This window comes from Lathyrus oleraceus, chromosome 6 (genome assembly GCF_024323335.1).
Source record: "Lathyrus oleraceus cultivar Zhongwan6 chromosome 6, CAAS_Psat_ZW6_1.0, whole genome shotgun sequence".
Classification (NCBI taxonomy): Eukaryota; Viridiplantae; Streptophyta; class Magnoliopsida; order Fabales; family Fabaceae; genus Lathyrus; species Lathyrus oleraceus.
Window position 1 is genome coordinate 430,745,253 of NC_066584.1, and position 72,089 is coordinate 430,817,341.

At 34.6% G+C, this 72,089-nt stretch overlaps 2 protein-coding genes and 1 non-coding gene across 5 annotated transcripts; 1 reads left to right on the forward strand and 2 right to left on the reverse strand.

The window, feature by feature from the left end:
* Positions 1–11,354: 11,354 nt before the first annotated feature.
* On the reverse strand, positions 11,355–11,461 carry LOC127098849 (small nucleolar RNA R71). Its single transcript, XR_007793535.1, has one exon. It is a non-coding gene; the product is annotated as a small nucleolar RNA R71 (small nucleolar RNA).
* A 5,305-nt stretch (positions 11,462–16,766) lies between these two features.
* Positions 16,767–37,268, forward strand: LOC127091064 (tripeptidyl-peptidase 2). 3 transcript variants are annotated; one of them, XM_051029585.1, is made up of 34 exons: positions 16,770–17,278; positions 18,270–18,348; positions 18,438–18,511; positions 19,065–19,174; positions 19,275–19,355; positions 20,113–20,199; positions 21,476–21,618; positions 22,430–22,580; positions 22,657–22,779; positions 22,927–23,010; positions 23,120–23,307; positions 23,425–23,599; positions 23,696–23,817; positions 23,916–23,995; positions 24,831–24,889; positions 26,109–26,263; positions 28,758–28,936; positions 29,193–29,305; positions 29,375–29,545; positions 29,713–29,841; positions 29,948–30,048; positions 30,130–30,247; positions 30,390–30,469; positions 30,723–30,795; positions 31,707–31,792; positions 31,877–31,928; positions 32,010–32,144; positions 32,302–32,370; positions 33,217–33,309; positions 33,513–33,608; positions 34,237–34,335; positions 34,952–35,044; positions 35,943–36,143; positions 36,963–37,268. In XM_051029585.1, exons 1-34 carry the CDS (start codon positions 16,843–16,845, stop codon positions 37,119–37,121), a joined length of 4,194 nt encoding a protein of 1,397 aa, XP_050885542.1. In that variant the 5' UTR covers positions 16,770–16,842; the 3' UTR covers positions 37,122–37,268. The 3 variants fall into 3 exon arrangements, 1 of the variants encoding a protein (XP_050885542.1); XR_007791866.1 differs by lacking the exons at positions 35,943–36,143; positions 36,963–37,268 and adding an exon at positions 34,018–34,079 and having other exon boundaries at positions 16,768–17,278; positions 34,952–35,032; XR_007791867.1 differs by lacking the exons at positions 34,237–34,335; positions 34,952–35,044; positions 35,943–36,143; positions 36,963–37,268 and having other exon boundaries at positions 16,767–17,278; positions 31,999–32,144.
* A 347-nt stretch (positions 37,269–37,615) lies between these two features.
* LOC127097795 (cytokinin hydroxylase) lies at positions 37,616–40,716 on the reverse strand. Its single transcript, XM_051036284.1, has 4 exons — positions 40,325–40,716; positions 39,912–40,141; positions 38,777–39,385; positions 37,616–38,260 (listed from the first exon to the last, which is right to left on the reverse strand). The coding sequence occupies exons 1-4, from the start codon at positions 40,605–40,607 to the stop codon at positions 37,832–37,834; spliced, it is 1,551 nt and encodes a 516-aa protein (XP_050892241.1). The 5' UTR covers positions 40,608–40,716; the 3' UTR covers positions 37,616–37,831.
* Positions 40,717–72,089: the final 31,373 nt, after the last annotated feature.

Here is a 72,089-nt window from a genome sequence, read left to right on the forward strand (position 1 = left end):
CTTTAATCAAGATACACAGCACTCACGCTTAAAAGCTTAGAGTGACACAACACTTATAACTCAATAAACACCCTATACCAATGCAATCATCTATGTGATAATAGCTTGGCTTACAAGATACGTCTAATACAAGACACACAAAAATACAGCAGTGAAGTATGATGGACACACTAAATCTTCACGCCTAAAATCCCCAGTTCTGAATGAAGGATTGCCATCCTTTTATATTGCAGCACTTGGGCCTTGTACTTGTATTTTCCTGAAATTAAGGTCACACGAGTTCCCCTAAATTCCACATCTAGGTTACTAACAAATAGGCTATTTGTTAGGTCCATTAATTGTAGCTTGGTTGTTGGTTTCCTGGATTTTCTCTCAGCTGTTGAATCCCTGAAGAGTAGCCTGAGAAAAATGCTGAAACAGAAAAACTAAACAACCTACAATATAGTATACGCTGTCAGGAATGAATGTCACAACATTCAGTTTGACGTCCAAATCATAGACCATATGCTAAGTCTGTTTTTCCTAAAAACAGACTGTACAAAATTGTTGTACTGTACAGAACCAATTTGTCCATACTTCAGTATCAGCGTACATTAATAAATGTTAAAATATCCAATTTGACATTCACACATAGAGCCTTACATTAGGTCTGTTATCCTCTTGTTAAACAGACTGAGATACATACTAAAGTGTAGCAGAAACCCACTCTGCCTATTGTTCAGTATATGTTGTCAATGATGAATGTCATAACATCCAGTTTGACATTCAGACAGTAGACCTTATGCCAGGTCTGGTATTTCCTTGATAACCAGACTGAAAATAAATACTGAGTTCTAATAGAACACCAACTGTTCTATTCCTCAGTATCTGCTGACAGGGATGAATGTCATAACATCCAGTTTGACATTCAATAAATCCTGTATTAGCTAATCCTGCAGTATACTACTCAAGTATGTCATGACATCAGTCAAGACATCAGAGTACAGCTAGATATTCTAACATATAATGCAGTCAAACACACACCTCCACAGCATGTCATGACATCAGTCAAGACATTAGAATCCAGCCAGTGTTTTACCATACAATGCAGCCAATTAAACACCTACAAACTCCCCCTTTGGCAAATTTTTGACTAAAACACTTTGGTCTCACAACAGAGTTCATAGCAGCGGAAAACACACATCTAGCAGGAAATTAACCCAGCTAATACATTCAGAGTAGCAGCATACTTACACACATGGAAGTTAAATAAAAACTTCACAAAACAGCACACATACAGAAGTTAAATAAAAACTTCTAATTGCAGCACACATAAACACACTCACACTCATAGAGGTGGAACATTAGCTGCAGCACAACCTCTGGTGGATTAGAGGATTTTGAATATCTGTCTTGAATATCTGTTTAACAAAACAATCTGTTGTCCCGGGGCCTCCTCACAGGTGTTACTCCCCTTTTTTGTCAAAAATGTTGCCAAAGCAACACTTTAAATTACAGACCAACATAACATAAACAGAATTACACATAAATGACAGAATTACAGTCTTGATTTTCCTTCACAATTTCAATCAAGCATACCCCCTCTTGATCTTGCTTTACAGCTTTGATCAAGACATCATCCACTTGATCTTGCTTCACAGCTTTGATCAAGTAGTTACACATTCTTGCTTTACACCCATATCAGATGCCATGACTTTGAGTCTGACATCTTGAACCCCTCCTGCATGAACACTTTCTTGAAGTCCAGCAGCCACATAGGCCAACCTATGTTAGGATATCCCCTTAACATCTTGTTACTATACTTGTAGTAAGTAACATAGCTGTGAACTGTTGTCCAGTCATATCACACTTTCAATTGTTTAATCGGTTGAGATATTAAACAATACATCCCAAACATTATTGGTTGCTATAAGTCCTCAGAGAGGCATATTCTCAGTTTGCCTCTTAGGTTTTCAAACTGAGTAGCATCCAGAGCCTTTGTAAATATATCAGCCAGTTGTAGTTCAGTGGCTACATGTTCCAAGGTAATCACTTTGTCTTCCACCAGATCTCTGATGAAGTGATGTCTAATGTCAATATGTTTGGTCCTGCTGTGTTGGATGGGATTCTTGGAAATGTTGATGGCACTGAGATTATCACAGAACAATGTCATGACATTTTGAGAGACATTGTACTCAGTAAGCATCTGTTTCATCCACACCAATTGGGAACAACTGCTTCCAGCCGCTATGTATTCAGCCTCTGCAGTGGACAGAGATACACAGTTCTGCTTCTTGCTGAACCATGATATGAGATTGTTTCCCAAGAAGAAACATCCTCCTGATGTGCTTTTTCTGTCATCAGCACTCCCAGCCCAATCAGCATCACAATACCCAGATAGGATAGGCTCAGATCTATGAGAGTACAACATACCATAGTCACAAGTCCCATTGACATACTTGATAATCCTCTTGACTTGATTCAAGTGGCTCACTTTGGGTTCTGCCTGGTATCTAGCACATACTCCAACTGCATAGGAAATATCAGGTCTACTTGCAGTTAGATATAGTAGACTACCTATCATGCTTCTGTACAAGCATTGATCAACACTAGGACCTCCATCATCTTTGGTTAACTTTAAATGCGTAGGTGCAGGAGTTCTTTTGTGCCTAGCATTATCCATACCAAACTTCTTAACTATGTTTTTGGCATATTTGCTCTGGGAGAGAAACATAGAATCCACCATTTGGTTAACTTGCATTCCAAGAAAATAAGTTAGTTCCCCAACTAGACTCATTTCAAACTCAGATTGCATCTGGTGAACAAAATGTTTCACCATTTGCTCTGACATTCCACCAAAGACAATGTCATCCACATAAATTTGGACAATCATGATTTTTCCATCTGTGTCCTTCACAAACAAGGTCTTATCTATCTCACCCTTTCTGTACCCATGAGAGGTCAGAAATTCAGTAAACCTTTCATACCAAGCTCTAGGTGCTTGCTTTAACCCATACAAGGCTTTCCTTAACTTGTACACATGTTTAGGTTGGTTAGGATCATAGAACCCCTTAGGTTGTTCCACATAGACTTCTTCATTTAAGTAGCCATTCAAAAATGCACTCTTCACATCCATTTGGAACAATTTGAACTTCAGAATGCAGGCCACACCTAACAGCAATCTGATTGACTCAAGTCTAGCAACAGGTGCAAACATCTCATCAAAATCAACCCCTTCAACTTGAGTATATCCTTGAGCCACTAGTCTTGCTTTATTCCTAGTGATTACTCCTTTTTCATCAGACTTGTTCTTGTAAATCCACTTGGTACCAATGATGTTAGTCCCTTCAGGTCGTGGAACTAGCTCCCATACTTCATTCCTTTTAAACTGCTCCAGTTCATCTTTCATGGCATTGATCCAATATTCATCAGTTAGGGCTTCTTTCACATTTTTTGGTTCAACCTTGGATACAAAACAGGAGTTTGAGCTAATTTCCCTTGATCGGGTAGTCATGCCACTATTGGGATCTCCTATGATAAGATACTTAGGGCGGTCTTTCTGAATTCTGATAGATGGCGTTTTGGTGGGTGCATCTACCTCACATTCAGGAGGAGTCTCCTGTACTTCTTCAGGCTTGACAGGTATGTCTGTTGGAGAATCAAGGAATGTTCCAACATCCTCTATGACATCGATTCCTTCCTCTTTATCATCCACAATAACATTTATGGATTCCATCAGGATATTGGTCCTGTAGTTGAACACTCTGTAAGCTCTGCTGTTAGTTGAGTATCCTAGGAATATACCCTCATCACTTTTAGGATCCATTTTCCTTCTCTGTTCACGATCTGTGAGAATGTAGCATTTACTTCCAAAAATATGAAAGTACTTCACAGTGGGCTTTCTGCCTTTCCATATTTCATACAGAGTGGAAGAGGTTCCTTTTCTCAGGGTTACTCTATTGTGAACATAGCAAGTTGTATTCATAGATTCAGCCCAAAAGTGCATAGGGAGCTTCTTTGCATGAATCATAGCTCTGGCAGATTCTTGAATAATTCTATTTTTCCTTTCAACTATCCCATTCTTCTGAGGAGTTATAGGAGAGGAGAACTCATGACTTATTCCTTCATACGAGCAAAACTCATCAAACTTGGAATTTTTGAACTCCGTACCATGATCACTCCTAATTCGGACAATACCACTGTCCTTTTCCCTTTGAAGTCTAATGCACAGTTCTTTGAAGACATCAAATGCATCTGACTTTTCTCTGATGAAGCTTATCCAAGTGTATCTGGAATGGTCATCAACCACCACATATGCATATCTCTTTCCACCCAAACTTTCAACCTACATAGGTCCCATTAAGTCCATGTGCAACAGTTCCAGAATTCTGGAAGTTGTGGGATGTCCCAGCTTCGGGTGTGACATCTTGGTTTGCTTGCCAACCTGGCATTCTCCACAGACTCTTCCTTCATCAATAAGCAGCTTTGGGATTCCTCTAACTGCTTCCTTGGATATGATCTTTTTCATTCCCCTTAAGTGGAGATGACCAAGGCGTCTATGCCACAGTTTCACCTCCTGTTCTTCCTTGGCTGAGGAGCACATTGTGGAAACGTTTGAGAGCTTAGGTTCCCACAGATAACAGTTATCTTTGGATCTGGATCCTCTCATAACTTCTTGATTATCTCCATTTATCACAACACATAGCTCCTTAGTGAACTGAACATGATCACACAGTTGGCTTATGCTGATGAGGTTGGCAGTCAGTCCTTTTACTAACAGCACATTATTCAGTTCTGGGACTCTAGAGCAGTCCAGCTTACCCACACCTTTTATTTTTCCTTTAGCACCATCACCAAAGGTCACATAACTGGTAGTGTGAGGTTGTATATCCACCAATATATTCTCCATACCAGTCATATGTCTTGAGCAGCCACTGTCAAAGTACCAGTCTTCTCTGATGGATGCCCTTAGAGCTGTGTGAGCTAACCAAGCATACCATTGTTGTTTCTTGATGGGGGCATTATGCCTATATGCCTTATGCTTAGGTCTGACATGGGGGGCGTGGTTAGGATAACCATGCAGCCTGTAGCAGAAGACTTTTATATGGCCAAACCTACCACAGTGATGACATCTCCATTGCTGAAATTTCTTCTTCTGATGGTTACTCATCCTGGTTCCCTGATGTTGAGACATCGGGTGTGACCTCCGCTTGAATTTCTGAACTTTAGCTTTTGAGCGTTTGAGTTCAGTTGAGGATTTTTTCACAAAGCCTAAACCAGACTTGGTTCCAGACTTCTGTCCCACCTTTAGGATCTCTTCCAAGGAGTCTGTTCCTTTATTGATCATTCTGATGGATTTCGTCATTTGCTCCAGCTTGGAGGTCAGCAAGATTATCTCACCATTTAGACCATCTATGACTGTCAGATGCTTCTGTTTCTCATCCTCCAGTTCCTTGATGAGCTTCTTCTGCTTTTCTCCTTGTCCACGCACTTCTGCACTGGTGACACATAGCTCCTTATGTGATGCAGCAAGTTCATCAAAGGTCAGTTCATCTGCACTTGAGTCATCTTCAGTGGCACAAACACCAGTTAGTGCACTGACATGTTTAGCAGATTCTCCTTCAGATTCACTTTCAGAATCTCGCTTTGACCATGTTACATATAGCCCCTTCTTTTGCATCTTGAGGTAAGTAGGACATTCAGCTCTAATGTGTCCATAACCTTCACAACCATGACACTGGATCCCCTTGCCTTGGTTGAACTTTTCTTCAGAAGTTGATCTTTTCCTGATGTCAGACGAGATGTTCTTGACATTTGGTCTACCTCTTTGATCAATCTTCTTCACGAACTTGTTGAACTGTCTCCCAAGCATGGCTATGGCTTCTGATATGCTTTCATCACCTCCAGTATATCCTGCTTTTGACTCCTCTTCAGTATTTGATACAAAAGCTACGCTTTTGTTCTTCTTTTCAACATTCTCACACAAGCTCATTTCAAAGGTTTGGAGAGAACCAATGAGCTCATCCACCTTCATGTTGCAGATATCTTGAGCCTCTTCTGTTGCAGTGACCTTCATGGCAAATCTCTTAGGTAATGACCTGAGAATCTTTCTTACAAGTTTCTCTTCAGCCATTTTCTCACCTAAGCCACCAGAGGTGTTTGCAATCTCAAGAATATTCATGTGAAAGTCATGAATAGTCTCATCCTCTTTCATCCTCAGATTTTCAAACTTGGTGGTCAACATCTGAAGTTTGGACATCTTCACCTTGGAGGTACCTTCATGAGTTATCTTGAGGGTATCCCAAACTTCCTTAGCCAGCTCACAGTGGTGCACCAGCCTGAAGATGTTCTTACTGATTCCATTGAACAATGCATTCAAGGCCTTAGAATTTCCAAGGGCTAATGCCTCTTGCTCCTTATCCCACTCTTCTTCAGGAATTTGCACACTGACTCCATCTTCACCTGTCTTCGTTGGATGTTCCCATCCTTTGTTGACAGCTCTCCAGACTTTGCTATCTAGAGACCTTAAGAAGGCTATCATACGAGGCTTCCAGTCATCATAGTTAGAGCCATCTAACATGGGTGGTCTATTTGAGTGTCCTATATCCTTGTCCATGGTACTAGAAAGTAACTTCCCTAGATCTCACCCAGAAATTGACAGGTAGGGTGCCTGCTCTGATGCCAATTGAAATTCTAGTTAACAGACTTCCGATGTCACAGGGGTTGTTATGACATCCAATTCTGCGCAGACAAGAATTATGCAGAACTTAAAATGTAAGTGCAGTAAATAACACAAGTAATTGTTTACCCAGTTCGGTCCAACATGACCTACGTCTGGGGGCTACCAAGCCAGGGAGGAAATCCACTATTAGTAGTATTAATTCAGACCTTAAACCAACTGTTTAACCCTATCACTTAATACCTACCCAATGCAATTTCAATCTTACACTAAGATCAGAGTTCCTACTCACTCCCCCTCAATCACCTCAGTGATTACTACCTTTAATCAATATTAAAGACAATTATGAAGTCACACTTCAAACAACTCTTGATTGTGCTTAACAACTTTAATCAAGATACACAGCACTCACGCTTAAAAGCTTAGAGTGACACAACACTTACAACTCAATGAACACCATATACCAATGCAATCATCTATGTGATAATAGCTTGGCTTACAAAATACGTCTAATACAAGACACACAAAAATACAACGGTGAAGTATGATGGACACACTAAATCTTCACGCCTAAAATCCCCAGTTCTGAATGAAGGATTGCCATCCTTTTATATTGCAACACTTGGGCCTTGTACTTGTATTTTCCTGAAATTAAGGTCACGCGAGTTCCCCTAAATTCCACATTTAGGTTACTAACAAATAGGCTATTTGTTAGGTCCATTAATTGTAGCTTGGTTGTTGGTTTCCTGGATTTTCTCTCAGCTGTTGAATCCCTGAAGAATAGCCTGAGAAAAATGCTGAAACAGAAAAACTAAACAACCTACAATATAGCATACACTGTCAGGAATGAATGTCACAACATTTAGTTTGACGTCCAAATCATAGACCATATGCTAAGTCTGTTTTTCCTGAAAACAGACTGTACAAAATTGTTGTACTGTACAGAACCAATCTGTCCATACTTCAGTATCAGCGTACATTAATAAATGTCAAAATATCCAATTTGACATTCACACATAGAGCCTTACATCAGGTATATTATCCTCTTGCTAAGCAGACTGAGATACATATTGAAGTGTAGCAGAAACCCACTCTGCCTATTGTTCAGTATATGCTGTCAATGATGAATGTCATAACATCCAGTTTGACATTCAGACAGTAGGCCTTATGCCAGGTCTGGTATTTCCTTGATAACCAGACTGAAAATAAATACTGAGTTCTAACAGAACACCAACTATTCTATTCCTCAGTATCTGCTGACAGGGATGAATGTCATAACATCCAGTTTGACATTCAATAAATCCAGTATTAGCTAATCTTGCAGTATACTACTCAAGTATGTCATGACATCAGTCAAGACATCAGAGTACAACTAGATATTCTAACATACAATGCAGTCAAACACACACCTCCACAGCATGTCATGACATCAGTCAAGACATTAGAATCCAACTAGTGTTTTACCATACAATGCAGCCAATTAAACACCTACAGAATGCACCATACAAAAAGTACAAATTTGTTGAAAGGGAATCAAATAGCAAAAGTCATTCTCATCATCACTTGACTTGTCACTGTTATTGCAAAAAAAAGGCATACCATTTCCAAATGCAAATTTAGGAGATATTTGGTTCCTAAAGATGTATTTTAATGGGTGCTCAAGTGCAACAGTATTTCCACTCACTCTCAAGGACCCAACAAAAATTGAGTACCTAGAACTCTTATTTGATCTTATAGGTTGAATGTCTTGGCTCCATAGTGAGAATGTGGTTTCTCGACAGTGGATGCTCATGGTATATAACGAGTGGCATTTACCTAGGGAGACAACAATAAGGGTGATATAATTGGTAAATATAGTGTAGAAATTACTTATTGTTGAAGATTCGGTTCATGTCACTTTTGATGAATCTTATCCGAGAAATATCGAGAAATGAATTTATTTTCATGATGCAGATGTATCTTCAGAAGACATACTCAAAGACACTGAAGAAGGAATTAATCATCCTGAGACGGTGAAACCTAAGGAGGAGGAGGGAGATGATGAACTTGTAAAAGAGAAGGAAGAGAGTCCAAATGAAGTGGATAACCTTCCTTTACTTAAAAGCCTTCCAAGGACCATCTAATTAACAAAATTCCTAGAGACATCACCAAAGGTGTAACTACACGCTCTAAGATAAGTAGTTTTTGTTATAACATTGCATTTGTGTCTCAAGTTGAACTTAAAAATGCAAAATAAGCCTTAATTGATGTGCATTGGCTTATGGCCATGAAAGATGAGTTAAATCAATTTAAAAGAAATAAGGTGTGGGACCTTGTTTCACCTCCGCGAGATCATCAAGTTATATGCACTAAGTGGATTTTAGAAATAAACTGGACAAAAACACAGTGATAATAAGGAACAAGGTTTGGCTAATGGCTTAAGGATATAACCAAGAGAAGGGCATAGATTATAAGGAAACTCATGCTCTAGTTACATGCTTCAAGGCTATACACCTTTTACTAACATTTGAATGCTCTAAAGATTTCAAACTATTTCAAATTTATGTTGATGATATTATATTTGGTTGTACTAACATGCAATTGGTCATAGAGTTCTCAAAGTTATTACAGGGTGAATTTTGAAAACACCGAAACACATAGGTTATTTTGAATTGATTTGCACATCTTTTAGTGTCATTTTGTCGCATTTTTATAGTATTATGTTAGTAATTTGTTTGCATTTCAGGTATGTTACAAGTAGGAGTTAATACACGAAGAAACCGGACGAAAACGACGAAAAGCAGAGAAAATGGAAAAAATACACTGATGGCCACTAACACGGCGCCCGCCATGGCACCAACAAACATACCATGGACTCCTCCATGCAGAACAAAACTTCCATAATTCTCTTTTTACACTTGTGGCGACTGCCACAAGCATCATGACATCCTCCATGCAGTGCGCCTCCTAAAAACTGCAACAGAAAGAATTCAGTTTCTCCCACTTCCCTAATTTATCTCCACTACTTCTCTTACGATTTTGGAAGAAGTCTTTACTAGTTTTTCAATATATAAAGGACCTAGCATTCAGTTTTAGGAGATCAAAGTTCTCTAGTTTTCATTAGGCACATATTTTACCATAAAAAGTATTAATCGTTCACACTGAGGGATTAGTACACTACTTTGTATTCAGAATTCTTTTCTCTACTTGGATCATTGAGGATTGATCTTGTCGTTGTATTTATTTATAAGTTTTACCTTATTCAAATTTTTTCGCATTTGATTATCCTGCATTGTTTCACTTCCCGTAAGTTTTATATGCTTTTATTATTAATTAGTAACTATATGCTGGAATCTTATCTTGTATGTGTTGAATCTAATCATAATTCATATCTATATCATCTCTATCACATTTCTGTTTTGTATGCCCAATAATAATAACATGAGTTGTATGCACATCATGTCTAGCTAAGTCCATAGAATCTGGTATGTGAGAATCGTTGTTCTGACGGGACTCAGTAATTTGAATTGGCGTAACCTTTACATAAAATCATTCTCCTGGTTATGGTTTTTTGTTTTGAATAAAAAAGGTTTTGCGAGAGAGCGAAAATACTAAGGTATCAGCTTAATAGCACGACAATGTGAGATTCGTGCCAGATGATAAAAACTGGATGTTGATTTCTAAAACAGAGACAACGCTTAGTAGTTAATTAGGACTTGTGGGTTTTCAAAAGTTGTTCCGTAACTTAAATGGGTGAGCGACAACAAAACACTTATGGTTCCAAAATATAACATGGGTCAATAGCACGAGGGTGTAAGACTAGTGTTTTTAAACTGATATTTTTCTACCGAAAAGTATTTTAAACATAACAAACCCCAAGGATTTATTGAGTCTCAGAGGCACACTGGAAACCACATTTCAGTCTCTCTTATTTGATATATTTTATTTTAAATTTCTTAGTTTTAGTCTCCCCCTATTTTTGATTTATAGCCTTAGATTTACATAGCATCAATAGATAACAATAAGTTTGATTATTGGTCTTTGTGGATTCGGTATCTTTTAAAACTACAATTGATTTCGTGCACTTACGAAATAGACCCATCAAGTTTTGAGCGTCGTTGTCGGGGACCAATTTAGTCAATATCGTTACTCCGTTGTTACACCGTATCAACTAAGGCAAAACTTTAGTTATATTTTCCTACTAGTTAGTTGGTTGTATGCTAGATAATTGTTCCTCAAAGGACGAGCTAGTATAACCCATTAACAAAATTGAGAGTTTTATCCTCAGACTCTGAATTAGACAACTTCGCTTAAAGTATAATATCCAAACCTTAGATATGGCTGCAAACCAAAATCGTCATCTCAAGGACTATGTTGCTCCATCTCAAGAAGAGCCACACTTGAGTATTGCATCCTCACCATCTAGGAAAACAATTTCGAGTTGAAACCTGCTCTGTTGCAAATCATACAACAAAACCAATTCTCTGGTAATCCCATAAAGGACATAAACGTTCATCTGTCAGTGTTTGTGCAATACGCAAACACATTGAAAACTAATGGTGTAAATCCAAAAGCCATACGACTACGACTTTTTCCCTTATCTTTAAGAGATAGATCTAGAGATTGGCTTTAGTATCTATCATCCAACTCCATTACAATATGGAACGAATTGAAGAAAGCTTTCTTAGCCCGATATTTCCCACCTAGCAAAACAGCTATGCTAAGAAGCCAAATCAACAGATTCAAACATAAAGATGAAGAGTAACTTTTCGAAGCATGGTAAAGGTACAAGGATATGACGAGACTTTGTCCATATCATGGACTTGAATAATGGATATTTATACACACCTTCTACAATGGCTAATTGTAAAAACCTTCTACAATGGTCTCTTGTACAACACTAAATTAACCTTATAAGAACAACAATGCTTGTTTTCTCCTAGCCCGACACCTACCACCCCTCTGGGTTATCAAAAAGTCGCACCCACTGCTCCCTAAGAGCCTAAGAAGTCGAATCTCGAAATAATGATGGAAACTTTCATTGCATCTCAGACTCAACAAAATAAGGAATTTATGAATCAAAACATTCATAACAATGAGTTTGTGAAACAATTGGCAAATAAGGTAGACGTTTTAGCCACACATAACAAAATGCTAAAGACACAAATCTCCCAAGTGGCACAACAACAAGCAACTACTGCTTCCCCCACCGACATATTTCATGTCCAACCATAGCCAAACCCAAAGGGGCACGCCAACGCAATCACACTGCAAAGTGGAACATAATTAGACGACCCAGTTGATCCAAGAGATAAAAATCCGATGATGGTTAGGAAAGATGATGAGATAGAAAAGGCACCATAAAGAGTAATTAACAATAACCTTGTAGGAGAGCCAAAGAATAGAAATAAATTAGAACCTAAAGAGAAAGAGTCCCAAGAGAAATCCCATGTTCCACCACCTTCATATCAGTCACTTGTCTCATTTCCACAAAGGCTAACAAAGTCAAAAACCAAAGGTCAATTCAAGAATTTTTTTAAGTTTTTAAAACAACTCAATATAACTATAACCTTCTTAGAAGCCAAAACTCAAATGGCCACTTATGCTAAATTCCTTAAGAAAAACTTATCCAATAAGAGGAAGTTAGATGATGGTAGTACAATAGAACTTACTGAAGACCGCAACACCATAATACAAAACAAGATGCCACAAAAACTTAAAGACCTAAGGAGTTTATCAATCCCCTATGTAATAGGAAAGTTTGTCATAGATAAGGCGCATTGTGATTTAAGAGCCAATGTTAGTCTAATGCCTCTATCAATTAGTGAAAGATCGAACCTTAGAAACCTTAAACCTATTAGAATGTCATTTTAATTAGCCGATCGCTCAGTCAAATATCCTGTAGACATCCTGGAAAACTTCCCCATGAGAATTGGTCAATTGTACATTCCTACGGATTTTATAGTAATGGACATTAAAGAAGATTCGAGTATCCCGATTCTGTTAGAAAGACCACTTTTAGCTACCGCATGGGCAATAATAGATGTAAAGAGAGGAAAACTAACTTTGAAAGTAGGAGAGGAGAAAATTGAGTTCATTCTTTCCAAGTTTATGAAAGCACCTGCTATAGACGACACTTGTTGTTTTATAGACATAATTGACGAGTGCGTAAAGGAATTCAAGAAAGAAACACCTCCAGATACAGAAACCCTAAAACTTCCGGCACCACCTATTGGTGTAAGCCCTAGAGGCCAATACTTATGATACTTGTATCGAATTATTTATTAATAATAAAAATCTTTTTTTCTTTATTATGTTTATTTAATAAAGTCCCTAGAATAGCTAGTCCGTTTAATGTATCAAGTGTGACTTAATCATGAGATCCCATTAAACATAAGGACACTGTTCTTAAAGTATTCGTAGTCGAGCTTTGTTGTGAAGTGGGATAACATTAAAGCATTAAGACTATTATGTATATAAACTGATGATCACATCTCATGGATCATGAATAAGCAGTTATCAAGTCTTAAACATAGGTATGAATATTATGAGTAATATTTATACTGGATTGACCCGCTATGAGAATACTATATAGAATGTTACGCAAAGTGTCATAAGTTATCCTCATGGTGATAGTGGTGTATACACCACCTTTCGACCTGAAACCACTATGAACCCTAAATGTAGAGTCGAGTGCTTTATTGCTGATCAAACATTGTCCGTAACTGGATGACCATACAGACAACTGATGGGTACTCCGTGAAGCATGTTGAGGGACATGAGTGACCTAGATGGAATTTATCCTTCCTGCGTAATAGGATAAATGTCTAAGGGCACAATATTGAACTGGACAAGGATGACACGGTCTATGTCTTGTGTTCAATATAGACATAAGGGCAAAAAGACAATTGTACACATAAGTATTATCACAAAAGGATTTTCCAGATCACATGACATTTTCGTGTCTTGGGTAGTAATGACGTGTTGCTAGATACCGCTCACTGTCGATTATGTTAAATACGTGATTTAATATAATTAGCAATGTAGCGAAAACCTACAGGGTCACACACAAAAGTACAGATTGATGAGAGATATAGTAAATAAGGAACACCGTAAGGTACTTTGCACTTAAGTGAATTATAGAACATTGTAAGGTACGATGCACTTAAGTAAAATACGAAATATGGCAAGGTGTCACACGCTTAAGTGATTTTGGTATATCATAAGCTATGAGCCACATACACTTAAATGGACTTTTTAGCTTGCAGCCCACACAAGTGGTTCTATAAATAGAACTCTTGTGCATAAGCATTTGATTAGATAAAAATTATCTCTCTCTCTCTCTCTCACACACACACACACGCACACACACACACACACACTCAAAGCCTTCATTCGTAGCAGCTAGCATTGAGACTGAAGGAATTTGTTCGTATGGACCGAGTAGAGGCATTGTCACCATTTAACATTCATGATCACTTCTTATATCTGCATCAAAGGTTTCAATCGCCACAAGAGTTAACAATTTCTATCACTGATCATGCCCATTCGTAAGGATCACTAAAGGAGAAAATTTTAATTTCCATTGCATTTTGGATTGCAATTCTCCTTCACCGCCTATATTAGAATATGATGAATGGCGTTAACCATATGTGGACGACAACCTGAGAGAATGTCTTGCACTTACCCCTGATCACATGCCTGACCCAAAACAACGATCTGTAGAACTTAAAGTGTTGCCTAAAGACCTAAGGTACAAATTTCTAGATAAGGAAATTGCACATAGTGATAGTCAACGCAAACTTTAGCCCAGATGAGACCGAGCGAAAATTGGTTATCTTAAGAAAATATCCTGCAACCTTGGGATATAACATCTCTGACTTAAAAGGAATCACTCCTTCTACCTGTATCCACCAAATTATGTTATAAGAGAACTCCAAAACATTTTAACTTTGATTTATAAAGAATCTTGGATTTTGACCTCCCTTTATTTTTGCTATTTACTCTTAAAACACTTAGGCCTTCACAAATATCTTAAAACTTCAAATATCTCATCATTGAAAGCTCATTGGATCTCATAGTCGTATGGATTTCATCCAAAGTAATAATAAAATTCTTACCATAAAAGAATGACATCTATGAAATGTTAAAAGGATATGTGGGCAATGAGCTTAGAAAGAGTAAAGTATAGTTCTCAAAATCAATCTTCACCTTAATATTTTCCAAGTCATCAATGATCTTGTGAAATTCATGTAGCATGCTCCACTATGGATTTCTTCTATACCATTCATAATGAGTAGAGTTTTTATTCCATACAATTTTTTTTAGTCAAAACCTTGGTCATATACAATGATTCAAGTTTTTCACACATTGAAGCCACAATCTTCTCCCTAATGACTTCTCTTAGAAATTCATCTTCAAGGTACATGATAATGAGAATTCCGACCTTATGCATTATCTCGATTTTCTCTGTTAGTGGTAGGCGTGCATGCATCAATGCCTCACCCTTCAATGCTTCTACACAACTTAGTTGAGTTAAAATTGATTGTATCTTCATTTTCTACAACTCAAATTTGTTTTCTATAGAAAATTCTCGATATCTTATTTAGAACTCACGGGGATCACTTATAAACTAAATTTTTTTCCACGCAGGGGACACCACTTATTTTGAAATTGAAAGAGTCAACCACACCATAGATAAATAACAATGACCATAAAAGTAAATGACATTGAAAAAATTAATATGCACACAGTAGAGTGATATCAAATCTACAGGAGCAAGAATAATGAGATAAAATCAATCAAACCAATCTAATATGGGGAAATAACATCTCTTAATTTTACTATGCTTCAAGAGTTGTTGCAAGAGATTATGAAATGAGTTACAAGAAAGTAGTTTTTCGAGTTTCTAAAAACATCTCTTATTTTCTACCCAAATTTTCCCAATCTTTCCCATGCTCAATACATAAATCACACAAACTCGAGGTGCTTAAAAACATTTATGAATCCCCTTAGATACCTCAAAAGATCTTCTAATTCTTTGCCTTCAATTCTAAAAATTTATCCATTTAACTCCTTAAATTCCTCTCACTAGATTTTCACCTCCCTCATATTTATAAAAAAAGTTGAAAAATATCTTTTATACGTGCTAGATAAAAGACACCCGCACTCCAAAATTTGGTTTCAAGCCAAATTCCATAGTCCTCACTATAGTTTTTATTAATTTATTATATTATTTAGAATTAAGTAAGTTTTTATTTGAAATTTTTACCCAAATAATTAATTTTTTAAAAATAATCCACTTTTATATCTATTTCTTAAAATAACTCATTTTAAAATATCAAAACAAAGAAAACATTAAGCTAATTGACGTCTATGTACAACACATAAAATGAGACGATAATTAAATTGACGACATTGTACAAATATATATGAGAAAAAATGTATTCTCTCTCATCTATGTTTGGATACTATCACCAATTGAATTATAGTCTCATTTTATGTGTTGTAAATATGTGCAATTCGATTGATGTCTCATTTATATTAAAATATTTTTATTTGAAAATGAGTTATTTTGAAGAAAAAAAAATTGATTAGTTTGATTATTTATTTGAAAAAATAAATTATTTAAATAACAATTTTGTTTTTTTTTCACTAACAAATGATCAAACTTAATTATTTTACCTTCAGAAAAAAAATCACACTTTCTAACTTTTATTAATTTATTTTACAAATTGTTCGAGTCTCTATTGTTTTAAGTCAACAAGTATTTTTCAACAAACATACTCATAATTTTATAAAAATCACGTCTAAAAAAATTTCAAAATCTGATTTATAAAACCTATTATTTATTACTTTTATCATGTTTTTTTTATGTTTTAAAAGTTTATATAAATTTATTTCACATTAATTTTTTTCTAAATTTTTTGTAACTTTTAATTTTTTTCTAAATTTTTTGTAACTTTTAATTTTTTTATAATACTCTAAATATACTTGAAAAAATGATTTAAAAATATTCCTTATCCTAGACTGAATTTTTTAAAAATTTATTATTTCTAATAGAAACAAAATAAATTTCAATAATTTTACAACTCATTAATTTATTTATTTTCAACAAAGATGTAGTGTGTCTGTTAGTAGTAGTAGTTGGAGTACATTGAGCCCGTTGGGAGGAAAGTGGGAGAAGCTTGGGAGTTCACAAAACAATGCCACTCAAATTAAATCCACCTATCCAATTCCATCCCGCTTCTTCACACTCACACCGCTACCGCACTCCCTCTCAAAATTACCAAAACACCCTTTACCACCGTATGCATAACCAACTAACATTCATCCGCACACTCCCCTCGCCTTTTTTCAACAACCTTCACCGTTCAAACCCAAACTTCATCGGAAGAGGCAATCGGAGCTTCAGGATTCCGAAACCAATGCTCTGCTCTTCCTTAAATTCTCACTCCGGTGGTGCTGATGACGATTCCGACGGGAATAACAACGCCAACGGCACTGCTTCTTTTCGCAATTTCAAGTTCAATCAGTCCACCTTTTTAGCTTCTCTTATGCCTAAAACGGAGATTGGTGTCGATCGTTTCCTACATTCTTATCCACACTACGATGGACGCGGTGCTCTCATCGCTATTTTCGGTACTTTTTCTTAAAACTCTTCCGATTTCCTCCGTTGTTGTTGAAAACGGAGATTGCATCTCCTTTGATAAAACAAACTAATTATGCGATAATTGCATAAGTTGAAAATCACAAGTGCTTATGCCGGCAAATAAGCTCCAAGAAGTCGATTCAAACATCTCTAATGTTGAATTATACCCTTTCCTTGCTCGGTGGTTGAAATTGTTGACATGGCGGGAGTCTGAATTCATTTGGTTTGGATGAGTTAGGTTTCATGATATCATTGTTTTGCCAGGTGAAGATAGATTAAAATATAGAACAATGCTAGCTAAGTATCTCACTATATGACAAACTCTTTTCAACATGGATCCGGGTCCTCTAAAGGGAGTACTATTAGTAATATCTGTAGCACCGATACCTCTGAAAAAAACTGTGTCCTTGTCGTGTCAGTGTCTCAAACCGACACCGACACTTGTAATTACATTTAATTTATTCATTTTTTTCAAATTATTTCCGGTGTTGATACGTTGGTGTCTTGTGTGTTTCTGGTATCCGTGCTTCATAGTTAGTAATTGATAAGTAAATCATGAGTGTGTTGAAATATCAACTTTATAATTTCACTCTTTAGAGGAATGAATTCCTTTTAAGACATTCTTTATTATAGGCTCAAAATCATAAGCCTCACCACTTTGAAAATGGATCCCACATGATTTAGTAGGATATGCATAAATTTTGACAAGTAATATAGAATGTGTTGCTGGTCCTCTGCTAAGATATAAAAAAACAAACTTTCGGCTAAACTCGTAAACACAGACTTGTAGTAATATTTTTGGACCACTGTGTCCGTCCCTAGCTTGGTGCCTATCTATTTTGTTTCTTTTTAAACAGTTCTGTAGACTAATATCATTGTGCACCTATTATTATAGGTTTAGTGTTATGCTGTAGTTGGTACCATACTGGTTCATAAGGAAAATATGTTTAATCATGGGATCTGCCTATTTTCACTTTTCAGATTCTGGGGTAGACCCAGCTGCTGCTGGATTACAGGTTACCTCAGACGGGAAGCCAAAAATTCTAGATATCCTTGATTGGTAATAAAGCAACTTGACTTTAGATTTTTATTTGATATATGCATTGTTTGTTTACCGATAAATATGTGATGCATTTTTTTAATCATCAGTACTGGGAGTGGAGATATTGACACGTCAAAAGTGGTGAAGGCTGATCCTGATGGTTGTATTTCTGGGGCATCAGGTCAGTGGGAGGGAATGAATTATGGTCATACTGTTTGACTCTTTGCTACTTGTATGTAACAATGTAGATATTTGAACAATAAAACTTCATATCTCTACATGGACTAGTTGTGATGAATGCATGCTTCTTACTAGTAATTTTAAATTTCTACTTTAATGAGTTAGTAAAGTTACACTTGTTAGTTTTTTGCACTTCTGTATTCAAACAAGAAAAGAATGGATAAAATAATCTTAAAGCAGTTACACTGAGTAGGACAATCTGAAGTCAAAATTATTACCGTAATTTTATTTTTATGTGCTTTGAATACTTGATTTCCAGTACTCGAATGATGTAAGAAATCACGAGTTTAGGTTTTCCCACTTCAACCATTCTGAAGTTTTTCGATAAGCATTTCTTTCCTTTTGCTTTTGTCCTCCCCCTCTCAATATTTGTTCTTCTATAACCTCACATCATTTTTGCTTCCTGTTACTTTTCTCTCTTCCTTCTTCCTAGTCAAAGAATGTGAGAGTAAGTTCTTGTCTGTGCTTTAAGCATTAGTGCAAAATTTGTACAGGTGCATCTTTGGCTATCAATACTTCATGGAAAAATCCTTCTGGGGAATGGCATGTGGGTTATAAATTGGTTTATGAGCTTTTTACAGAAAAATTGACTTCTCGTTTGAAGGTAGCAGTATGATCTTCTTATATGTTATAGTTGCTCTTTAGATTTAATATGGTTAATCAATCAAATCTCCCCTTTTCTCCTCCTAAAATTTTGTCTGCAGAAAGAGAGAAAGAAAAAGTGGGATGAGAAAAACCAGGAGGAAATTGCTAAGACTGTTCAACAACTTAATGATTTTGATCAGGTAAAGTAAAAACTTTATTTGATTCTTATATTAATGTGTGCCACCACCTTAGTTCACATATGCTCTACCCACAACTGTTTTAACAATTTTTCTAGTAGGCACTGGTCACATATGACAGGCAAGCTATTGCATGTTTCTCGTATTATCTTCATTTTCTCTCCTGTTCATTTGCAAGCATAAGCTAATTGCTGTTTTTTGGAAAAGAACAAGAATTTCTTCCTTTCTTTGGTGACAGTTGTACCTTTTCTATCATATATCAACATTCTACTATTGTTAGTTTCTTCCTGCATGTGCTAAAAAGAAAAATCGTCTCATACCATTAAGAGTACAAAAAAAAAATGAAAGAGTTTTATGTAATTGAACCTATGAACATAAATTACTATTAGCATTCTGAGATGAATGATTATCGTTTCCTTTTTGCTAAACATAAATTGTTGGTTTCTTTTTGCATGTGCTGAAAACACAAACCATCTCGCACCATTAGGAGCACAAAAAGAGGAAAAAATGAAAGATTTTTTTAATTGAGCCTATGAACATAAATTAGTATTCTGAGATGTGTGATTATCATTTCCTTTTTGCTACTCATATATAGATAATTTATTTGATTTATTTATGATTTTAGTTACACTATGAAATTGCAGATTATATATTTTTCCTAATTTTGCCAATAACTTTATGCTTCTGCAGATTTAATGTTCTTGTTTACATATAATATACCTTCTTTTTCATGTGACTTGAAATGTGATGCATTTTCTAGCAACACCGCAAGGTGGAGGATGCTAAACTCAAGAAGGCTCGTGAAGATCTCCAGAATAGACTTGATCTTCTTAGAAAGCAATCTGAGGTGGGCTGAACATGTTATAGCTTCCTTTTTCCACTTCTTGAAACACAACTATCAATTTATGCATCCATTAATTAAACAATATTTGACTTATTTTTGTCCTCCAACATATTTTTCATATTGAAATATAATATTGTGGATAAAATGGTTGTATTGTTGTGGTGAATGATGTATTAGTGTCCTTAACCTATTCTTTTGTTTGAGCTTCTAAATCCAGTGTAAAGGGGAATTGGGGAGCTGCAATGAAGTTTAAATTATATTGTGTGTTCTGTGCTGCACAGGGATCTCTTAGTTGTGACTACAACCAAGTGAGCATAGTAATAAAGAGACTAACTAGAAGCTAATTATAAGCTGACTTAGATCCTAATTGTTTGTGTAGTTCCTTTAGAGTGTGTTTGGATGAGGTAATTGAATTTTTTTAGATAATTCAAAGTTCTAAGCAATTCAAATGATTCAATTGAAATTCAATCATTTTGAATTTTTTTTGTTTTGATGAAGTATTAAAATAATTCATTGTTAAATTTTTGTAGTAATTTTCATAAATTTTAAAAGTTTTGGGCCAAATTTAAAATATGAAAAATAGGGACCAATTTGCAATTTTTGAATATTTGAAGGGATCAATTTGTAAAGTTTGAAAAAATTTAGGGATTTATTTGCAATTTTTAAAAAATTTTGGGGGGTGAATTTGAAGTTTTAATAAAATATGAGAACCATCTTGCAAAATTTGAAAATTTAATATAAAGTGAGAGAGCAATTTCAAATTCTTTACTTATCGGTGTTATTTGAAATTCCTTAAATTTAACTTTTATAAAATACTTTATAAATTTACATCATTTTTACAATTCTCTATATTTTTTATCCAAACAATGTATTTTGGTCAAGTCATTTTAAATTTCCTCAAAAGATTACTTTCCCTCATTAAAATGCTTCATCCAAACACACTCTTAATGTACTTAATTGCATTTGTCCTTGGCCTGTTATTGTCACGAATGTTAAACCCAACAGAACTACTCTTCTCTGTTCTGATAAGTAGCTCTGCTACTGTTAAGCATGCTCATAAGTAGTAGCAATGATAAGATTTTGTAAAAAATGGCTGTTGCTGTGTGAAATAATGTTGGGACACAATTCATTCTCGGTGGAAACTCAAAATTTCCGTTTCTCTCTTACTAAAAAAGTACTTTTATATTGCATTGTGCTTGTTTACTTGCCTCGGGATCCTGCTTAGTGTTTAGTCAATTGAGTTTTCTTAATTGAAAGACAATGCTGTTTTATGTTTCAGAGCTATGAAGATAAAGGACCTGCCGTAGATGCTGTTGTCTGGTATGATGGAGAGGTTTGGAGGGTTGCTCTTGACACACAGAGTCTTGAGGATGATTCAGATTGTGGGAAGCTTGCTAACTTTGTACCCTTAACTAATTATAGGTAGTAAGTACATTTGATTGTTGGTGTTACTCTAAACTTTAATCTTAGTTGATTGCTTTCGTGCATAAGCCTTTTGAAATTGGAAGATACTTATTTTCGGACAAAGGAATTCCTACATCTCTTTCCCCTCTGCCATACACACCACAAATTAGTCAACTTACTTCATGTTTGTCAATACATATAAGCCTCTCTAAGTTGTCTTTTCACCTTTTTCTCGTGTATTGAATCCAAAACCGTGTTATCCAGTTGAATTATTATGAATTTGGTTTTCTTGTGTTATTCACACTTTAAAGAAATGCTTAAACTAGACCGTGAAGGATATAGAAGCAGAATGATGTACACATTTAAGTAGGACATAAAGGAATATATGAAGTATTGCTGATTTTGTCTTCGATTTTAAATTTTTGGTAGGAGTAAATTATCTCCCGAAATGAACGATAAAGACTTGCATGGAGTTCTTGTGTTACTTTTGAATAATTTATTTCTTCTGAAACACTTAAAGCTTTATGTTATGCACACACTTCCTCCTAGTATTTACATTTTGGAGACAACTGTCTCAAAGCTCAAGCAGTTAGGCTAAGACTAACACCCCCCCTCACTGAAGAGTCCTTTGGCTTGGAGCATAAACAAAACACAGGCTCATCTATCTTGTGCTGAAATTCCACTTGGTGATATAGGCGTTGATACCATATTATGAACTAACTGTACCAGTGCTTAAAATATTAATTGAATTTCTGAAACTGTTATAATTTTGGTTCTAATAAGTGTGTCAGGTATTAAATTCTAAATGTTTTGAATGCTAATTCTCCAGGACTGAGAGGAAGTATGGTGTCTTCAGCAAATTAGATGCTTGTACATTTGTAGTGAATGTCTATAGTGATGGGAATGTCTTGAGTATTGTAACAGATAGCTCTCCTCATGGCACCCACGTTGCTGGTATAGCTACCGCGTTTCACCCAGAGGTATGAACATAATTTTATCCATAGGGAAAATCCATTGAAAAACACTATTCATTGTATTGTATGGTATTATTGTCAGGAGCCTTTGTTGAACGGAGTTGCGCCTGGAGCACAATTAATATCTTGTAAAATTGGAGACTCTCGCTTAGGTTCAATGGAAACTGGAACTGGTTTGACTCGGGCACTGATAGCTGCTGTGGAGGTGCTTCTGATGATTCTTTGTCCTCATTGCATCAATATCTGGCATCTCAATTATTGGGCTAGATTCCACTTTGACATTTCTTATTTTGTTTTAATATTATGCGGTGTTTGACATGAATAACTCATTATATTCCTGTTTCTTTTGCAGCATAAATGCGATCTTATAAACATGAGTTATGGGGAGCCAACATTTTTGCCGGATTATGGTCGCTTTGTTGACCTTGTGAATGAGGTATCTTCTGAGTTTTCCATTTTAAGTTTTAACTAGGCCAGCTATATCTTTCTTTGTGTTATTTTCCATTCTCTGAGCTGTATAGATGCCTTGGGTTATTTATATCTAGGTGGTAAACAAACATCGTCTGATATTTGTAAGCAGTGCTGGTAATAGTGGGCCAGCGCTAAGCACTGTTGGTGCACCTGGTGGTACCTCTTCAAGTATCATAGGTATCGGCGCTTATGTTTCTCCTGCTATGGCGGCTGGTGCTCATTGTGTTGTTGAACCTCCATCTGAGGGGCTTGAATACACATGGTACGTTTACTTTTTTGTGGAAGCATTTTAAGTGGATGACTTCCTAAACATATCCTGCACTTGGTTCTGCTGGATTTGCATGGATACCATTGGGTGATTGATGAAAATTATTTTCAGGTCTAGCCGAGGACCAACGGCTGACGGAGATCTTGGTGTCTCTGTAAGTGCACCCGGCGGGGCTATCGCTCCTGTTCCTACGTGGACCCTTCAACGGCGTATGCTCATGAACGGGACATCAATGTCATCTCCATCAGCCTGTGGGGGAATTGCATTGCTCATAAGTGCAATGAAGGTTCTAGGATTTGATTCTTATTTAGATTTTATGGTTTAGTTAGTGCTACTTGGCATACATTTCCATAATGTTCTGATGTGTATGATCTGCATGCAGGCAGAGGGAATTTCTGTGAGTCCATATGGTGTGAGGAAAGCCCTGGAGAATACAACTGTTCCAATAGGCAATTCACCGGAGGATAAATTATCCACTGGGCAAGGGCTTATGCAAGTTGACAAGTTCGATATTTTCCCTGTTCGAGTCTTCTAAGAAATTTATAGTAAATGATAATATTATAAGATTTTGTTATTGACTTGAATCAAATTATCAATGACAGGTGTTATGAATATATACAGCAGTCTCAAAATATTCCAAATGTTTGGTATAAAATAAACATCAGTCAATCTGGAAAAACAAGTATGTTCACATTCACTCCTGGACATTTTGCCTTCTCCTTTTGAAAAACAAGAGATAGGAAATTGGTGTCTTTTGTCTTCCCCGTATGCATTTATTCATGCATGTACAACTATGAAGCATGATTTGTTGTCTTATAGATGACCAAATTGTTTAGGGATAAATGGTTGCTTCATTTTGTTTTTTGTAATGAAGGTGATCTTTTTGCCTAACAAGAATATGTAGCACGTGCAAAATGAACTTTGTCTGGCTTCAAATTGAGTCTACTCAGACTCTTTAGAGTTCTATTCCCCCTTATATACAGACCAAAAAAAGAGTTAAAAACAAGTTCAAGATGTGTTCTAATTGTGATGATTGATTCCCATTAAATTGTTGAGCCAACTACCCCTAGATTAGAGGGAAAAATAATTGGCTTGAAAAACAAAATTATGTGTTTCTGTTAAAAAGTTTTTCAGAAAGTTTCAGTTGGGCTCTTGGAGGAATACTTAGAAAGTTTCTGAGTGCTAAAAGGACTACAAACCTCACCATTCTCCTTTCACCATTTGTTGCGGTAGGAAAACTATTTATGAGCCAAAAATGAATATAATTCTTAATGAAAGCTAAGTTGTTAATAGTACAGCCCAACATATTCATAAACGTTGCACAGGTAAACTTATTTCTAGCTGACTTCTAAACAGGACAATATTTCTTTGACCTTTGCCTAAGTGATGCATTAATCATGTTTAAGCAATGTGATAAAATTTGACGAGTTACAGAATCGAAGCTTAGTCAAAATGAGAAGAATAGTTATCATCAAAATTGAAAAAATGATATCGTTGTATATAATTGTTGATGGCAGATCCTTCATCACGGGGTATCTACCTCAGAGAGGCTAGTGCTTGCCGACAACCTACTGAGGTGAGATCCTTCTTAAAATTGGTGTGTGTTGATGATCAGAGCATATTTTGAGTTAGATCCTTGAAAAGTATAATTTTTAAGTTCAATTAAAGATTAGATTGTGGGAAAACAATAGACTGTTGACTGACAGTTGTATCCAACTCTTGTGCTTGGCTTGAGTGATAATAATTTTTTTTTTCAAACTGCACTCTTTTTCCCTTCATCGAAGTTTTATCCCACTGAGTTTTCCTTGATAAGGTTTTTAATAAGGCAGTTGGCCAATCATTTTGGACTGTATTGTTGTAACCTTGGGTTTTGGCCTAGTCTCTCAAACATTTTCCTATTTTTTATTTTCTTTTAATAATATTTAGTTAGAGTTGAACAGTTTGGTTGTGGGTGCAGGGGTGCCAACTTAGTTAGAATTTATGTGCCTTCATCTTTTACTTCACTTTAACCTATTTTGCTTATAAAAAATAAAAACATTTACCTTGCTTTCTAGGGTGACAAATGTTAAGAGTCCCACATCGGACAATATATGGCCTGAACATGTGTTTATAAGTGGGGACAGTCCTCACTCTACCAACCGGTTTTGTAGGGTTGAGTTAGACCCAACCACATTTCTTAACAACAATAAAAGAACGCTAGTAATATTCACCAGGTTTTTTAATAGAAAAATTGTTGAAATATATAATGAAGCATGATAACTCTTTTGCAATTGTTTTTATGCTGGTAGTAAGGAAAAATCAAGAAAACATGGATACTTCAAAATAGTAGTTGTGGCGTGTCGTCCTCATGTAGGACAAGTCCTTATATCAGACACTTCACAAACACTTTAAATATTTTGTATTTTTTTGAATTCATGTATCAATTAAGATGGGAATATCACAACAGTTGAATAGATAATGTTTTATTACATCTAAAATGACTCTTTCTAAGTACTTGAATATTAGCCATCTCTTTTGATTTAAGATTAATTTGTATTTTTGTATTAATTTGATAGGAACTGCTATCCTTATTACAAGATTTAGAGAAGAATTCCATTTATTAAAGTATAGATTGCACTCCATAATTTTGAGGGTCTGTATCTCCATATTCCTGGGGGCTCTACTTCTCAGCTGACAAGATTACTAATCTTGTCAGTTTTCTGCTTATCCATTTTATCGAATCTATGAATTTTAGTGGAATCCCTGTGTACTCTCAATTGGTGATTTTCTTTATAATTTGTAGTACGTATTGACAGTGGACAGTGCAAGTTGATCCCAAATTCCATGAAGATGCCAACAAGATTGAAGATTTGGCTGTATTTGAGGAGTGCATTGAGTTACACTCTTCAGATAGCACAGTTGTGAAAGCTCCAGAGTATCTACTGCTCACTCATAACGGTCGTACATTCAAGTTAGTTGGTTTTCTTTCATCATCTTCTCTCAGTCACTGTTTGGCAAGACCTTTCTACTAATTTATAGCTCATTTAACTTGTTTATAAGTTTGCTTAACCAGAGTTTAAGACCTTTGGTAAACAGAGTTTATCATATTTTGTTTTTAGTGTTTTTTCTTGTTACTTATAGCTTATTATTTTTTTTCTTGTTTTATATTTATGTTTTAATTGAATTTCTCTTTTATCCTCGGCTAAATAAAACAAAACAAAAAATAGTAAGTAGACACTTGAAATCTAAAAGAGATACATATTAATATATTTCCACATTTTTTAAAAATTTATGAAATTAACAATATATATATATATAAGAACTAAATTCACTTTGAGTGCAACTTTTTCGTTATATAGTTTTATTGCATTTAATATAGATATTTACAAAAGTGAATGATTTTTAAAAAAGTAATATTTCTATTGTTGAGATGATAAATAATTTGAAATAAGTTAAAGTATTAAATGTTATAATCATTTTAACAAATATATAATTTATGTCTATGATATATTATATATAAACATGTCCTTTTATGTATTTATATTTATCTTATATTTACCAACTCGTCCCAACAAATTTATGGCCAGTTTGCTTTGTTTTTTTTTAAAAATAATTTTTATAATGTAACGTAATTTTGTGTAAAATAAATTTATAAATAAACTTTTCATAAAAGTTTCAAATGAAAATTAAGTTTGAATAGTTATTCTTAAAATATTATTTTAGATATTTTATCATTTCATTGAAACTTTTTCGGATATCAAAATTTTAATAAATCACTTAATTTTGAATCTATTTCAAATAGTTTTTCATAAAAATCATTTTTGTAATACAACTTTTTGAAAAATTTGCGATTTCGACTATGTTTTGATCTTCAATAATATATGTTTATGCTATAGGATGTCAAATTAGTCTTTCAATTTAGTAAAAAACGAATATTAAAAAACTTGTAATATTTTGAAAAATGGTTTTATAAAATCCACTTTTAAAAATATAAAACAAACCGATTCTTAACCAAATAAATCAAATTCAATTAGCTAGCTTTCTAGATATTAGCTTTCCATTATAAGTTTTCAGCTAAAAATTAGTAGTTTATCCACTGGCAACTAGTTTATTTGGAAGTTTAATAAACCATTAGGCCTTATCATGTTTTGTTTTTTCACAGGATCATAACTATAAATTTATTGAAATTCTATGAATATAGGTTATCTCAGAATTTGAGTTGGGTCTAACTCATCCCTACAAAACCGGCTTGTCCAGTGAGGATTGCCCCCACTTATAAACACAACACATACCATACCTCTAAGCAATGTGGGACTAAATTCATCCCTTCAAAGCCAACACAATAGAGGTGTTAGGGGCTGCAATGAGGCAAGATGAAGTGCCGCAATTAAGGCAACTAGGGGCGGACCACAATTAAGGCGAAAAGTCCAACACCCCCCTCACGATTGGACCTCAATGAGCCCGAAGCGTGGACGGTGCGGGAAGCCCAACAATGGATCTAGGATAGGCTCTGATACCATCTCAGAATATAGGTTGGGCCTAGCTCATCCCTACAAAACCAACTTGTAAGGTGATGATTGCCTCCATTTATAAACAGAACACATACCATATCTCTAAGCAATGTGAGACTAATTTCACCCCTTCAAAACCAACACAATGAAAGTGTTAGGGGCTGCAATGAGGCAAGCCAAAGTGCCGCAATTAAGGCAACCAGGGACGGACCACAATTAAGGCGGAAAGTAGTATGGGAAAATACTCTTGATGAGCCAATTAAACTCCAACGATTTTATTTATATAAGCTAAATAAATTAAGATAATCAAACTTAAGAATTGGATTGGACGAATGGACTACATTTGGTGTGTATAGGGGGTAGAAATCGATAAATATTGTAAACATTGTTTATATATTTAATCTCATGTTTTGATGGTTTTGGATAATCAGTTTATTTTATTTAGATTTGATACGTGTATATTAAATTAAATTATATTCCACTACCACCACCTCTTAAATACTAACAAAGTCTTACAAGTATGTAACATTTTTAAGTTATGGATGTTGCGTATATAGTTATGTATTTGCAATAGAAGTATTGCTCATTAGCTATTCCCTTAATGGCAAATATTTGTGAAGTGTTATTTATTGTTATCATAATTTGAATATTGTATCAAGTGACATGGACTTTCCATTTCTATTATAGAAACTGGAGTGTTATTTTTTTGTGAAAAAATGTCTGTGGGTACTTTCAAGGGCATATTCATCCAGACTTTTTGTTATCCTTGAAATTGTCTTTCTATAATCTCTAATCTTCCACATCCATCATCCTCAAACTTCTCCGATGAAACTGTTATTCTATAAGCAGTTTCTGTTTCTTTCCTTCTTTTTATTTCAACTGAGTTGCTGTTTGATAATTCTAATCTGTAATTTGTTTCATTATAACTTACAAGTTATCTTCTTTTACTTTCAGCATATTAGTGGATCCTACCAATTTATGTGATGGTCTGCATTATTACGAGGTATATGGTATTGACTGCAAAGCACCATGGCGTGGTCCTCTTTTCAGAATTCCAATTACTATAACCAAGCCCGTGGCTGTAATTGATAGACCTCCACAAGTTTCATTTTCAAAGATGTTATTCCAGTCAGGTGTGCATAGTCAATCAAGTTAATCTGTATGCTTCTTTCTTCTGATGGCACACTAAGGTTGGAATTTGGATCTACATCTACATGTTATACATTCCAACCTTGATGTTTGAGCTATTTGCTTGGGGATTTATCTCTTACACCATGCCAAAATGTTTTTAGAAATTTACGTTGTAATTATATTTTATCAAATTGTGTTTAGAATTCTGGTTGTAAGTCCCAAACCAATGCTTTTTGTCTTAATTATTTGCTTCATTAGGCCGTATAGAAAGGAAATATATAGAAGTGCCTCATGGTGCCTCTTGGGTTGAAGCAACCATGAATATTTCAAGTTTTGATACACCTCGAAGATTTTTTGTGGATACAGTTCAGGTAAAGTGTACAGCCTAAGATTATGTAAGGTTAACTACAGACGTATTTTTGACGCTCTTTTATATCCAGATATGTCCATTGCAAAGGCCTTTGAAATGGCGGAGTGTTATTACTTTTTCTTCTCCTGCTTCCAAAAGCTTTACCTTTAGGGTAGTCGGTGGTCAGACATTGGAGCTAGTCATATCTCAGTTTTGGTCAAGTGGAATAGGGAGTCATGAGAGTACCAATGTGGATCTTAAGGTAACAATTTGTGTTTGTATATTTATTCTCTCATCCCAGGTATTTGGGTATGCGAGTGTCTCTACTTTCTCTCACTAACAATTTCTGGTGAAAGAAGAATTAAGATAGTAGGAATTTTATCACTTTTCACTAATGCTATGATCTTTCTAATTTATATAAAATTCCAGATTGTATTTCATGGTATAAAAGCTAGTCAAGAGGAAATTGTACTTGATGGGAGTGAAGCACCTGTCAGAGTCGATGCTGAAGCACTACTTGCATCTGAGAAACTTACACCTGTAGCAAATCTAAATAAGGTTTATCTTGTAATATTTGGTTCCGTTTTGTTCCTATGCGTTTATGCTGGTGATGTGGGACAGTAATAAGGTTAACCTAGTCTCCCTATTTATGTTTAACTTGCAGATTAGAGTCCCATATCGACCTATAGATGTTAAGATCAGCGCACTTTCAAATGATCGCGACAAACTCCCCTCTGGAAAGCAGACGCTAGCACTGACATTAACGTGAATAGTTATAAATTCCATTATCTGTTTCATTTATCTTTATGACCTTTAGATGGCCTGTTCTCAAGGTTATGATTTCAGATACAAGTTCAAATTGGATGATGGAGCTGAAATAAAACCTCAAATACCATTTCTAAATGGTCGGGTATATGATACTAAGTTTGAGTCTCAGTTTTATATGATTTCCGATTCAAATAAGGTATTCTGATATTTAATTTCCTTTATGCTTTTAAATAGGGGGATTGGAAAGGGTGGATAGTTTGTTGTTTCAGATACTATTTCTTGGGCTAGTGAATAATAAGTTGCTTGTTTATTTTCATATTTATACATTCTGATAATAGCGAGTATATTCAAGTGGAGATGCCTACCCAAACTCTAAGAAACTCCCCAAAGGAGAATACAATTTACAGCTATATGTAAGGTACAGCTCCTTGGCACATATACTGAAAACAACACATGCTTGTTTGTTCCTTATGTTGCTTTTCATTTTCTACATTTCAAAAACTAAATTTGAAATTTTACAGTTAGTTACTGAAAAGTAATTTTGGTTTTAAGGACTTGAAAGCTTGGTCTATAGTTAAAGCCTGCAATAAGAAAGTTGGAGTTGTAAAAACATGTGGAATATTTTTAGGCATTAAACATTGTCTTATGCTCATGATGTTTTATTGTTTCAGGCATGAAGACTTGCAGATTTTGGAAAAGATGAAGCATCTGGTGTTATTCATTGAGCGAAACTTGGATGACAAGGTAGTATATTGTATTCTGAAAGACAACTTTATGGTATCAGTTGTATCCTTCTTTTACTCAAATTGTAAATCTCTGGTTTGTAAGGCATGTCAATGCTCAGTTGTTTTGTATTCCACAACCTTTTGAAGTACTTGGATAGAAAATTGTTTTTACAAATGGGAATTACATATTTTACTTTGTATGAAATGTATTTGTACTTGAAAATTTCGAACAGGATATTGATTAAAAAATAGTAGTAGAATTTCTCTCATAACAATATTGAATGAATTTAAAGTTTGAGAAGGTAACCTTGATATGTTTTTATAAATCTTTGTTGGAAAAACTGATTTTAAAATATTAAACGTAAACTGCAAACTGCACGCCACTTTGATCAGAACAATCCTATCAAAGAAGGAGAATACAGAAACGAGTCCAAGTAATCACAAACACCTATGACCCCAAGCTATAACCCGAAAATTATTATGAAATTTACATATATTCTTCTTTTCTGCACTTCCATGTCCCTATTTTAAACAGATCTAAGATCTGTCTGTTTTCTCTTACCTCTAATTAACTTTCCCCGAGTACATACTCCTCTCCTAAAGTGGGTATTGGCCCACATAGCCAAAAGATCAGAATCCTATCAGACCACTCCCTATGACTAATAAATTCCAGGAACCTATCACACTTCCAAATAGAAGTATTGCTAGATGAACTGAAGTAGGGAGAATTAAAATTAAGTGTCTCATTTGATTACCTGTTTCTAAATTCAATTGTTTTTCTTAAAACTGAAATTCCTCAATTAACGTACACATCTTACAATACTTTTAGAGGATATAAATTTGAAATACATCGTTAAAACTAAGGTAATTTATTATACTCTTTCTATATATTTATTTAATTATCATTTGTATGTTTGTGTTCATATTCAGGACATCATTCGGTTAAGCTTTTTCTCTCAACCAGATGGCCCACTGATGGGAAATGGTTCCTTCAAGTCCTCAACATTAATTCCAGGGTATGTCACCGGGTTATAGCTCTATTTACCTCCTAAAGCTTTAAATGTCACCTTGCTATGATGTTGATGCTTGCTTATTGATAGTATAAAAGAAGGATTTTATCTTGGTCCACCACCAAAAGACAAGCTTCCCAAGGTATGTTTTATTTTCTTAGCCTCTTAGATATTTCCATTAGACCATAGTTAATATGTAACAACATTTATAGTATTTCCACAGAACTCTCTACAAGGATCTGTATTGGTCGGATCAATATCATATGGACAACTGTCATTTGCCGGACAGGGGGAGCATAAAAATCCAGAGAAACACCCTGCATCATATCAAATTTCTTATATTGTTCCTCCAAAGAAGGTTATTACTTACTCTCTACCTTATGCTCAATTTCTTTAATCTCACGCTGGTGCTGGTTTGAACAAGCACTGAGTGAGGTACACTGATGTATAAACTAGCATAAAATATGTGCTATATATTAATGTCTATACATTGTTTTGTTACCTTCTGTCGGAAGATTGACGAGGACAAGGGAAAAACTTCTTTATCTTCTAAGAAGACTGTCTCTGAACGTTTAGAAGAAAAGGTTAGTCGTATTTGGCACAAGAACTTCCTTCTTTTCTATCCACATTTTTTGGCATGACAGCATCTGCATTCTTTTGCAGTTATTTGCTGAAATGTTATAAAAATCTTAAGCATTTTGTATGATTATCTTTATGGATTTCAGTCAAAAACCCTAAAGAACGTGTTGAGTTTGTTGATTTTGCTATCGAAAACCCATCTTTGTATAATCTTCCATATCATCTCAAGTACAGTTAAAAATCATTTAATAATTTAATCCAAAAAGGACGAATTCTGGTTATATTTTATATGCTTTGTAGGAAGCCTTATCCTATTGTTGTAGTTTTCTTTTCTCTGCAATAATCTTTGTTGGAATTTCCGCCTTAATTGCAGTCTGCCCCTAGTCACCTTAATCGCGACATTGGCTTGCCTTAATTGCAGCCCCCAATACCTTCATTGTTTTGGGTTTGAAGGGATAGATTTAGTTCCACATTGCTTAGAGATATGGCATGTGTTGTGTTTATAAGTGGGGGCAATTCTCACTTTACAAATCAGTTTTGTGGCAACGAGTTAGGCTCAATCACATTTCTTAAGAATCTTTTTAATTAAGAATAGTTAGATAAACCTCTCCTATCACACGTGGAAGATGTGTACATTTTTGTTATATGTCCAAACAGTTTACACACACTGCAGGTTATCCAGTGTTACTGTAGAGGATCGTAATTTTGTTTTTCTTTTCCATCTTTTTCCATATCCAAAAGCATTCACTTACAGCTCTTAATCGTGACAATGGAGATTAGATACTGTAGGTTTCAGATTATATATCTTTTGTCCTAATGATATCTTAAGTTAGCTTTGACATGTCTATCAGGTACGAGATGCAAAAGTAAAAGTGCTTGAAGGCATAGAACAAGAAAGCGATGAAGATCGCTTAGAATGGAGCAATTTATCTGCCTTGCTCAAAGTATATAATTTGATCTAAACTCCTAGTTTTAGTGTTTGAATCACCATTTATTTGTTTCATACTCTTCAAAATTATATTTATTTTGCATTTTTTTTTGAATATTTTTAATTGCTATTTTATTTGAATGCTATTCAAACTTCAGTCAACTGTATATTCTGTGTATTTTAGATTTTCTAGATAAAATCTGTTATACTTCCTTGTAGTCGGAATATCCAAAGTACACTTCGTTGCTTGCAAAGATTTTGGAAGGCTTGGTTTCAAGGAAAAATATCAAAGACAAATTCGATCATAATAAAGAGGTACACACTGCTGTAATGAAATGTTTGATATTGTTCCCCTTCTCTCAGGTCTCTAGTTTTCTTTCCTAACACCTATTTTAACATCATTTTTTAATATGATTATATTTCCCCTTCTCCCAGTCTAATGCCTAATGAATATTAAATTTTGAGAGCATGATCTGAACTCTTGATCCATCTTGGGTTCCTGAAAAGTGTATTTCTATAAAAATTATCTAATGTGTATATACAAGACAATACTTATATTAATGTATCATGAAACATGTGAACACAGAGAGTGGGGATCTAGTAACTCCCAAGAGTGTAAATCTTGCATTTTTATACTGCTGTTTATCTTTTTCGCATAATTAAAAATTTAGAAGTGAATATTCATTAGTATCTTCTTTAATAGTTGACATTTATATTTTAAAAGCATTTTGTTCGTTAAATGAAATGTGAAATACTACCATCCTAGCTGTTACAAAAGAAGTTCAGGTAAACTTTTAATTTTTCTGAAATTCACTAGTTTGAACATTCAATCTTCTGATTTGATTTTGATAAAATCAGTGTTGATAAATAGTTGTTCAATTTAGAAATATCTGAATGATGTAAAAAAGACTGATTCTGAGACAATTATGAATATGCCTCGCAGATAGTTAACGCTGCAAATGAGGTGATTGGCAGTATTGATAGAGAAGAGTTGGCAAAATCTTTTGCCCTGAAAAATGATCCGGACGATGAGGAAGCAGAGGTGCTTATCTCCTTTTCCTGTTCTTTTAGTTATCCACACCACTTTCTTCTGCATTAGCTATATATTTATACAAATTTAAAGAAGAAAAATTCAAATCAGGAAACAGATCTTATGTAGTTGCACGCCTACGGAGTTAAATCCAATGGTTAGAATATGTGTAACTATATTTGTGTTTTTTATTTAATTGTTTAAAATACAATACTTTATGGTTCAGATTATCTGCAGTTAATTTTTTAACTCGAGGATTCTAATGCATAAAATTGACTCTGCATTTGAGTGATATTTGTTCAGAAGATTTTGCAACTATGACTTTTGGTTCATGACTTATTATAATCACAGTATAGAATATTTTGCAACTATAACTTTTGGTTCTCGACTTATTATAATTACAGTATAGAAGATTGTCATGCAACATTTTCTCTGAAAGCAATGGCTGATACTTTAAACATTTCTATACACCAAAAATAGATGTTCGATCAATAGTTGTTTAGCTAAGTTTATTATGAAACCTCATTCTGCCTGGATAAAAAAACTTCGGTACTGCATTTAATACTTACACGATGGTTTTTCAGTTTGCATTTTGTTTGCAATTGATGATATTTTAATCTCACAACAGAAAACCAAGAAAAACCTGGAATCAACTCGGGACCACTTAGCAGAGGCACTTTACCAAAAAGGACTTGCACTGGCAGAAATAGACTCTTTAAAGGTTAGAACTTTTATATTATTTAAATCAATGTATGTCTTAGAATTAGGGTTGGGCCTAACTCATTCCTAAAAAACCGGCTTGTAGGGTGAGGATTGTCCCCATTTATGAACACAACACATGCCATATCTCTAAGCAATGTGAGACTAAATTCACCCCTTCAAACTCAACATAGTGAAGGTGTTGAAGGGTGCAATGAAGGCAAGTCAAATGCCGCAATTAAGGCGACTAGGGGCAACCGCAATGAAGGCAGAAAATCCAACACCCCATCACGCTCAGGCCGAAGCGTGAATGATGCGGGAAACCCAACAAGTGATCTGGGATAGACTCTAATACCATCTTAGAATTTGAGTTGGGCCTAACTCATCCCTACGAAACCGGCTTGTAGGGTGAGGATTGCCCCCATTTATAAACACAACACATGCCATATCTCTAAGCAATGTTAGACTAAATTCATCCCTTCAAACCCAATACAGTAGGTGTTGGAGGCTGCAATGAAGGCAACCCAAATGCCACAATTAACGTGACTAGGAGCGGACCGTAATGAAGGCGGAAATTCCAACAGTATGATATTGTAAAATATTAGTTGTTGTTACATGTTTGTAACTCCAAATTTAGGAAATATCCCTGTATGCTGAGGCAATTTTTTTCCCTCTCTTGAAAACAAACCATAGACATTAATAGATGCTAATCTTCATGAGTTTGAAATTACATTAGATCATGTCTTAGTCTAACTTCAGTTTTCATGATTTTGCCTGCTTGTGCTATGTAGAATTCAGAAGAGTATCTGGGTGTTATGGTTTCACTGTGTTAAAATAATTAAAAGCTTTTCACAATGATATTAGTGACATTTATTGGTTTTCAAATGAAAGCTAACAGCTTGACCTGTACATTGTTAAAGGAAGTCGAAAATTCCCTAGCGTCGGCTGCAACAGAAGGTGCAAAACCTGACGAGCAATCAAAGGACGATGGCGTTTATCCAGATTCGTTTGATGAGAACTTTAAGGAACTGAAGAAGTGGGTTGATGTTAAGTGCACAAAGTATGGGATCCTGTTGGTGACACACGAGAGGCGTGGTCAAAGGCTTGGGACAGCATTGAAGGTATTTTCCCCTGCAAAGTCTTGTTATGTAACAGAATATTTTCTCTCCTTTCTCCCTTTGTCATATACTCGGTTCGAACTCAATATACTCCCTCCGAACTCAATTCCAAGCAAAACTAATCAATTGCACAGAGTAAGAATAGTGATTAACCTCATTTAATTTCTTGATGTTGTAAAAAACAATTGCATTTCTTAGACCACCATTTCTTTCATTGAACTTTGCATGAAAACTTGTTTTATTAAAAGATATTTTGAGAGTTATAGCATTAAATATTAGTAAGTTATTTATATTTTGGTCCACCTACTATGACTACGTTTTTGTATATATTTGAGTTCAGAGATTTCTCTAGCCAATTTACAAAGCCACTGGAATAGCAATTGGGAGTAACCTGAATGGTTTAGGATTCTCTAGTTTTCCAGAAAAAAAAATTAAATCATTTTAAAAGATAGTGTTGTGCAAAAATGACAGAGTCTAGGAAGCTATTCCTGAAAAACTGTACTCAGAACTTTTTAATCAAAACGAAAAAGTTGGAGGAAGAAAAGAGAGTGTTGATTAGTTCTAATTAGAGTTTAACACTATCATAATAATAATAATAATAATTCTGAACCAGTATATCTTCTAAAACTCTAGCTATTTAACTGTCTTATGTACTTCTCAAATGTGTCACTTTTCCACCACTTTTATGAAGCAGCTCTATTCTTTTTCTTGTTTCTGAAAGTGTTTTTCTATGTTGATGATAAAGAGTACTGAAAAAGTGTCATTTCTTAAATAAATGATGATACTAATCTTATTTGAACCTTGTTTTTCAACTGGATGCAGGTACTAACTGACATAATTCAAGATGACACAGAGCCTGCCAAGAAGAAACTGTATGAACTAAAGCTCTCTTTGCTTGAAGAAATTGGATGGACTCATTTAACTACATATGAGAGACAATGGATGCTTGTGCGTTTCCCCCCTACCTTGCCTCTTTTCTAGGGTCTTTAATCTGTGAAACAATTTGTTGTGGGATGGCATTCCAGTATCGAATCATGTCTTTGTTGGAGTTTCTGTTATATCTGCATCTAGGGATTGCCATCTCATTTGACATTGATATAATAAGAAGAATTAACTTGGATTTCAATATTTCCTTTTCTCATGATAGTTCTTGATATTCAATATTCTTAATTAAGAATCCAGTATCTGTTGGGATCATTTTTGGGAACTGCTGATTGGATTTTTAATTCCTACCATATCCTTTGCATACTGCATACTAGTAGCAAGGACAATAGTAATACAAAATCTAAATGCATATCCCTTATGTTCTTTTTCAAGTGTCCATTTCTTAGATTTTTTAAATACTATTTATCTATTGTTTTAAAAATTGAAGGTTATATTAACTACTTTTTTTTTTGTAAGGATAGAGATTTTTTTTATAGATGAGATATTAAACAAATAAGGTATCATAGAAAATGATACTATTTACAGATCTACCAAAGTCATTGAATGCGTATGGGAAAAAAAAATCATGAATCTTACTAAAGTAACTTCCAGCATACATGTACTATAAAAGCCAACAAAAGGGTTTGTTGCTAAAAAAATTGGCTTCTCAATAACCAAAACTAGGCTCATCTAAACTGTACCTCTAGGATTCAATATTTGACTAAGTCCTTCCCTTTTATAAAATTTAGTTGAATATATAGCACATCCTAATTAAGGGGTTCAACAATGAGTGGAAGTCCATGAGTAGGCCTAAGGGAGAGCATGATGGCCGGTGAATGTTGGTAACTTGGAGAAACCTTAAAAGTAAAATTAGAGAGAAGTATTGTTAATACTATCTTGTACTCCATAAATGTCAAGTTTCTACCCACACACATTCTCCCTCCAAATCCGAATGGCAAATACCCCATTTTATGTTTGCATCCACCATTCACATCATCCATGAACCTCTCTGGTTTGAACTCATTCACATCTTCTCCCCATAGTTCAGGATCATGGTGCATTGCTACAACATCGATCCACATGTTTGTTCCGTTAGGCACTGTTACATCATCAACTCGAATGTCTTCTCTTGCTTGTCTCTGCACATTTGGTGCTGGTGGGTATAGTCTTAGAACTTCATTCATCACCCACTTCATCTGCATATTGGAGTAGCACATATATATATAAGCTCATTCAACAAACTTAAAATTTCAATAATCCAAATCAAATCCAAACATCTTTTGTAAAACTTTTGACATGTATACATGCTAAGCCTATCCTATTGATATTTAATGATATATGCGTCGTGTGCTCTATTTAATTAATTTAGAAAATGAATGAAAAGCAAGAAAGATATTGAGGAAAGTCAATCTAGTACTAAGTTCCAAAACACGTACCATGTCACTGTTACAATAGCTGCCCTCAATTTAAATGAAATATTGCATTTTTTTAAAAAGTCACATGCTTGCTTGTAGGAAATGATATCACAAAAGGCATTTTAAAAAAAATCCGCAAATTCTAATTCATTCGATAGAAATCGGTATTACTAGATTGAACGTCATCATCATAATATTAGGTTGGACGTCTTAAATTCTGATATTCACAGTTGTGTGTGTGAGTTTTTAGTAATCATTATCAAAAAATTATATACTATTTATCAACGACTTAATTACCTTCTTCAAACTAGCAAGCGTAGTGATATCAATCTCATTATTTCCCACCACTTCTTTAATCTCTTCTCTTAATTGATTCTGCCAATCTTCATGCATGGCTAGAAGCAACAAAGTCCATGTGATAGCAAGTGCTGTTGTTTCATGTCCACCAAAAAAGAAAGTTTTGCATTCATCAACCACTTCTCTTGATGTTAATGTCTTCCCCAATCGGTCAACATGATTATTTTCTTGTAGCAACAACCCTAATAAATCCTTTTTAGAATTCATTTTAGTTGAACTTTTCCTAGCTTCTACAATTGACAACAAGAGCTTGTCTATTTCTTTGCCAAGTTTCTTAGCCTCCAAGTTTTTTTGGACATTAAATAACTTGCCAAAGGGAACACCTACATATCGAGTGGTATTAAAGAGAGTCATTTGTAAGGCTCTTAATTTGTTAAAAACCTCTTTAGCATTTTCATCTTCCACACCAAAACTTGTTTTTGCTATAATCTCTCCAGCTATTGTTATGATTTCTTTCTCCACATCAATTTCATGGTTGCCAAAGTTTATTTGGTTAGTCCATTTATTCATCATTTGATTTGTAGACTCAACCATCATGCTTGCCATCACCTATATCACATTAAACAATAAATAATGCAAATTTAATTAGAATATGCTTGTGGCCAAAGCAAAAAAAATCAATAATTTAAATTTGTACAAAAAGCAATAATTTATACATTTTTTAAAAATAAAATTTATTTTGTGATGAAAATCATAATATTTTTAAGGGAGGGTTTTCAAAACAGTTTCTCATAAAACAATTTTTAATTATTTTCGAATTCTCATTTTTTTTTAAATACATAACAAATTGATCAAAACTTCTTAAAAATATTTTTTTTTTTTTTATCAATTTGTTTGGTGGAGCATTACTTATATATATATTATTAATTTCCTATTTCTATATATTATTAATTTCCTATTGATAATGTGTGATTAGTGATTACTTACATAATGGGTTGGTAATGGAAATTGTAAAAAGGTTGAATATTCAACCAAGTTCAAATTTTTCTTCTTGTACATTCAAAATGCTGAATTTGGACTTTTTTTCCCTACAAATTCATAGTACTATGGAAAGAATATTGAGAGAGATAGACACCTTGAGGTTAAGAGGATTGAATGCTGGTGCAACAATGTGACGATGACGAACCCAATCATTTCCCTCTACCATAACCAAACCACTTCCAAACATGGGATCTCTATCATTTCTAAAAACATTAGGTTTTCCCCATCTCTTTGCCATCACTTCTGTTGACATTTTCTTCAAGAATTCTGCATCTGCAATGTATAAAAATGGCTCCGTCCCTAGCCAATACACGAATACTTTACCTATAACAAGAAAAAATCATCATAATTAAGATCAAGTTTGTAGTTCAAAATATATAAGATTAATATATTATGAAAACTCATATTGTGGTCACAATTACGGACATATATTTGCATGCATTTTGCTATAATATTAAGATTTCCAGGTTAATTGTTACCGCGATTTAGAAGCGTGGGAAGACTTACCGTATAATTTTTGCCAAGAAGAAAAGTAGGGAAAAACTTTCGAGTGAATATCATGTGTGAGATTTGAGGATTCAAGTGAAGATTTTATGATATTTTTTCTTTTCATCTCTTCAATGTTTCCAAGTGGAAAGCTTGGAGTTGGCCCTTGAAACCCATTTCTTTTAAGCTTCTTGTGGATTTGGATAGGAAAAACCCACCAAGAAAGTGTTAGTATCAATAGCAACAAGAGGCAAAGTGTTGCTAACATAGCAACAAAAATGCCACATAACCATATGAACTCCATTTCTATATATGTATTTTGTATATTTGTATTAAGCTTCTATATCTCTCTCTCCTTGTGTCTCTCTATTTTAAGCTTCTTTTTAAGGTTTGGCTTATTTTGTTGTTGATAAAAAGTGTAAAGTGTTGGTGGTATTTATAGAAGAAATGGGATTGAGTATTATATGGAATCCGTGGCATTTGACTATGAAAACATATACTGTATTTGTTTTCCAACCTTTTGACCTTCATATTATATAGATTTGAATATCTTTTTAAATGGTCCAACTCTTGTTTCGTTTCAAATGTTTTGGTCGGAATTCTTTTTAAATACTTTTAGTGGGACCAATGAGATTTATCGGCGGCATATGTACCTATAAAGCTATGGGAAAAAATCAAGGAGGTCAATCATCATTTAATAACTTCATACGATCTTAATTAAGTAACCAAAAAAAATATCATAAGATCTTAACTCTATAGTTGAAAGATAAATTAGTATGATTTGAATTTGAATTTTCTTAAACAATTCATTTTTATTAATCTTTTAAGTACAATGATTTACCTAATTATCATTTTTCTTTAAAAATTATTGTGGTTGGATAAGTCAATAGTAATATATAAGTAAAAATAAATTATGTTAAGTCAACTCAATAAATAATTGTGTATGAACATCAAATGTAAGAGCGTATATTCAAATATGTGATATTCTATGTGTTAATTTTCAAAAGGTCATGAATTCCATCCATCAAAAATAAAATATATAAGTAAAATAATAAACAAAAATATGAAGCAACTCGGGAGTCAGGACTATAGTACTAACTCCCCTAATCTAATTTAAATGCTCATACATATTATAAAAAATATATTTTTTCAAATATTCGGATTAAGTATTAATATATGTTCTGGACCGCCCAACGGTTCAGAAAGTAAGGACCAAATTAAGTCTAATTCATTCTATATGATCCAAGGTATAAAAGTTCCTTTACAAATGACAAGTATCTTTTTTTATCTCCACTTTTGATTACATTCATCTTGCATCTTGAACTGACTTGAGCGTTGAAGTGCTAATCTTATAGGTTCTCTCCCGCGCCGCTGTATCGGAGATCAACATCATCGATTTAGGATTCTTCACCACCAACCTCGACTATTTCTTGTTCTAGGACGAAACAATGACGTCGTTTGTGTGAAATGACTCCTAATTCCCACAAAAATTCCACGAATGGATCGTTCTAAGATCCAAACTCAGATCCGTATTAGAATCATTAAAGAATGGGGGTAATTACCTCAATGATTGACAAGAGGCCCCCGATCAACCTTCCAACTTTGCATCGCCTTAATTATCCATCATCAACACGATCTTTACTATGACAGCTTCAAAGGAACAACTAATCCATAGCGATTTCCAACACAAGTCTGCTATCAGAGTCTCTTTTTCATAGGAGGAAGAATCTTCGAACAAAAACGAATATCGTATCACACCAGGATTACTAGATCGCGACAATGAAACCAAACTCCGAACGAATAATTATCAACGAATTAAGTAGGTATCGTTGTGAATCATACGATACTCCATCCTAGCACGAGGTGTTAGTTATTCTGATTTCACTTTACCACATCTTATTACCAACACTAAGATCCACAACATAATTACATTCAACGGATATCCATCGTTAAAACATTTCTTCCATCCGACAAGTTGGCGCTGAATCAAGGAACGAAGCTTTAAGCGCCTAAAGGCGTTTGAGGAACAAGAAAATCCTAAGGATCATGAATGCAGATACGTCAAAGATCGCAACATTTTATGTTGCTGACAGAAACTCTTACGAGGTACCTCGTAGGCAATTAATTTGACTCCTTGTGACAACTTTCAGTCCAATGCAATCAAACTATCAAATATCCGCCTATTGGAACCAAACGTACATGATGATAGAGATCATTTGGTCTTCAGTAACTCCATAACTCATTATAGAAAAATGACTAAATCGCACCCTCAACAAGGAAGTATACGCGGGAAAATAATGCTCGGGCTCCCACTAAAGTTGAAGCGAAGTATCATCGAAGACACCTCCGACCGACACTCTCATCTAACTTAACGCCCGATCTCGCTAATCCACGGGAGACAATGTTATGAAAAAGAAACCAGGTTCATTTCGTGTTGACTGAGGGAGGATGTGAAGAAGAATTACTAAAGACACATCACATTCATTCGATAATGCTCCCAATGTGAGCATAATCTAGTCAAACACCAAATAATAAACTCTTACGCCTCTGACAAGCACACTAGTAAGGAGGTACAAGGGAAGAAAACATATAACTCGTCAAACTATTAAGGAGGTACAAGGTTGGTCTACCCCAAGAGACAGTGGGGCACCTACGGTCGTCAACATATGACGTATGTGAAAGCATTGACCGCCTGATATCACCCATTGGTAAAGGTAGGAGGCTAGTCCTTGGAGGACAAATGTAACACCCCGATAATAATAAAATAATTATTTAAAATTGAGTTAATAATTTATTTATTAATTTAATTAAATAATTGGGAATTTTATTATTATTATTATTTGTTGGATTATTACTATTATTATTATTATTTGGAAAATATATAAGTTGGAAATAAGAGAAAAGAGCCTCATTTTGGAACAGAAGGGTTTTCACGTGAAAAGTTGAGAAGCTGCAGAGAAGAGGAAAAAGGGCAAGAGAAAAACTGAAGAGCACGGTTGAAGAACGGAAAAGCTAAAGCTTAGAATCGCCGGATTAACTCAGGTAAGGGGGGTTTATCATCGATTAATGGGTATTATGGGATAATATGTAGTGGGTAGTGATAAGCCGTTAAGTTAGCCCTAATTGGAACTGTATATGCTGAAATTGATGTTGGTTAAACTGTGTAAAATCTGTAAATTGAATCGGTAGTTGTGTGAGTCTTGAATGTTAGACTAGGGCAAGAACCCCAACCAAAAACTTGAATCGGTACTACCAATTTACCAAAACAAATTGTTATGTTTAGAGATGGTTTCAGATGAGGAAACGGCCGGAAAACCGGATCTGCGTAAGCTGACAGAACCCTGGAATAATGCAGAAAATCTGAGTCTGCGCGCGAGCGGTCGACCATAGGGTCGGCGTGCGCTGACCCGTGAGGCATGCGCCGACTGCATGCGTCGACGCAAGGGATTTTGCGCTGACCCGTGAGGCATGCGCCGACTGCATGCGTCGACGCAAAGGAGTTTCGCGCTGACTCCCTCCAGTTGGGCAGAGTGGAAAAATTAGATATTTAATGTGGTGTACATAATTGAGAGCTGAACTATGTTGGTACATGATGTGATAGGGAATTATACCCCTCTGTTGTGAGCAGTATAAGTATTAGTAGAGAGTGCTAATACTGTGTTTAATTGATTTGCATAATGATGATGTGTTGATGATGTATGATGGCATGCATAGTGAGGTGAATGTATATATTATGCCTGTGTTGTGAATGGACTGCTGTATGGCTTATATGTGTGAGCTTATGTCCGTTGTGAATTGTTGTTGATGCTGCATTGCTAGATGATTAGCGTGCATAGCATAGCCTTCGGGGCTGTAGCTAATTCCCATGGTGAGGAATTAGTGAGTGAATCATTGTGGAGTTGTTGTTGATGTTTGCATACTAGATGATTAGTGTGCATAGTCTAGCCTTCGGGGCTGTAGCTAATTCCCATGGTGAGGAATTAGTGAGTGAGTCATTAGATCTCAATGAGTGGAACTAATGAGCTTAGTAGCCGTATCCGGAGGGATCGGTGAGCTTGAACTATATGTTCAAGAATAGTCGGTACCGCACGTGTAGAGTCTCATTGCATAATGAATGCATGGCATAGCCTGTGGGGCTGTAGCTAATTCCCATTGTGAGGAATTAGTGAGTAAATCGTTGTGTTGTGTTGTTGGTGTTGAATATGGTTTGAGGATTATACATATGATATATATTATTGTTGAATATGATGTTTGGACGGATATTGCCGTTGCTGAATGCGTAGTCTGGTTAGGGTGAATTGATGTGTGATTTACTTAGCATTACATGTTGTTCTATAATGCTTATTATATTGATTGAGGAACTCACCCTTACAACCCATTTTTCAGGTAACGAGAAATGAATTGAATAGAAGCTAACTCTTGGAGTCTATAGTAGTGTCCTATGGGTCATGCTCTGGTAGATGTAACATCGGGAGGGAACCTTTTCGTTGTATTGTTGGAAATTGTCGAATTAGTTTACATGTATGGTGTTACATGTCTCATGCTGATGTTGAATTCTATTCCGCTGCGTATTATGCAACTGTTTTATTTGATAAATAAATGAGCATGACAGGATGTTTTGATAAATGTTGTGAAATGATTGTGTGACACCCTTCGGGGCATAATTACTCTGATTGATAGATTATTATATTAAATTAAATATTTTGGGGTATTTAGAAGGGTGTTACATTAGTGGTATCAGAGCATAGTCGGTCGAGTCGAGTCGTAATTATTCTGTTTCCCCTGTACGGAATAGGTGTTGTGTAACCCTATCAGTACTTATTGTTTTAGCTTGTTGGGTTTTCAGAATAGAGATGGCTGGAAGAGGTAGAGATGATGCTGCGATTGCTGAGGCTCTGGGTATGCTGGCTGGAGTACTTGGAGGGAATCCAAATGTTATGGGAATGGGAGCTGCTCGTCAGTTGAGTGAGTTCCAGAAGAACAATCCTCCAATGTTTAAGGGAGCATACGATCCAGATGGCGCTCAGAAGTGGTTGAAGGAGATCGAGAGGATCTTCAGAGTAACTGAGTGTGCTGATAACCAGAAGGTCAGGTTCGGTACACATATGCTGTCAGAGGAAGCTGATGATTGGTGGGTTGCTACCCGCACTGAGTTGGAATCCGCTGGGAATGCTGAGATTACTTGGGCTGTGTTCAGAGAGAGATTTCTGAGGAAGTATTTTCCCGAGGATGTCAGAGGAAAGAAAGAGATAGAATTCTTGGAATTGAAGCAGGGTAACCGGACTGTTACTGAGTATGCTGCGAAGTTCACCGAGCTGTCAAAGTACTATACTCCCTATAATGATGCTGCTGGAGAATTTTCGAAATGTGTGAAGTTTGAGAACGGGTTGCGTCCTGAGATCAAACAAGCCATTGGATATCAGAGGATCAGAGTGTTTTCTGACTTGGTTGACTGTTGCAGAATTTTTGAACAGGATTCCAAGGCTAGAGCTGAGAGCTATCAGCAGAGGGTTGATAGGAAGGGTAAGAATCAGATGGATCGTGGAAAACCGTATGCAGCTGGCAGAGGTTTTCAGAAGCAGAGTGGGATGAAGAGGCCTAGTGGGGGAGACTCTAGTGCTCCTGTTAAGTGTTACAGGTGTGGTCGGGCTGGACATCGTGTTCATGAGTGTACCAGTGCTGAGATGAAGTGTTTCAAGTGTGGCAAGGGTGGTCATTTGGCTGCAGAGTGTCGGTTGAAGACTGTAACTTGTTTCAACTGTGGAGAGTTGGGTCATATCAGTCCACAGTGTCCTAAGCCGAAGAAGGAGAATCAGTCAGGAGGCAAGGTTTTTGCTCTATCAGGTTCTGAGGCTTCTGCAGATGATCGTTTGATCAGAGGTACGTGTTATATTAATGGCTTTCCTCTTGTAGCTATTATTGACACAGGTGCAACTCATTCTTTTATATCGTTGGATTGTGCTGTGAAACTTAAGTTAGAGATATCTGAGATGCATGGAAGTATGGTGATTGATACTCCTGCGAAGGGTTCAGTGACTACTACTTCGGTTTGTTTGAGTTGTCCTTTGAGTATTTTTGGTAGAGACTTTGGGATAGACCTTGTGTGTCTTCCATTAGTGCAGATCGATGTTATCTTGGGTATGAACTGGTTGGTGTTTAACCGAGTTTCTATCAATTGTTTTGATAAGACTGTGATATTTCCTGAGGTTGAGGAAGGAAAGGATTTGTTTCTATCAGCTAGGCAGGTGAATGAGGAAGTAGCAGATGGGGCAGAGTTGTTTATGCTGTTGGCAACTTTAGAGGCTAAAGATAAACGGGTGATTCGTGATCTAGCAGTGGTGTGTGATTTTCCTGATGTATTTCCGGAAGAGGTGAATGAATTGCCGCCAGAGCGTGAAGTTGAGTTCTCGATTGATTTGGTACCTGGTACTAGACCGATATCGATGGCTCCGTATCGTATGTCTGCTGTTGAGTTAGCTGAATTGAAGAGTCAGCTGGAAGATCTGTTGGATAAGCAATTTATTCGTCCGAGTGTGTCACCGTGGGGTGCACCAGTGTTGTTGGTTAAGAAGAAAGAAGGTACGATGAGGTTGTGTGTGGACTACAGGCAACTGAATAAAGTGACGATCAAGAATCGGTATCCTTTGCCGAGGATTGATGATCTGATGGATCAGTTGGTTGGTGCGAGCGTGTTCAGCAAGATAGATTTGAGGTCTGGGTATCATCAGATACGTGTGAAAACTGAGGACATTCAGAAGACTGCTTTCAGGACAAGGTATGGACATTATGAGTATTCTGTAATGCCTTTTGGTGTGACTAATGCGCCTGGAGTATTTATGGAGTATATGAATAGGATTTTTCATCCGTATCTAGATCAGTTTGTTGTGGTGTTTATTGATGACATTTTGGTGTATTCGAAATCTGAAGAAGAACATGCTGAGCATTTGAGAGTGGTGTTGGAAGTTCTACGAGACAAGAAGTTATTTGCTAAACTCTCTAAGTGTGAATTTTGGTTAGAAGAAGTTAGTTTTCTTGGTCATGTGATTTCAAGAGGTGGTGTTGCTGTGGATCCTTCTAAGATAGAAGCGGTAGCTAAGTGGGAAGCTCCTAAGTCTGTGGCTGGGATTCGAAGTTTCCTTGGATTGGCTGGTTACTATAGGAAGTTCATTGAGGGATTTTCTAAGTTGGCGTTACCGTTGACGATGTTGACTAGAAAGGGGCAAGCGTTTGTTTGGGACTCGAAATGTGAAGAAGGTTTCCAAGAGTTAAAGAGAAGGTTGACTACTGCTCCTATTTTGATATTACCGAGTTCGTCGGAACCATTTGAGGTTTACTGTGATGCTTCATTGTTGGGTTTAGGTGGTGTGTTGATGCAGAATAAGCAGGTTATAGCTTATGCTTCGAGACAGCTGAGGGTTCATGAAAGGAACTATCCGACGCACGATTTGGAGTTGGCAGCTGTAGTGTTTGTTTTGAAGTTGTGGAGGCATTACTTGTATGGATCAAGATTTGAGGTTTTCAGTGACCATAAGAGTTTAAAGTATTTGTTTGATCAGAAAGAGCTGAATATGAGACAGAGGAGATGGTTAGAGTTTCTGAAGGATTATGATTTTGGTTTGAATTACCATCCAGGTAAAGCAAATGTAGTGGCTGATGCATTGAGTCGGAAATCATTACATATGTCTATGTTAATGGTTAGGGAATTGGATCTAATTGAGCAGTTCAGAGACTTGAGTTTGGTGTGTGAGGGCACTCACAATAGTGTTAAATTGGGAATGTTGAAGTTAACAAGTGGTATTCTGGATGAGATCAGAGAGGGTCAGAAATCTGATATGCATTTGGTTGATAAGTTGACCCTCGTGAAGCAAGGTCAAGGTGGTGAATTCAGAGTTGATGAGAATGGTGTTTTAAAATTTGGTAATCGGGTGTGTATTCCGGATGTTACCGAGCTTAAGAAGAGTATTCTTGAGGAAGGACATCGTAGTGGCTTGAGTATCCATCCTGGAGCTACGAAGATGTATCATGATTTGAAGAAGTTATTTTGGTGGCCGGGGATGAAAAGAGAAATTGCAAGTTTTGTGTATTCCTGTTTGACTTGTCAGAAGTCGAAGATTGAGCATCAGAAGCCGTCTGGGCTAATGCAACCGTTGGCTATTCCAGAGTGGAAGTGGGACAGTATCAGTATGGATTTTGTTTCTGGTTTACCGAGGACGAGTAAGAATTTTGAAGCTATTTGGGTGATTGTTGACAGATTGACGAAATCGGCTCATTTCATTCCGATCAGAATGGATTATCCGTTAGAAAGATTAGCCGAGTTGTATATTGAGAAGATCGTAAGTTTGCATGGTATTCCGTCGAGTATTGTTTCGGACAGAGATCCTAGATTTACATCGAAGTTCTGGGAAAGTTTGCAGAGGGCGTTGGGAACTAAGCTGAGATTGAGTTCTGCATATCATCCGCAGACTGATGGTCAGACTGAGAGGACGATTCAGTCATTAGAGGATCTGTTGAGGGCTTGTGTTTTGGAAAAAGGAGGTGCTTGGGATTGTTATTTGCCTTTGATTGAGTTTACCTACAACAATAGTTTTCATTCGAGCATTGGTATGGCACCGTTTGAAGCTTTGTATGGTAGGCGATGTCGGACACCTTTATGTTGGTATGAGTCCGGTGAGAGTGCTGTGGTTGGACCAGAGATTGTTCAACAGACTACAGAAAAGATTAAGATGATTCAGGAGAAGATGAGAATTGCTCAGAGTCGTCAGAAGAGTTATCATGACAAGAGGAGGAAGTCACTTGAGTTCCAAGAGGGAGATCATGTGTTTCTTCGTGTTACTCCGATAACTGGTGTTGGTCGAGCTTTGAAGTCAAAGAAGTTGACACCTCGATTCATTGGTCCTTATCAGATTTTAGAAAGGATAGGAGAGGTAGCCTATCGTGTCGCTTTACCGCCGTCGCTTGCGAATTTGCATGAGGTTTTTCATGTGTCTCAGTTGAGGAGGTATATTCATGATCCGTCGCATGTAATCCAAATAGATGATGTACAGGTGAGAGATAATCTGACTGTTGAAACATCACCTATGAGGATCGAGGATCGAGAGTTGAAGCAGTTGCGGGGTAAAGAGATTGCCTTGGTGAAGGTAGCTTGGGGAGGACCAGCAGGTGGCAACGTGACTTGGGAACTGGAGAGTAAGGTGAAGGAATCTTACCCAGAGTTGTTCGCTTGAGGTATGTTTTCGAGGACGAAAACTCTTTTAGTGGGGGAGAGTTGTAACACCCCGATAATAATAAAATAATTATTTAAAATTGAGTTAATAATTTATTTATTAATTTAATTAAATAATTGGGAATTTTATTATTATTATTATTTGTTGGATTATTACTATTATTATTATTATTTGGAAAATATATAAGTTGGAAATAAGAGAAAAGAGCCTCATTTTGGAACAGAAGGGTTTTCACGTGAAAAGTTGAGAAGCTGCAGAGAAGAGGAAAAAGGGCAAGAGAAAAACTGAAGAGCACGGTTGAAGAACGGAAAAGCTAAAGCTTAGAATCGCCGGATTAACTCAGGTAAGGGGGGTTTATCGTCGATTAATGGGTATTATGGGATAATATGTAGTGGGTAGTGATAAGCCGTTAAGTTAGCCCTAATTGGAACTGTATATGCTGAAATTGATGTTGGTTAAACTGTGTAAAATCTGTAAATTGAATCGGTAGTTGTGTGAGTCTTGAATGTTAGACTAGGGCAAGAACCCCAACCAAAAACTTGAATCGGTACTACCAATTTACCAAAACAAATTGTTATGTTTAGAGATGGTTTCAGATGAGGAAACGCCCGGAAAACCGGATCTGCGTAAGTTGACAGAACCCTGGAATAATGCAGAAAATCTGAGTCTGCGCGCGAGCGGTCGACCATAGGGTCGGCGTGCGCTGACCCGTGAGGCATGCGCCGACTGCATGCGTCGACGCAAGGGATTTTGCGCTGACCCGTGAGGCATGCGCCGACTGCATGCGTCGACGCAAAGGAGTTTCGCGCTGACTCCCTCCAGTTGGGCAGAGTGGAAAAATTAGATATTTAATGTGGTGTACATAATTGAGAGCTGAACTATGTTGGTACATGATGTGATAGGGAATTATACCCCTCTGTTGTGAGCAGTATAAGTATTAGTAGAGAGTGCTAATACTGTGTTTAATTGATTTGCATAATGATGATGTGTTGATGATGTATGATGGCATGCATAGTGAGGTGAATGTATATATTATGCCTGTGTTGTGAATGGACTGCTGTATGGCTTATATGTGTGAGCTTATGTCCGTTGTGAATTGTTGTTGATGCTGCATTGCTAGATGATTAGCGTGCATAGCATAGCCTTCGGGGCTGTAGCTAATTCCCATGGTGAGGAATTAGTGAGTGAATCATTGTGGAGTTGTTGTTGATGTTTGCATACTAGATGATTAGTGTGCATAGTCTAGCCTTCGGGGCTGTAGCTAATTCCCATGGTGAGGAATTAGTGAGTGAGTCATTAGATCTCAATGAGTGGAACTAATGAGCTTAGTAGCCGTATCCGGAGGGATCGGTGAGCTTGAACTATATGTTCAAGAATAGTCGGTACCGCACGTGTAGAGTCTCATTGCATAATGAATGCATGGCATAGCCTGTGGGGCTGTAGCTAATTCCCATTGTGAGGAATTAGTGAGTAAATCGTTGTGTTGTGTTGTTGGTGTTGAATATGGTTTGAGGATTATACATATGATATATATTATTGTTGAATATGATGTTTGGACGGATATTGCCGTTGCTGAATGCGTAGTCTGGTTAGGGTGAATTGATGTGTGATTTACTTAGCATTACATGTTGTTCTATAATGCTTATTATATTGATTGAGGAACTCACCCTTACAACCCATTTTTCAGGTAACGAGAAATGAATTGAATAGAAGCTAACGCTTGGAGTCTATAGTAGTGTCCTATGGGTCATGCTCTGGTAGATGTAACATCGGGAGGGAACCTTTTCGTTGTATTGTTGGAAATTGTCGAATTAGTTTACATGTATGGTGTTACATGTCTCATGCTGATGTTGAATTCTATTCCGCTGCGTATTATGCAACTGTTTTATTTGATAAATAAATGAGCATGACAGGATGTTTTGATAAATGTTGTGAAATGATTGTGTGACACCCTTCGGGGCATAATTACTCTGATTGATAGATTATTATATTAAATTAAATATTTTGGGGTATTTAGAAGGGTGTTACAACAAACACCCCCTAGATGGAAGAAATAAGACTTCTTCATCCGATTGTACGGTCCTCAAAGGAAGAAATAAAGAAGAAGGGGAATAATATATCCTTCTGACTCCCTTTGTACTCTATAAAGCTTTTTGCATAATTTTGATAATTAATCTATTAGTTATGAGATACTACGACCGCAAAAGTATTATAACTCCATGCATGATGACATACACAATTCTTTTAAAAGAAAATTCATATTTATGGAGAAATCGTCTCAACGCAGCTGACACCCCCCTAATAGATGTCCACCCCAAACTAGGTTAACCTTTGGGGCAAGAATATGAACTTTACCTTTGGTCGGGATGATTCCTAGCGATGTGGAGAAAGAATAATAAATCTTCTCAATCTGAGCTAGTAATGACAAAACTCCGATTGAGACTACATATTTCAAAGAGCACATCAAACACCTCAACTTAAGGAGGTGCCTCTTCTAGAGGACAAAGCCGTGAAAGTTCTCACATCCAAAGCCGGTAACACCTTATAACTTCAATGTTGTGAGCGTGAGGTCGACCATTACGGAACACAGGCATTAGCAACACCCACGAGGAAGACAAATTTTAGATAGCCCATGAGGCAAACAAATTCTAAATTACATGGACAAAGAGCAAGTTGTGGCGCAACAATACCTAATTAAACAATCCAATGTGAGAAGACTCACAACCAATCAGTGGCACCAGGTAACGATAAAGAGGAGGCAAATACATATTGAGTACATAAATTTAAATAAAACTCCAAATCACTAAGGTAAAAATATATGTATATAAATATCGTCGACCTAGCCAAGTCATGAAAGCCTGGTGAATATTACAAGAAAAAAAGAAAGGAAAAATGAAGAAGGAAAAATAATCAAGCTTCTGTACTTGGAAACGATACAACCTGATCACCTAAAAAGTCCCCAAAGAGAAGTCTTGAAAGGGTCCAATCCTTTAACAGGGATAGGAATATAAGGGAAGAATTCCTTCTCCTGGATCACTTCCCGATCAAGGAACCCATACACAACCTACATTGTTCATTGAAGGGACTCTCAAAACCTCTCATTTAGAGCGACACCTCGTCTCCATGAGTTTTCAAAGCTTCAACATGGGTCTTTAAGCCTCCTTCGCATGGCAGTACGCCTCAATAATAACATTAAAGGTTTCTTGATGCCAGTTTTCCTCTACCTTAAAGGATGATTTCAGCTCAACGATCTGGGAAACTGTAGTTGAATATGAGCCATGGACCTTTGCCTCTTCTTGTAGAGCCTTAACATGTTAGATCTTTCCTTACAGGTCGCCTAGTTTCTTCTAAAAGGTGGAGCAGTTCTGCTTCAAGGCTTCACATTTTCCCTTCCAAGTGTCCCTATCATTGGAAGGAACTTACAACCAAGACGCCCCTTCTTCCAACAACGACTAAAGAGAACTAGGAAGCAACTCGCTAGGTATGAAAGTCGACCTAAAAAATGAGCTCCATCTTCTCTGCCTCGGATAAATTCTAGACGAAGGATAGGTCCTCCGTAGACACAACAAAAGCAACCTCCTAAGGAGTACGAGGAATATGAGAAGGAAGAACGACATGCATTTAAAGGAAAGGAGTAGCCGACCCTGAAGTGGAATCTCGAGACACTCTGGTCCATTTTGGAGAACCCTCGTCTAAAGGGGAGTGCTAGTACACACCATAAACTCTCTTCACCAGATCAAGAGACCGTGGCAAATCTTCTATAGATAGAGTAGTCACCGTAAATGTAAATTGATCGATCCCGGGGGCAATTGTAGTAACCTCGACTACAAAGGAAGGGACAAAGGTCATACAAGGAGGCTTGATAGTTCGACCTACATAAACAATATTAATGCCTTAAGTGTTGGCAAAATTGTAGAGCGTCTGTAATTTATCCATATTATCTTCAAGATACAATCACACATGTAAAAAAAAAACTTTATGTCATCATCCTCACCAAAGATCTCTTACCTCTCCATGCGACTGACCTCACTCACGATAACATGAGTATCAATTTGCTACTTCTTCTATAGAGAATAACACACTTCACTAGGGTCGAACCCCTCTACATATCTAAGTCTTTGAAACAATGAATGGAAATCATCTTTAATCGTAACCTCTCTAACAAAGATGGGACCTGTTTGAGGCAATAAGAATTGACTGTAGAACGGAAGTGACGTTAGTACCAATACTTCAGGAATATAATCTTATATAGGCGAGAAGATTCAGTCGGGTCATAACACAAGGCAAGATAGGCCCCCGAAGTGAGGGGCTTCACCAGTACGGAACACCTTAGAAAATTACCTTAGTAGTTGGTGAAAGACCTAACTAATGATCATTCGGGTGAAAGGTAATAAGCCCTTGATCATGGATGTAGTTTTTGGAGGTGTGCATGATGTAGAACAAGTCAAAGAACACCTATAGGGAAGGCTTCAAAGACTTGTGCTTAACCTAAAACTGGAACACCTTTAGATAAACCTAGAACCCATAATGAATCTCAACGAGAGCAACCTTAAAGTATTTTAAGACAACCACCTCAAATTCAGAAAACGACAGTTGCAATCTTATTCTAATGAACAAACGATCCTAAAATGGAACCAGACACTCGCAAAAAAAATTACAAATATTTTTGATTATAAAAATATTATATTTTTTCTTTGTCTCAAAATAATTTTTACCAATATTTTGTTTTTTATTTCTATAGTTTTATTTATATTCTAGTTTAATAAATAATATTAATTTTACTATTAAAATTAACTTAAATAACCATTTTTTGAAAAATCATACACAATAGAATAGTAGTTTTTAACTCGAGAGAAAACCCATTTTGGCAATAGAAAAAGAAACATAAATAAAATGTTTGAATGGGATCGTAATTTGAGACAAGTTTTTCAAATTAACTTGTAATATAGGATGAATGAAAACTGATAAAGGATAGGATTAATGTCTCGATTCACAATCTAAAAAAAGGTCAAATATGTTGAATTTAGGATTGTGTTAAGTGGAAACATGTTTTGATAACTTAGCCGTTTAGAGATTTCATTAACATTTAGTACTACTAGTATTAATGCAAATATACAATTTTGGTATAAATTTGAGAAAGAAAATGTAGTAATGATTGGTGGCAGCCACAGAGAGAACAGAAGGGGTGTGATGTTTGTTTATACTTGTGGTCGTCAATGTAAGTCACCTTCTTTGTCTTTAAATGGAAAACAAAAAATGTGGATTTCGTGTATTGTGAACACCACGACATCTACGCGCATATACGAGGGGGCATTATTTTAGTTTACACTTCAAATATTTTTTATTTTTTTAATATATATTTATTTTTATTCGTAAATAAGAAAATGTAAAACTTTTGAAATAAATTAGTGTTTCCGATGAAAATCTTATGACTAGAGCTTGTTAGTTGATCTCTTGACAGAATGATAACTTTAAGAATAATTATTATTTTATTTTTAAATAATAATTTTTCTTTTATCTATGATATCTTTAATTATTTATTACATTCATTTTTATTTTATTTTTCTGTAAAATTTATTTAAGAATAATTTTGACAAAAGTGCATTTAATGTTACGTTAAATTTTGCAAGTGACAATTAAAAAGAAACAAAAACTTATTAAGAAACTGATAATTACAAAAAACATAGAAAGTATTAATGATCAGAGATTGAAGAAAAAATGAAACATCGCTCATTTTCTAAATAACACATCAAATTCCCAATTCTACTACAAATGTAAAGAAGACATTCTTTCATAAATCTTTAGAGTTATTGATAAGCTGCAACAACATTACTAACTTGAGATTTTAAAAGTTGCAAAGGTAATAAAGAATCAAGTCAGAAAAAAATAAAATCAGGAAAACAATAGCAAATTTTAGAACATCATTACATATATCATATTCAAAACGAATGACAAACCAGACAAAGAAATAACATCCGAAAGCAATAGTAAATTTCAGAAGATCAATCCTAATCTCATGATAGCATATCATCGACTCCATAAGATCCTTTGTCACATCAAATCACATGTGTTTTACGATCCTCCTTAGTGAGGTTAACAAACATAAAAGAAACAAAAATAATATACAAAAGAAAACAGACAATATACGAAAGTTTGAGCATATTTCAAAACATCGTATGGTGAAGAACGCAAAACTTTGAATTCATCTGAAAGTAAGACGCAATTGTCTTTTGTCTTTAGTTTCTTTGACTTCCTTTGAATGATGCAGCTGATGTCTTTCGTCTTCCGCTCTTTCTATTTCCTTCGAATGGTGTAGTAAAGAAAATATGATTTTCAACTTCGAATGGTCTTTAGTTTTCATTAAATACATTAAGATAGTAAAAATTTAATTTTCAATTAAAAAATAAAAAATATCTTTGAATTCTGCACAATATTTATTAAACGTAATAATGATCAATGATAACAAAGTGAAATAGGGGTATTAATTATAAAAAATATAATTAGTCTGAAATAACCCTGATAATCAAGCCACTTAAACATATCCAAAAAAAGGCTGATTATGTAAAATTTAGAGCCTAATATATCAATTAAGATAATTGAGATAAATTGAAAGAAAAAATGCTAAATGCTAAATTATTTAAATTAATGTATAAAAAAGGTTATAAATTGGTGGGAAAAATGTTACTAAGTAGATCCATTTTTTCATAAGAGTTTGTATAAATTAAAAAAAAAAACTGTCGAAGAGAATCTTACATTTATAAAATTATTACAATTCATATTTTTGTTTTCTAACAATTTTATTACCTCCTAAAATAACATCCAAGTGATAAATCTTAATAATAATATAAAAATAATATAACATTATTATTATTTTTTAATCAATAAAACTTTAAAAAATTCAAAAACAATCTGCGCACGTCAATCATTAGGGGTGTTCGCGGTGTGCTTTGAGCATTTTTTATGCTAAAAGTTATCCGAACCGCAAGAGAAAATATCATGCGATTTGATTTGGTTCGGTTCGTTTTTAAAAATAAAACACAACAAAACCAAATCATACCAATTCGGTTTGGTTTGATTCGGTTGATTCGGTTTTTCACAAAAAAAAAAATTATTGAGTAATTCAGACAGATATAGATGAAAATATAGCTTTGTATTGAGTCATACACTATCAAATAATAATAAGATTTATCATATTTGGATAATAATTTCTCATTTAATATGAAAATATCATATTAGACAAATATAAAATAATAGTATAAAACAATAGGAAATTAAAAAAAAAAGGAGATGAGAGATTAGTAAAGATAAAAAAGAAAGAATAAATTCTATGAAAGATTAGAGATGAAGATGTGTGATAAAAAAAGTTAAAAGAGGAAACAATTATATAAAAATGAGAAGGTCAAAAAAGAAAGAATAAAAAGAATAAAAATTAGAAAAGAAGAACTTTTTCATACAAATATTAATATCATTTAAAATAAATATTAATGTTTATAAGAAAAACTTTAATATGTTTCCCTCACTTTTTTCGTTTTCATACTCAGCCGCAATTTCATTTTCCGTATATTCTATTTTTAAAAGTAAGTCAAAGGTCCATTAACAGTGGTATATGGTCAACACATGAAAAACAAGATAAAAAAAAAGTAGTAGTTCGTGTAAAACAATGGGAATACGCGGCGTACGTAAAGAGCCGCGAGAACTATTAGTACTCTCACGAGTTTCACCTCCTTCCTATAAAAAAAGACTAAATTAAATGTTAACTATTTTACACAAATTATAAAAAAGAGAATATCAATTTTATCATATTATTTTTATTAATTATTAATACATTTTAATATTTATAAATATTAAATGAAAAAATAATAAATTGATAATGAAATAGGTAGTATTAATTGAGGGTACAGTAAAAAAAAATTGTTGAAAACTTAAAAGCGACATTTTTTTATACAAATAGTTTATTAAAATAAAATATTTATTTGTGACAGGAGTAGTAAATGATTTTGAGAAATTTAATAGAGTACACATATTTTACCCTCTTTGTATTACTATTTGTCTGTAATGATTTGTCTATTTAAAATTTTAATATATTAATTATTATAATATTATTTAAAAAAATATTTTTATTTATTATATTTTAATTCATATAACTATTTTATTTTTTATTATTAATAAAATTATTATATATAATAATATTAATTTTTTTATTGAAATCAACAAAAAAAATCACTATCTTAAAAAATATAAATTAAAAGAGAATACATATTTAAGACAAAATGAATAATATTTTTGATTTTACAATATAAGTCAAATTCAATAAATTGTAATTTTTAATATCATGGTCCATTATATGAATTAAATGTTTAAAAAATCGGATCGGAAATTGAACCGATGAAACTTACGGTTTAAGATTCAATCGGTTCAACCGTTTATTAAATAAACTAATAATATAAAACTAAATTTCATAAATATATCCTACATAATCATATGTTCACAACTTAATAAAATCATTATTTTAAAATTTTATTACAAATTTAATACAACAATATCGATAATACATATAATAACATAACATAATTTTACACTTCATTTCAACGTTCATTTAAGAAAAATTTGACCAAATTAAAGAGTTACAATAAACTAAGTTAAACTAATTCAAATCAAAATTAAAATAATACAATATCATACCTAAAATAAAGTTCAAATAATTAAGATTATAGATAAAATACCAAAAATAAATAATATAATATATTTTATTAAAAAAACGAATTTGAGTTGAACACGACAAATAAATCTTAATTGACAACAACAAATAATATTGACTTGAACGACAATCAATATTGAGTTGAATATCGTGAGTGTGTTTGAAAGGCACATTGCGATGATGATAAAGTATGGTTGAAAGAAAAACTATAATGGAATGACAAAACTTAGAAGTTCATATGGTTATAAAAAATACGGATTTTTTTTGTGATTGAGAATATAGGTTAAATTTTGATATTAACATATTAAAATTTAAAAATAAATTAAAAAATGGTCAATTTGATGCCTTTTTTTGAATCGGACTGTTTTACAAAACCGGCTCCGGTCTTTGGTTCGAATGGTTTTGGACGGTTCAACCCGATTTTTCCGGTGATACTCCGATTTTGACCTACTAGCGATTTTAAAAGATTGACTCAACCAAATTCATTTTTGATTCCTGGTCCAACCGGTTGAACCGGACAGTTCGGTCCGATTTTTAAAACATTGGTTAGTTATCATAGTAAATACCTCTTCTAATTTAATCAAATGTTTTTAGGTTCGAATTTAGCTTTAAAAATATAGTAGTTTGTTATGAAAAAATTTAAGGGATAATAGAGATATATAGACACAATAGTTGGTTAGGTTTTAAAAAAACACTACTACTACTAAATATATATATATATATATATATATATATATATATATATATATATATATATATATATATATATATATATATATATATATATATATATATATATATATATATATATATATATATATATATATATTACAGAGTTTTTAAATCAATTGAATTACTAACTCTTATTTAAATATCTTAATTTTTTATTTATTTTCCACTACAATCCTCCCTATAAACCATGACGATAGATTAAACATTACATGTTTTTCAACACCAACAATTCTTTTTTCTTTTATTACAAAAATTAATGTCTCCCCTTAATTTGTTTAATCTACTTATTATTAAATATAAATCTAACATTGTCATGATAGCAACTCTAACCTCAAACTCTAACTTCATGCTAACGTGTCAAATTGATATTAATCTAAACTCAATCCTAATTCTATTCTAACCAATTTTGAGATATAATATAATTTAGGTTGTGTGTTCCCCAAAATCAATGTTAATTTGGGTTTATGGTTTGTTATAGTTTGTTACTTAGTGGTAAAGTAACTTTATATATAACTACATACTTTACAATTCAATTTGTAACACAATTATTCTTCAATAATTATAATCCTTATTCTCTTTCTCTCCTCACTAAAAGTGTTTCACGCATTAACAGTAACCAATTAATTTTTTATATATTTTAAAATCAATTATTTCCTTGAATTATATTCCATATTATTTACAAGTTTTACATACATCTAAATATATTTTATAAATTTCTATACATCTAAAGGTATTTGACTCTATTTGTTACAAGCATGTTCCTGATGTTAGAAGAAGGAAGTTTGATAACAAGAGTCAACATATGATTCTGGTAGGATATCATAAAACTGGTGCATACAGACTGTTCAATCCAGGAGGAAGTAAGGAAAATATACAAGTTGCACAAATAGCTATATGGCCTCAAGCCGACACCTAGGGCATGGAACAAGAATATCAACTCATACTTAGTCAAATTGGGATTCGTCAAATGCAAGTATGAGTATAATGTCTATGTTTTGGTTATGGTACAAGATATAACAATCATCAACTTATATGTCGATGACTTGTTAGTAACTGGAAATAGCTTGGAGAACCTGTCGAAGTTAAAAAGCTGATGACGAGGGAATTTAAAATGTCGGATTTGGGAAACTTGTCTTATTTCCTAGGCATGGAATTTCAAACTTCGAGGCAAGGCATGATGCTACATCAAAGAAAGTATGTTAAAGAGATACTCAAGAGATTCAGGATGGATGATTTAACTTCTTTATCTTCGCATGTTGAACCAAATTTGAAGTTGGAGAAGCATGGAGATGAAGACAAAGTCGATGCAACTTTGTTCAAACAAATTTGTCGTATCTTTGAGATATGTGTGCAATAGTCGGCCTGATATATGTTTCTCAGTCGGATTAGTTAGGGGATATGGGTTTTTCTGCCTTATGAAGACTAAAACCTACCCGTGAGGGGATATGGGTTTTTCTGCCTTTTTAGGTTTCCTTATAAAGACTAAAACCTAAAAAGGCATTTATATGTCTTGCTTGACATATATATGTCTTGCTTGGATTGTTGTCATTATTTGTTATTTCATGTGTTTTATGGGATTTGAGGGTATTTTAGTAATTTAATAAATAATAGAAATATAGAGTATTGAGAGTGGAGAAATAAAATAGAAATTATTTAATTTATAAATAATTAGATATTTTAGTTATTTGGAGAATATTAGAGAAATTATCATATTGAATAAATAAAGTAATTATTTTAATTAAAACCATATTAGGGTGGGTGGAAACAATTTAGAATATTAGAGTTGCATATAAACTAACGTGAGGAGCTTGAGAGTTGGTATGAGAGAAATTGAAATTTGAGAAAAGAGACAAATCTAAAGAGGGAAGAAAGTACTCTCTAGCGATCCTGAGAAAAAGGGGAAGAATTCCATCAACCTTCAACTTCGAGGTAAGGGGGAATTTTCTTACTCATGGGTGACTTTAAACGGTCAGGATGGTGAATGATCCTTACACTTCTATTTATGCAATTTTAGTGTTCATTATTTGTGGTCTTATTGGTGATCAAACAGATTTGACCAAAACCCATGAGGTTACTGATTAATTGTTGCTCTGATGGCTGTTAATGTAATGAAAAAAAATGTATGAATGTGATTTGTGTTTTGGCCAAAAAGGGTTTGGGCAAAACCCTTTGAGGCGATTGATTATTGTATTGCTCTAATTTTGATGAATATGATATGAAAATCTATATTGCTGTGAATTGAACCCCTTGATGCCTTGTATGAAAAATTTGTATGATTTGTCCTTTGGGATTTTTGAGATGTATCTTACTGTTAATGTGTTTATCGATGAATTCCATTGAAACCCTTTAGGTCTAATTTTCTTAATTGCTTTAAAATGTCATAAAAGTCAAAAATTATAGAATTGGAATTTTTTTCGGAAAAAAAAAATCGAAAACTCAAAATATCGAAAAAATCGAGTGGGGTGAAAATGGACGGATAAAGAATGTCGTGCGGGAAGCCGCGCCTCGATGGTTGCGGTCAGTGGAGATCATGCCATGCAGGCGGTGGATCACGTCGGGATGGTGAGGGTTGGACGCGGGTCGATGCCAGAGAGTAATCACGCGCCGGCAGCAACCGTACGTCTATCGGTCGGGTCCGACGACAATAGATCGTCGGGCGAATCAGGGAAATTTCAACAATTTTCACATTCAGGGTCCATTCAGTGATTTCTGAGCAATTTTTGTGTCAATGACTCTCTTTTTTTACCTTTGTGGAATTTTTTAGTAAAGCCGCAAGCTCTTAGAGTTCAGTAGAGTTATCACATGTAAACAATTATCAGTATAGCATGTTTGAGCAGTTTAGAGTACTTCTGAGTACTTCAAAGTTAGGTTTAGGAGTTGTTGTAGAGCGGGTTATATGTATTTATAACTTTTGATTAGCTATGATTATATAATAAAATGATAAAATACTTTGTTGAGATGTTTTGAGCATATTGATTAATTTTTGAGTTGATGAGTAATAACAAAAGTTTACGTAATTATTGATGATTTTGGAATTATAATATAATTATTAAGATTAATTCTATTTTGAGTTGAGAAATTTAGAGGAATTACAGTGAGACTTGATAATTGGCGAACTTATGGTTCAATAGTGGAACTTGTTTGAGTATGAAAATTTTGAGAATGATTGTGTTGATTTTTTGAGTTCTATTATTGTTTTTGCCATAATCATGCATACATATATATATTGGAGTTGTGTAAGACTCCGGTCCAGTGAGGTCATATTTAGAGAGGAACCATGATGGTCTCATGTCTCTAGAGGGATACGGTTCAAAGAAGAATCAGAGACATGGATAAATCATTAACACACCTCTGATGACCAAAACTCTGGTACCACATACATATTTGAGAAGAAGTTTGTGCATTTTGCATTGCATTGTATTGTTGTTGTTGTTGTTGTGTGAGAATGGTCTATAAATTTTTATAATTGTGATGCAGTTTACTTTCACCGTTAACATTTGTAAGAATTATTTTCACCCTTTTTTTTTTGTTTGTGTGTGGCTTTTACACCCTTGTTGCAGATACATGTAGCATGTAGTGTTCTTGTGTTGGAGATTGACAGTCATTGCCTTCTTCTTTGTTTTTAGTTCTGTTTAGTACCCTTCATGTCGCTCTGGTATTGTAACATATGGGATGTGACATTGTTTTTTTTATTTGGATGATTGTGGAGTTATTTTTTGTAACTGATGTTTCAATTGAGTAATTTTGTTTATAAGACCATGTGAAGGTGTTGTTTGATGTTTGATATTTTCGCTACGAGTCATTTTAATTTATAACAGGTGTTTATTTGAGAATGTGTGACACCCTTGGGTGAATTTATATTTTGAATTATTATATTACTTTGAGAGTCGGAAAATAGGATGTTACATAGTTGGTATCATAGCAGGTCGGTCTATCCGACCAGGTTTTGTGATTTTTGTTTGTTCTATGGCATATGACATGTGTGTGAACACTATTGATACTCATTTTTATTTTTTGACCTTTTTCCAGGAGGATAAGATTGAAACAAGTGGGGGAGAAGTTTTTGCTTCTCTAATATGTTTTAGGTGTGGAGGGTTAGTTCATTGTGTCGTTGATTGCAAAAGTGTAGTTTTTTGGACAAGTCAATGTTATTTCCTGAGTTTGTTGAAGAGGAGGATTCTAAGTTCATATCTGCTAGCCAAATGAAAGAGTTCTTGAAAGATAAAGACCAAGTGTGTGCGATATTTGCTTCTTTGAAAGTTGAAAGTGAAGCGGCAATGGTTGATATTTTCGTAGTGTGTGAATTTCCATATGTGTTTCCAGACAAAATCACTGGTCTACCGCCAGAGAGATTGATTTTTCGATATATTTGGTATTTAATACCAGACATGTGTCAATGGCACCATACAAAATGCTTACTTAAGAATTGGGTGAACTGAAGAGTCAGTTAGAAAATCTGCTTGAAAAGAAGTTTGTCAGACCAAATATATCACTGTGGGGAGCTCGAATATTGTTAGTAAAGAAGAAAAATGGTAGTAAGAGGCTATGTGTTGACTATCGGAAGATGAATAAGGTTACAATTAAGAATAAGTATCATTTTCCTAGGATTGATGACCTTATAGACCTGTTGATTGGAGCATGTGTTTAATAAGATCGACTTGAGATCAGGCTATCATCATATCCGAATGAAAGATGAAAATATCCCAAAGACTGTGTTTATGACATGATACGATCACTACGAATATTCAATGATGTCGTTCGGTGTGTTTAATGCCTCTGGTGTGTTTATAGAGTATATGTATAGGATATTTCATCCCTAATTTGATCCGTTTGTTGTAGTGTTTAATGATGATATTAAGAGATAAGCACCTTTTTCCTATCACACACATGATCATGGTCATCGCCTTCATTGTTTTTCACAAGTGCAATTATAAATTTTTCATGACTTTGTAAAAAGTTTAATCGAATTCTCAAATGTTGGGCGTGGATTTTACATAATGGACATCAATTGAGGAATCTTATAAGCATTTTGTTGTTACATTTGAATTCAATGCTTTTGATGAAATACATCATACTACATCAAATAAGTGGAAATTTTGTATGATATTAAAATATTAATAATGTTTCAACATACAAGTAAATGAATTTGCTCGAAAATATTTAATTTAAAGAAAAAATTATCAAATCTAAATGACAAATTGGGCAAAGAGAGCTTCAAGTGAGGCAGCCACCTTAAATCTCAAATTTTTGAGTTCTCAAAATTAATAAATAAATATTATAGATCATATGACATTTACAAAACAAATAAATTACATTTACTTTAAGAAACTACTAAAATTTAAACATACAACTTGTTGTTTAAATTTTATTTTTCTATCACTACCTCTATCTCTTAAAATCCAAATAATATTTATATAAAAATATGTAAATATATTCAACTATTTATTTAAAAAATTATAGAGTTGATTAGATATTACTCCCATCGTGTTATCTACCAATTTCATCGATCAATGTCTCTATTATGCTCATGGCCTATTTCTGTAATCTCTAGCTTCCTTTTTCGGACACATTAGAGTTTAAACTTCTAGCCTAACCCATTTAATGAGATATAGTTATTAAATGCTGATAAAGCATACTAGTATATAGCTGCTACTTATTTAGCCATGCAGAAATTCAACTCATGATGGGGTTGGTCATTTAACTCTTTCGATCGAACCAGGGATAAAACGTTTTAATGGAAAATGTTATTATATATTCCCTTCATTTTTTATCATAAATCATTTTGATATTTTAGGGATATTAAGAAATATAATTATCAATATTTAAAATTGAAAAGTTATAAATAAAAAAATGTATAAAATTATTCTTCATTAATATTAAAAACAAAAAAATTAAATAATTTTAAAATATATAAATATTTAAAAATATAATAAATAAACAAACTGAATAAATTGGAATGAACACAATACTAAAAATTTGCATGTTATGTCGATAGAGAGCATTAGTGTTTAATTTGATTATGTTTCTTTTTATTAAGTTGGGTAATGCTAACTTGTGCCCCAAGGGCACATGTTAAGAAATCCACAAATAGAAAATTTATATTGAAAAAAAAAATATTAATTATAAATTTTTAATAAATTCAATACATAATTTCCAAAAATTTGTTTCTATATTTATTTCTTAACTTGTGCCCCAAGGGCACAAGTTAGCATTTCCCATTAAGTTGTATTTACAGTTTTCCTTTAAAAGAGGATTATTTCAAATCATTTGAATTGGTTCTAATTTAAAAAAAAAAAAAATTTAAAAATTTTTTTAGAATTTTTTTTGAAAATATAATTTTTTTTAGATATAATTCATTTCAACTTAATACAAATTTAGTTTAGTCCATGTGACAATTTTAGTTTGTATATTTAAATAAATCGTGTAACTGATTTTCACGAGAAGCAATGCAATAACAAACTTTCTCTCACCACAAAAGTTAGTTACAACTTTTCTCTCTTCTCTATCTTCATCATCTTCATCTTCTTCCACTTATGCACCAACAATTGACATCTAGAGTTCTGGTTCGGATCTACGGGAAACATAAATGAACGTGAGGCGTGTGTGATTGATTTCGATTCTAAAATTCACAATGAATTGAAGTTCGAAACCGTAACGAAATCACCTTTCTTGGTTCTGAGAAATTAAGAAACACGAGTGTTGGGTGAGATTTAGGTGAATTCTTGCACAAGATCGAAGATGAATGGTGGAAACGGTAGCTTGAACACAAAGCTTGTAGTCTTTGATGAAAACAATTGGAATTAGTGGATGATTCAAATGTGTGTGTTATTTGGCACTCAAGATGTTCTTGATCTCGTCAATGACGGTTATGCAATGGTTGCAGCAAATGCAACTGAAGCATAAAGGAACACGTTAGATGGATGAGGAAGAAGTATCATAAAGTTATGTTCTACATCCATCAGAGTGTGGATGTGAATGTGTTTGAGAAGATCATCGATTCAACGACGAAGAAGGTTGAGTGGGACACATCGGTACTGTGCTACGGTGGTGATGCATCAACGAAGAAGGTGAAACTTTGGTCTCTACATAAGCAGTATGAGAATCTCAACATGGAGAACAATGGGAAGTACTTGATTATATCTCCAGAGTGATTCTGATCACAAATGAGATGAAATCTTGTGGAGAAACTCTCTCTGAACAAGTAATCATTGAAAATGTATTGAGATCCCTTACTCCTCAGTTTGATTATATTGTTGTAGAAATTGAGCAGTCTAAGGATCTAAGCACCATGAGAATTGAAGAGTTGCAAAGTAATCTAAAGACATAAGAGTTGCGTCTGACTGAGAGAACCTATGAAAGAGAGGTAGAGCAGGCTCTGAAGGCATCTTCTAGTAAGAAGAATTAGAAGCAGTCTTGGTCAAAGACCAAGAAGAGGCATGGTGGTGGTTATCAGAAGTCAGATGTCTCCAACTCTGATGAGAAGAAACATCATAAGGGAAATGATAAGTTTGACGAGAATAAGATTCAATGTTATTGTTGTAAGAAGTTTGGTCATGTTGTTGTTGACTGTTGGTCAAATAAGGAAAGAAAATTAGAACAAGAAAACGTAGTCAGAGGAAAGTCTGATGATGAACCTGTGTTATTAATGGCTTCGGAATCTAATGGTGGATATTTGGTAGACTTGTGGTATATGGACACTGGTTGCTCAAATCACTTAACTGGAAATAAACAGTGGCTGATTAATTTTGACTTTGGGGCTGAAGAAGAGTCTGAAGGCGGGTCTGACTCTGAAGGTGAATCTCATTTTGATCTAGATTCTAATGATGATCCGGACTCTGGTGGTAATCATGTGTCTGAAGGTAGTCCATCATCTGATATTTTTCAAGCATCTGAAGAAGATTATGAACAAGTTCAGATACCACAAAGAATCAGACAAATACTAAGAAGATTTGTCGAGTTTGACATGTTACAAGATACTAAGATAGACTCTGAAGGGGAGGTCATTCAGTGTGCCATTTTGGTAGACTTGAAACCAATTAGTACTGAATAAGCTCTTAAGAAAAAAGTGTGGATGAAGGCCATGAAAGAAGAACTTGAGGTTATAGGAAGGAACAAGACTTGGGAGTTGACTGAGCTTTCAAAGGACAAGAAATCCATCAATATGAGATGGGTTTACAAGGTGAAACTAAAGCTAGATGGATCAACTAGAAAACACAAAACAATATTAGTAGTTAGAGGACTTGTACAGAAATCTGGACTAGATTACTTTGAGGTGTTTGCTCATATAGCTAGATATAAAACAATCATACTGGTGATTGCTAAAGCTGCTAACATGAATTGGCTCTAATGCATTTAGATATGAAATTTGCATTTCTGAATGGTCCTTTACAAGAAGAAGTTTATGCATCATAACCTCCTGGATTTGTGAATAAGAATCAAGAATGGATGGTGTACAAATTGCATAAAGCCATGTATGGACTGAAACAAGCTCCTAGAGCCTGGAATCTAAAACTTTATTCATTTTTCAAGCTTCAAGGATTCAGAAAATGTAAGATGGAGTATGGTGTCTATGTTTAGCATACATATGATAGCAATATGATTCTGGTGTGTATTTATGTTGATGAATGAGCTTGAGATGATTGATTTAGAGAATATGACATATTTTCTAGGGATGGAGATTTTGTACTCTCATAAGGGTATAATCTTGCATCAGATTAAATATGAACTTGAGCTCCTGAAGAGATTTGAGCTGATGAATTGCAAGTCTGCTATCACACATGTAACATCCTAATTCTTGATTTATCGAATTATTTGAATTATTATAATTTAATTTAATTATTGTGTGTGATAATTGAATTAATGTGGGTGTCAAGGGTGTCTGACCTTGAGGTGGGAGTGTCGGGAATGATTAGAGATTGATTGAGGTAGGCTAGAATTATTAGAGTATATTTTTAATAATTAAATAATGGTATTCTAATTTAATTATTTAATTAAAATGAGAAAATAGAATAATAGAAAAATAAGGAGTATTAGTAGTATTTTTTTATTAAAATAGAATTAGAGATGATAAGGGAATTTTGGTGAATAAGGGGATAAATGAGGGTAATGTTGGAAGTCTCTAATTGAGGGATTAGGTTACTAATAAAAAGGTTAATAAGGAGTTGTGAAGATTTTCATACGTAAAATCAGAATTTGGTAGAAAGAGGAAGAGGGAAGGACTAGGGCATAGGAAGAGCATCCATTGAAAGAGCTTTGAAGAATTTTGCTGGAGAAATCTAAGGTAATGAGAGAGAATAACCTTCAATAAGGGCTTATGCATGAGGGGTAGGGTAGAGGAGTCTTTAATCTCCAATAGAGATGATGGTTATCATAATTTTTATGTGTGTTCTTGAGAAATGATATTCTCCTGATTATATTATTGTGAAATTCATGTGAATTGATGTTGGAAATTCTATATATTGTGTGTGTGTGTATATATATATATATATATATATATATATATATATATATATATATATATATATATATATATATATATATATATATATATATATATATATATATATATGTGTGTGTGTGTGTGTGTGTGTGTGTGTGTGTGTGTGTTTTCCACCATTGTTGCAATGATGTAGATTATTTTGGTCTTAGGAATGATAACGATCCATATGTTTTCATGTACAATGATTTAGGGTATATTTTGGGACTGTTTGAGGTTAAAACTTGGGGTTTGGGGTCTGATGAATGGCTGAAAAACAAGAGCGATTGCACAGAACCGCAGGAAAGTTGAGATTTTTTGGGCTCTACTACGAGCTATAGCACGTGCTTCGAAAGGTCATAGCAGTCCCCTGGTTCTGTACCAGAGGTGTTCCAAAAAGGGGGTTTGGGGTATGGGGAGTGCTACAGGTGATCGTAGCATCTCTCTGGATTTGTACCAAGTGAGACATTTTCGAGCATAACTTGAGTTTTGTAACACTAAATGAGACGCCGTTTGAAGCATTAGGAAGCTAATGCACAGAGTTATCTTATGAATTGATGTGGTGTTATTTTGATTATGATTATGTTTTTATAATTATGTTGTTGTGTGGAATAAGAGTGGGATGATTCCATTATGTTTTAAGGTGATATTTATGACTATTATGTTGCATGTATGAGTAATTATCTGATTGAGGAGAATGATTGTATACTTGTGTTGCATTAAATTATATTATGTTGTGCATTTTGTGATTGTAATTGTGATGTAATCCAGAGAGGGGATTACTATAGTTGTCAATGCATTATGTTAGGATCAAAGAGGGGTCTTAACGCATTGATTTAATTATATGCCCATGCATTAAATAAGTTGTGTCAAGAGGTATGTCTTCAAGTTCAAAGAGGGGACTATTGACTTGTCCCAAGCTCAGAGAGGGGGGCTTAGAGCTCAGAGAGGGGCTCATGGGTTCGTAGAGATTGGGACCCGGTTTCCAGAGAGAACCAAATATTGAGTGTGTACCACATGCATATACATAGAGTTGCATTAGTCGAGTTGCATTGCATAATGAGTTATATGCATAATTGTTGAGTTGTGATTGGTTGATGAGTTTGGGTGTGAGAATGTTTTAGGATATATTATGAATGAGATTGTGTAGAACATGTTGTGTTTAATATCTTACCTTGCAGTATATGTCTGTTATTACTGTTTGTGATTTCTCACCCCTTTGTTGTTGTGGTGGTCTTTGCTCCTCATTAGAGTATAGCTAAGCAGGTAACTGAGTAGCTTCTTAGAGTTGGAGGAAGGCATGAGGTTGTTTCTTCATTTTTCTTTTTGCGTTTTAGTTTATGTGATTTGATATGTAACATTGGGGAACGTTTGAGAATTCTTTTCTTATCTTTTCATTAGAGAGTTAATGTACACTCTCATTTTTTATATTTCGTTGTTTTAAGGAGATTCATTTTTTAGTTTAATTATGCTATAATTGCATTTGGAGTTTAAATGATTTAATTATTGCATGCTTTATCATGAGAAATTTCGATGTGATGATACCCTAAGTGGAGGTGAGCATGCGATGACACCCTAAGTGAAGGTGTTGATTGTTTTTTTATCTAATAAAGTGTTATATAGCATGTATGTTTAAAAAAAAGAATGTTTGACATCCTATTTGACTGTGTAAACACTCTGATTTTAATGTATATTTATACGCGGGGAAAATAGGGTGTTACATTAGTGGTATCAGAGCATGTCGGTCCGTGTGGCCGGGTTTTGTACTGTTCTCGAGTCCCTAGTATGCGACATATGTGCGAGCACTGTGGATGCTTTTTCAGATTTGTTTCTCTACTGGTTACAATTGGTTGAACTGGTTGTGTATAGAGGAATGGATGACATGATTGATCGTGTGATTGAGGAAACTTTTCAAGTGATGGCTCCAACTGAAGGGAGAAAATGTAAGTTCCAGCAGAAGGTTTCGGGTGGGAAAGAGCGAAGTGAGGGAGGGACTCCTTCCTATGTGATATGTTTCAAGTGCGGAGAGTCAGGTCATCATGTTGCTCAGTGTAAGAGTGCATACCTTAAATGCTTCAAGTGTAGAAGGGTAGGTCAGCACATTGCTGAATGTAGGAGTAATAACTCGACTTTCTTTAACTGTGGAGAGTAGGGTCACATCAATATTACTTGTCAAAAACCTTAGGTGGCTCATTCTAGAAGGAATTTTTTATGTTGTCTGGAGTAGAGACTACTGCATCTGATAACTTGATTTGAGATACGTGCTTTATTAATAGTATCCCTCTTATTACTATTATTGATATGGATGTGACGCATTTGTTTATATCTGCTTAGTGTGTGAAAAGATTCAATTTGGAAGTATATGCTATGAGTGGGAGCATGGTTACTGATACTCCTGTTATGGGCTCAGTAACTACGACTCTTGTTTGTTTGAAGTGTTCGTTGAGTATTTTTGGTAGATATTTTGGAATGGATTTGCTTTGTCTTCCATTAGTGTAAATTGACGTTATTCCGGGGATGAACTGGTTGGAGTTCAACTATGTTCATATCAACTGTTACGTAAAAACAATGAGGTTCTCAAAGTTAGTTGAAGATGAAGATATGTTTGTTTCAGTTAAGCAAGTAAGAGAGTTTGTAAGGGATGGTGCACAAGTGTTGGTGATGTTAGCCTCGTTAGAAGCCAAAGGAAAAGGAGTAGTTTGTGATCTTCCGGTTGTTTCTGAAATCCCAAGAGCGTTTCCTGAATCAGTGATTTACCGCTAGAGCGCGAGGTTGAGTTTGTTATAGATTTGGTACCAGGTACGAGTCTGGTGTTAATGGCTCGTTACCATGGATTTCAACTTTATCGGTAATTACTCATACACTTATACCAGGAATTTTGAAAATGTCGGAAATTTAATTTTTTAATATAGTACCGAGAATTTTGAAATTACTATCAATAGAAGTAGAATATCAGAAATTGTGAAATTATCGTCATTATGGACCATACAAAATGGTAGGTTCAATAACAGTCATACAAAACTGTCTGCAAAATCATAACCGTTGGAAATTTAAACTACCAGAAATTACATTTTTTTAAAATATCTGCTACTACATGGATTGTTTTCAAAATACCGATATTAGTTCAAAGATATCGAAATTAAAAAAATGGTACAATTTAATACCGACAATTTTAAAATGAACTACAAAAAATTTGGTCTGTTACCGGAAATTTATAATGAACTACCGAAAATTTAGTTCTCACTTTTTGACCAAACTTTGTTCTTGGGCAGCTTTGGAATTAACAAAATATATGGGGATGCCAGGTTTAATTTTGAGGGTGTCAGGTTAAATTCTCTATTTTTAGTCATTCACATGGATTTTTAATCTCAATATGTATAGAGGTTTTCTCTTTCCTCCCTTAAGTGTTATCCCACACCACCATGAAAAGTTCAGAATGCCCCTAACCTTCTATATGAATCTTCGGATGCGCCTATTTTAGCCATTTCTCATACCAAATATAATAGACACTCATATTATGTCAAATTTTAATCGGGAGATGCATCTCCGTATATGTAAAAAGAGCATATGAAGATGAATATCCGTAAACACCATTTATTCAAAAATACATGGGTGGTCTGGAGATGCATCTCCTGACACTGTATTTTATATCCTGCG

Coding starts and splice junctions, on each gene's coding strand:
- LOC127091064 (XM_051029585.1), top strand. CDS start 16,843: ATGCCACTCAAATTAAATCCACCTATCCAATTCCATCCCGCTTCTTCA. Junction 19,175..19,274: donor AATTGACTTCTCGTTTGAAG/GTAGCAGTATGA, acceptor TTTTGTCTGCAG/AAAGAGAGAAAGAAAAAGTG. Junction 33,609..34,236: donor AATTCGATCATAATAAAGAG/GTACACACTGCT, acceptor TATGCCTCGCAG/ATAGTTAACGCTGCAAATGA.
- LOC127097795 (XM_051036284.1), bottom strand. CDS start 40,607: ATGGAGTTCATATGGTTATGTGGCATTTTTGTTGCTATGTTAGCAACA. Junction 39,386..39,911: donor TCAATCCTCTTAACCTCAAG/GTGTCTATCTCT, acceptor AATGTGATATAG/GTGATGGCAAGCATGATGGT. Junction 38,261..38,776: donor CGCTTGCTAGTTTGAAGAAG/GTAATTAAGTCG, acceptor TCCAATATGCAG/ATGAAGTGGGTGATGAATGA.